The following is a 72,089-nucleotide window of genomic DNA, read 5'->3' as shown; positions in this document are numbered from 1 at the left end:
CTACAGAAAGGCCTTACTGAGACCAATGACTGGTGTCAGAACCATGGCCTTAAGCTCAATGCCAAAAAATGTGTCATCATCCCCTTTGGGAAAAACTCACTTCCCATGAATTACCACATCGATGGTAGTCCACTGAACACAGAAGGCGTTATAAGAGATTTGTGAATACAGGTTGACAGCAACCTCTCTTTTGACCACCACATTTCCACTGTGGTCAGAAAGTCCTTCTATGTGGCACATCTCATTACTAAGGGTTTTTCTTCCAAAAAGAAAGAGGTCATTGTCTTCCTCTATTCTTCCCTCATTAGGCCAATCATTGAGTACAATGCCCCATTTGGCATGCAGCTCACTAGGCACCTGAAACAACTGGAGAGGTTACAAAAGTACCTCACAAAGATGGTCCTAGGCTTTAAACGCTTGTCCTATATGGACAGACTCAAAAAACTCCAAAGAAATCCCAATCCCTCCACACCACATGCTCCAGAGACCTCAACCTCATTAAAACAATCAACAGAACAAGCTGGAGGGACAGGTTCATAACCCAGAAACTTCCCATGCTATGGAATAGACTTCCCATACATGTCAAACAGAGCACCTCACTGGCCCTCTTCAAGAGAAATCTTGATGGGTGGATGGGAAATAGAAAATTCAACAGGAAAAAACAAACCCTCTGTAAGGCAGGCGAGAAGAGAGAAGTCCCACAAAAGTTCACTTTATTAACCAACAAGATTGAGTGCTTTCATAAGTCTGTAACACAACTTCATCAGAATCCATAAACCCACTAAAAGATTCAGCTTAAATAGTTAAACACTTAGTCACCTGACCTAATTAACTAATTAAAAACCTTGATTAAAAAACTTCATTCATTGTTTTGTTCAAGAAAGTGAAAATAGATCATTAACTTACTACAAACAATAAATACATAAATTATATACAGATATATTCACATAATAAATATTAAAAGGCAAAAAATGTATATGAAAAAATATCATGATAAAAAATTCTTTAGACATAATAGGACCTTAACCTTAATGCACTAGCTATTGAGATGGACTCATTCAAACCAGGGGAAACCGTGGCGTCCAACCTTAGTTCAAACCAACTCCTTATATTCAATCAGGGCACTCCAAAGTCCCCCCAGGTATTGCTTGTAAACTGTATCTAAACCAAAAAATAAAAATTCATGATCTGGGAAATTCATCAAATGACAATAAAGGGAGTTACTATTTTTTTTTATTTTTTATGTCATTTAGATGTTCATATATTCTCTCCCTAAATTGACGGACAGTTTTACCTACATAACAAATTGGGCATTTCTGACACAAAGCTAAGTAAATAATACCCACTCTTTTACAAATAAAGCGAGAACTGCTTTTAATGGTAATATTATTGACCTTAACCTCATTTGTTTCCAACAAAAAGGAACACTGACTATAGCTTTTACACTTAAAAGTACCACACTTCTTTTGACTGAAATTTTCTATAACCTTATCTTTCGCTTCCAACATGTTTTTAATGCACCCAGCACATCTAATAATAAACCTCAGTCATTCTCCCAAAATTTCTTTCATCCCTTCAAAACCTTGGAAAAATGACCATTTGTTAATAATGATCTGTTTAACTGCAAGATAATCATAAGTATAGGTAGTAATAAGGGAACAAGGAAGAGTGTCACTATTATTGTTAGTCTGTCTTACCTTAGATGGTTCAGTTTCACACATAATTAGCTTAATTATCCCCTTATGTCTTTTGGATGATATCTCCCCCTGTATTTTCTCAATGATGACCAGGCGGTAATTCCTAGCCAAAAACATATTAATTAACTTAACACACTCCTGATTAAAGGCTTCATCATCTGTTATCATATGGGCCAGCCTAATAACTTGTCCCTTTATAATACGTCTTTCCTAATGAGCTAGGTGACAACTGTCGTAATGTAAAAGGCTATTAGAGTAGGTATTTTTCCTGTAAATATTACTTTGTATAACCAGTTATCAAATTACATTTTATACTGTATTTATGTATTTATTGTCATTTATTTATTATTCATTAACATAATTATGTATTTATGGACAGTTGAGAGATCGTTCTCTATATGTAGAATCATATACATTGCATTTTGACACATTTTATCACAATTATCTCATCTATTTTTAAAGATTTTGAAGGATATCAATTTTGACATTATTCTAAGTGTTTGTACCTTTAAATGTTCCTGCTTTTAAACATGTAATGGTGTTTTGGCGCCAAATTTTATATAAAATATGGAGTAGTAGCTGAAGTTATCTGTTCTGATGAAGTCTGCCTTATGACAGATGAAAGCGCTTAACAAATGTGACTTTTTGAGTGGAATATGTACTTGTCGTGAGTTATTCTGTGTGTATTAAAGCTCTTTGTTGGGAAGCTGCGTAAGCCTTTATTACCGCTATACAGACAAGTCGGGTTTCATCTTTGTGAGTGGATTTTGTTTACTGCTTTACTTTGTATAACCTTCTTTGTCTCGTCTTTGGAGACCTATACATCTAAGTAACTGATTTTGTTTGTGCTGTAGGTGTAGGTGAACTTTAAAAAAGAAGTGGTTGAATGTAAAAAGTCAATAAAATCTCCGGTATCCATCTCACTTAAGTACCATGCTATAAAAAATATCATCAAAATATCTGGCATAAAAATGCCAACCTGGTACATCTTTTCTATTAAACAAGAAATGCTTCTCCCACTGCAAAAGGACTATATTTACAAATACAGGGGCGCAGCTCGTCCCCATCGCTACGTCCTTCTTCTGATGGAAAAACTGTCAGTCAGTAAATACAAAATTATTTTTTAAAACCATCTCTAATAGTGTGTAAAGTACATTGATTTCATTGTTGCTAAAGGCCCCTGATTCCATTAGGAATTCATGAAACATCTCCATTAAACAAGTTGACTACGTCAATGGTAACAAAAGCCAATTCCTGACTGTAATTAAAATATTACATTTAAAAATAGAGATGTAAAATGTACATACTGTTGTTTGCTTGATGTATAAGTTATAATTTTGTAGATTCTTTGAGAGTGTTGGTGGAAACTAAGTTTTTAAGATCAGTGTTTTGTTTCTTCTTCTTCACATCAGTCCAAGCATTCTTTTCAGAAGATCTTTTCAAGGATGTGGATGCAGACCATTCCATTTCATCCGGTATTTTAATTTTGTTGCTACTCTTAATAAAGGAAGATGCTTCCTCAAAGTTATTGAAAGTTCTCATGTCATTTGCATAAAAGATTCTGAGCTTGGTAGGGTAGACAAGTTGTGTTTTTATTTTATTTTGTTTAAGGAGTTTCACAAGTCGCCATATTTTCTTCCTCAATTCCAGGACTCTGGAGGAGTAGCAATTGTCAAATCTTATCTGAGACTGATTGTAAATTAAGGGACTTTTCCTCCAAGCTGATTTAAATATACATTTTTTATCCAGAAAAGATGGAAATTTAACTATTATAGACCTTGGAGGAGCAGTTGGTGAGGAAGGAAGAGGTTTGCCTATAGCTCTGTGCACCCTTTCTATACCACTGGGTAAACCCTCTTTTAGATCTAACATTTCAGGTAGCCAAGAGTTTAAAAACTTGATGATGTCCTCACCTTCAGATTTCTCTGGGAGTCCGAAGTTTCTTATATTTGTTCTCCTTTCTCTATTCTCCAGATTGTCTATTTTACTAATTAGCCAGTTGTTTTGTTGTAGAAGGAATACAGTATGGTTTTCTTCCACTTTAGGTCTCCCATCAATGTCACATAAAGAAATTTCAGTGTCAGTTATTTTAGATTGTTGTTGATGTAATATTTCTTTAAGCACATCAGTTTGTTTTGGCAGCTATCTTTAAGGATATCTAAACTGACCTTAAAATTATCCATCTTCAGAGAAAGCTCCTGTAGAGTGGATGACATAAGTTGAATTTCCTTTTTAATGAAGTTTCAGAATGGGAGTTCTTTGAGCTGCTAATATCCACAGTGTTGTTGTAATCTCCAGATAATTTTGACAGGAAAATATTAGTGGAAGTTCTTCAAATTTAAGCTACAGGTAGAATAATACTCTCTAAATAAAGTTTTGTTATTTTAGCTTAGTAAAGTTAAATATTTTCCTGTATTTTAATATTGTTTTGTGGAGCTCTAAAAAGATGCTGCTATCAGTTAGCCATCTAGCCCCCCCCATATTAATGGAGTTCTAAGACAGGATTTGGGACTGTTTTTTAACATACCAGGGAATCTTGCACAAACATTTTCTATCTTCTGCATTATCCAGCAGAACTTTGCTAAATCTCAGGCATTAGTTTTGTCCCCATCCAAGTCTCCACACAGGATGTGGCTATGCACATCTTTCATCACTAATTCTCTAAATGATTTAGGTACCAGAAGGTGGTGTACTGCTTGTTCTCTCTCCATAGTTAGTCTGTATAAGTCATATTGGTACTCAACACAGGGGTAAGATGAAGAAAGGAAAGTAATAGATTCATCCCCTACTAAACCAGATATATTCACAGCATCTCTACTCAAAGTCTTGTCTCCCCCCCCCAACTGGAACTTCTTGAAGTTCAGTCAGCTCACTTGCAAATCAGTTAGCTTGGTGTTGTCTTCTGGCTTCCCAGGATTTAGAAGGCACTGCTTATTCTCCCACAAAAACTGAGCTCATTTGTCTCCCAAGAATGATAACTTGTTCAAGTATTTAGTGCAGCCATCAACTTCTTCTTTCAGCTTGGTTTTGCTCCCTGTCTGAGTTCTAAGAATCAATACACTCCCAGTCTTCCTTAACTTCTTTGTTGCTAAGCTTGGTAAGATTCTAGGTCTTTATGTCCGCAGACTCTCAGATGGGCTTTTGGTGGGTATGCAACTTGTTGACAAGTTATTTTCTTTTATCTGATGTTGGCTCGCCAATAATTTCACACTCTCCCTAGTCCTCCCTTTAATATCTGAAGGGGCTATTAGGTCCTCCTCTTCCTCTTCCTGTATAATCATACATAGTCTTACTTCATTACATCTTCTTAACATTATCGCTAAACCATTTCCAACTTCTGGCTTGCTAATGGATACAACTGATGGTTCTGCCACAGGAGGTGTATACGTATGAGCTCAGGCTGGAAGGTCCTGAGGCCCTCTCCCCTAAGTTGGGGACTTGCTATGTTAGGTACTCTTTCACCTTTTCACTGCCTCTGCAGTTTTTTAAAATAAGGGATGTCTTCCACAATAATCAGATTATGAGTAAGGTATAGCACTATAAACATGGATGAATACTTTCCTAAATTCTATTTGAATCTGTACTTGGGACTGGGAAATCTCTTTTTATTACCAAAAATAAATATAATCTCTACAGCTCTGGGGAAATAGGTCCTTTGCCTGCAAAAGTACTGCCCCTTAATGAAAGTTACCATGCCACCAGAGTCCAGCAGTCTGTGTAACGCCCACCTATACACTAACACCGGGCATTTATGGAGCTTAGTAGTGGCACAGCAACAAAACACAATTTCCACAAATTTGGCAGTAGTTCTTTCACATTTCATAGGTTCCATTTCATCTGTATTTCTAATAATAATTTTACTTTTATCACTTGCTTCAGCCTTGTTTTCACTTCTATTATTATTAGCATTTAGCTTTGCTATGTGTTCCCTCCTTTACACATTTAAAACACAAAACATTAGTGAATGTCTCTTTTGGTTCAGGCACAAATATGCCATATTTTTTGGGTGACTCATTCCTTTATATATCTTCCTAACACACTACCCTTTCAACAAGCATTACAAAATTCTCTTTGCCACATGAGTCTTCCTGACACACCCTCTTTTTAACAATATTATTAATTCCTCTGAACTGTCCCTGGTTTTGGCTCAAATTTTAGCTATGTCCCTCTTAATCCCTCATAAGTCTTGTGACTTTTGGAGAAAAGGTGGTAAATTACATGTAATAAATAAAACAATAATTAGAGGTATAGATTTATTTTACTTCAGAAAATATATAGTAATTCACATTTTCTTATTCTGTCAGTATTTATTGTTAATAGTATTAATATTTTAAAAGTGTCCCTGATTCTTTTTGGATTTGTCCCTGATTCTGTTGGGATTTGTCCCTGATTGGTTGAGAGCTATGATTATTAGGTAAGCCCTGTTTAACTCTATCAGTTACAATCCTGAATTATAGTCTCTATTGCTATTACTTTCAAGATCTATCCACAAAGAAACAATATGTCTCTTTTCATATGGTTGTGAGCTTACAGCATTTTACTTTTAACAAAAGTCCAGGAAATTTGAGTGCTTAAGTTTCTGCAGTGACTCCAGCTCATGCAAGCAAAGTTTCACTTTTACACAGTCTTTGTAGTTAATGCCCTTTATAGTCAAAAATGCACAAAGTAGATTCTGTGAGTTGTGCAGCTAGTCTCTAAGTCCAATTAAATGAGTCCTCATGCTCATAAATAGCAATTCATTCAAATACCACTATATACTCCTCCAGTCTTCTTTTTAAGCTTGTAGCTTCAAAGGGATTGCAGCCACAGACTTAACTATCACTAACATGGCTTTGGCAGTGGAAATTATGGTTTGAAGTAGTTGTCCCAGTATGGTCATCTTGGGAACACAATTAGGGCAGCAGAGGACTTCACGTGGCAAAGGTTTGTTACTGTAGCCAGCATACCCCTTTCCAACTTTTGGAAGAAAAGCAGGTGGGCTCACTAACTGTGATATGATGTATAGCTTATTGCCACACACAGTCTATCACTACCACAGACCACACCCAAAAAAACATATCATTCCTTGGGGAAGTTATTTCTACATGACTATGACAGGTTGGGACTTCAGGAACCTTATACTCTACAGGTGTTGTTCACATTCCCCACCAATGTGGAAATAATGCAGCTGATTGAGTTTTTGCAATACAAATGGCTTTATTCAAAGGAAAATAAAATTCAGGCTGACGTCAATAAAAGAAATAATAGGTTGGTAGTCTTTACAATATAAATGTCTTTGTTACTAATACAAATAAAGTCTGTGTTTGTTTTTTTAATAATCCCCTCTGGGATTCTTTAGAACTTAAAATGAATTTCTCTGCTATCAAAAGAAAAGTTACAGATATGAAAATCACCAGACTCTGATTTGATTCCTCCCAGCCTCAGTACAATGGTCTACACTCTTCCGTCTTTCAGAATCCTCTGAAACCTGTCTCTGATGTCTGATTTGGACTTAGTAACTCCTCTATTAAATATCCTTAGGCTTGCACCTGAGGGCTATGCCACATAATTAGAGGTGACCCCCTCCCCCAAAGTGGAAATTGCAGTGTTCATTGCAGCTAGGGGTAATAACAGCACTAGCTTAAATACAAAGTCACACAAAAAATAACTAAAATGTATCCCTTTCATATGAAACCTACCACTGTATGTAGCTAAGCTACAGATATATAAATAGATAATCAAACAGACAGATAGGTGCGTGTGTGTGTGTGTGTGTGTGTGTGTGTGTGTGTGTGTGTGTGTGTGTGTGTGTGTGTGTGTGTGAGTATATGCCTGTGTGTGTGTGTGTGTGTGTGTGTGTGTGTGTGTGTGTGTATGCCTGTGTGTGTGTGTGTGTGTGTGTGTGTGTGTGTGTGTGTGTGTGTGTGTGTATGCCTGTGTGTGTGTGTGTGTGTGTGTGTGTGTATGCCTGTGTGTGTGTGCATGTGTGTGTGTGTGTATGCCTGTGTGTGTGTGTGTGTGTGTGTGTGTGTGTGTGTGTGTGTATGCCTGTGTGTGTGTGTGTGTGTGTGTGTGTGTGTGTGTGTGTGTGTGTGTGTGTGTGTGTGTGTGTGTGTGTGTAGGTATGAGTATCATGCAGCTCTTCAAATGTTCACTTGTTTGAATTGACAGAATACCAGCAAATATGAAAATATTGCAAATTAGCAATCTTCTCGTGTGAAATCACAGTACAGTGGGGACTGGTAATTCGCCCTTTCCCCACTATAGTGCAATCTCTGAGTTGGTATATCTAAGTGGCAGGGGGTGTGGAAGGTGCAGGGGGGGGGGGGCAAGAAGAAAGATTTTAAAAATTGTTTGTTTTCAGAGTTTTTAATGTGTTTTGACTACTTGAATTTTGAACATATTTGTTCAAGCACTTTGTACTCAATGTTTTTCATTTTGAGGAGTCAAAATAGACTTGTGTATGTATATATATTACTCACTATCATCGAATCTCCTAAATCTTGATATTGCTAATGTCAGCAAACTTACATCTACAAACAAACGACAACACACTCCTCTGCATGCACTGATGCTAATCCTTGGAATATGCAAAAAATAAAACAGTGTTTGTAGGGACCCAAGCCCTCCTGCACCTTCCATACCCCCTGCTAATTACTTCAAGATCAAACAGTTCCTGAGGAAAGGGCATATACCACTACCACAAGTGCTGACATCTTGCATATTTGTCAACCATCTACTTTATATTGTCGACAATACAGAGGTTGATTAAAGCGCAATTCAACCAATGCTAAGGAACTTATAAATAAATATATACATATATATATATATATATATATATAAATCTCTGATGAAGGAAGGGAAAAGAACTAGAAAAACACATTTCTGATTTGAGTACTTTGAACTTTCGTTCTTTATTATTCGAACTTCATCAGAAATCTTTCAGTATTCAAATATGAGTGAGTGAAAATTCTAAAGTAAACAGCCTAAAATCGAGACAAAGCTCCGCCCACAATGTTGATGTCATGAGCTATCTATTCCATTTGAGTAAACATTTTATGTTTAAATTACTATTCAGTCCAGGGGGTGAGTCAGCATGCATGAGTATTACCCTAAAGTTTAAAGAAGCATTTAATTGTGCTTCCACTTATACTGTTTACATTGCGAATTGCTCATACTGTGGATCATTCTACACTGGTAAAACTATTCATAAGTTAAGTGACAGAATAAAGGAACATTGCAGAGCTATTAGAATCTCTGACTTTAAAAATGCTTTAGCCAAGCATAGCTCTGTGTGTTCTCAATTTCATGTATTCATTTTTCTGTTCTTCAGAAAGTTGTTCCTTTTGGTGACAGTAAACTACGGTGGCAAGTCAGGCTGCATGCTGACACGCCCCCTGGGCTGAATGATAATTTAAACATAAAATGTTTACTCAAATGGAATAGATAGCTCATGGCATCAACATTGTGGGCGGAACTTTCTCTCTTGTATTTTAGGCTGTTTACTTTAGAACTTTCACTAGACTGCGGTGGTGGTGCTGCGGTAGCGTTGTCACCTCACAGTAAGACGTTGCCCTGTTCGATTCTCAGCTAGAGCATCTTCTGTGTGAAGACATGCTTGAATGGGCGTACCTTCGTTGAAGGTTGTGTGTCAGGGCCGGCAACTCGGCACGTAAAAATCTACTGCCAATCATTAGCGGACCGGAGTTCCGCTGTGGCGACCAAAAAGCCGAAAGACACAATAACAACAACAACTTTAGAACTTTCACTCACTCATATTTGAATACTGAAAGATTTCTGATGAAGTTTGAATAATAAAGAATGAAAGTGCTCAGATTGGAAATTAGTTTTTTCAGTTCTTTTTCCTTCCTTCATTAGAGATTGTTTATTTTATATAGTGTTCAGTAGTACCTTTTGGATAGTTTTATTGTACTGTGTAATATATATATATATATATATATATATATATATATATATATATATATATATATGTATATATATATATATAAAGAGAGAGACAATTTAGTGTAGCCAGTCATCCAACATGTGTTTGGATGGAAACTTACAAATACATGCACAGAATGTGCAAGCTTCAGATTCTAACCTGTCCTTTTGCACGTCTTTCAAGGACTTGCAAGCCAGGTCAGTAATTCCAATGTGGACAGTTAACAAATCATTGTCATACTTGCCAAGAATTAGGGTTCTGAGAGCTCTGGATGTGTCACCGATTTTTGGCTCCAGAGAGACAGCTAACTGCAAGTCTCTCTATCCAGCTTAGTAAGTACTATATCTGTGTGTGGCCAGTTGAGTTACCAGTTCAAGTTTTTAAGTGCTATATCTGTGTGTCTCCAGTCGAGTCACCAACTACTAAAACCTTGTTAGTGGAAGTCTGTTTATGAGCAATAGTCTTAGGGATGGAAACAGTTTGGTGACCTCCTGAAATGGATATTTCTAAGGTAGAGGCACCAGGAGTATTCACTGATGCTTCATGTTTGTAGATCATGGAGGTCTTGGCAAGGATTTTTTTGCAGTGTCAGCATAATTCATTGAGTGGTAATAAGTGTGATTGTGTTTGCATAAGAGGGGGTGTGGTGGTATGATGCTTACTGCTTCTGAATGCACTGGAGAGGGATGCCTCTAAGTTGATCAGATGCTTACACATCCATTAGGAGTTCATTTTAACTAAGTAACTAAGTATGAGGCAGGTTTTACTCTGTCTTAGTAGGCCAAGTGCTAATAGGCTGGCAATGGTTGGAAGACAGGTAAGATAACTGACTATAATGGCCAGAGCTTAGGGTGAGAGAAGAAGAATTTGTGGCCGAACTGCTTAGGGTGTGGCAAGAAGCATTTAGAAATGAATTGCAAAGGGGGGAATACACTTGGTTGTGAAGTAAAGGAACATTGTTAAATTATTTAAAAAATGAAATATCTTGTACAAAGCCAAGCACCAACCAATACGGGTACCTTGCAACTAGTGCAGAATTGAGCAAAATGGAGCTAAGACTTCTATTGGCAGGGAAAGGATGAATCTGTTGTCCTAACTAGGAAAAAATGTAAAATGTGCACACTACCCACTTTAAAATACACCTCACACAATCTGCTCCTCATTCTATATAATAAGCAATCATAGGGAAAGAACCCATCAAAATCAGGTCTAATTTGTACTAATAGTGATCAACTTCCCATATCTGCAACAATTACCCAACTCACAATAGAATAACTGCCACACTTCCAAGATGTTCCCACTCACCGCCAAAAGCAGACCGTTTCTGAAACATTGAGGCAGGAAGATAAACAGTAAATGCATTTCGAAAAAAATGTTCAAATCACTTTAAAAGTGATAAACATTAGGGTGACAGCAAGCACTGTACAAAAATGTACTTTCCTGAGGCTGTGGATGAGGTATAAAGCTAAAAAGCTACTACAGATATTTCCTAATAGATACACATGAGAATAGCACACTGCAGTCTTGGTATAAAGTAAGTACATAAAGTGTACTTTGGTGGTATAGTCAGTCAGTTGTAAACGACTTTGTGCATGTCAGTTATTATTGACATTCACCAATGTTTTATATATGTGTGTGTGTGTGTGTGTGTGTGTGTGTGTGTGTGTGTGTGTGTGTAAATTTTACATGTATATGGAATTCATGGAGGTCTGGTATGTGATAAATGAAATATTTTGTACTATAGACTTAGGGAAAGACTTACATAATGAGTAATTAAAACAGAATCCCCAAAACTGAGTTTCCTAATCTTGCAGTAAAAGATATTTTATTTATTACACAAAACCAGACCACAGTGCATTTGATTTTTAAGGTCTTGTTTACTCTTTCCAATTGATTTCAATTGGCTGTCATAACAGAACATTGTCCACCAAACAGAATTTTAATTACTTTTTGCCAGTGTTTAATGGGTGTTTTTCTACTTCTGTTATGAAAAACTTTTTTATCTTTTTTTTTTAGTTTTTTTTTCCCTCTGAACCCCAAGTCCCAAACTTAGTTCCTTAATCTTGCAGTAAACCATATTTAATTTCTGATACAAGCCAGGCCCCATGTATTCATTTACATATTCCATAACAAAGCATTTATGAATAAATAAATAAATATCTCACCACTAATACTATGTCAAACACTTGGAAATCCTCTTGTCTTAGCAATGCCAAAAGAAATACATTTGATTTGTTAGATCTTACATGTATATATTATTTGTCAGATTTTTTTATGCTTACACATATACTCCTCTTGTTTAGTTACATTAGAATGCAACCTGGATTGAGCCTGTAATTGGTCACTGTTTGTCAATGTTCTACCCTGGTAAACTTATTTAAATAAAGAAAGATAAATAAATAAGACATGATATTTGACAATATAGTTTGTTCTAAACAAATTGTTGAAGATGACTGCAACCCATACACAGACAATGAAAACTATTAGTTTGTTTATAATTTATATTTTTGGTATAAACTTACATGCCTTTCTTACCTTTCTGCAAGACATCCAAGTAATCAAAATCCTTTTTAGGATACTATAAAGAAGAAAAAAGGGAATTATGGTGGCAAAAACACTTTTTAAATCCTTATTGTTTGTTGGGATTGAATGATATGGTTTCTATTTCATGTATTTTAAAATGATGTTCATTTGTTTTCTAATCATGCATTATGTATTTTATGTATATTGAGTCTTTTTTATTGTATATATTTTTTCTTATGAATTTGTAGTCACTTCCTTAATTGGGATTTGAGTTTGTTTGATATTATTGGTCCTTATGTGACTTTGAGCATGGCTTTTTAAATATGGTAATGAATTGTGTAAGTTGTGTGGTGTTCTGATGAAGTTCCTAGGTCAGGGACAAAAGCTCTTAAAATTTATTGGATATTTTGTTATTGCTGGAGTATTATTAAATTTTGTGTACAAGCTGCTGGCTTTCTCTGGGGTTTAGAAAAATAATACACAAGCACAATGTACAAATATACAATAATATACCAATAACCAACGATGTTGGTGTGGTATATTGAAGATTTACTCATGGTTGGTGTGGTTTAATCATGAGGACAAAAGTTCAGGTGATTAAATAAAGCCAACCATGGGTAAATCTTCAATATAACACACCACAGAGATGGCTATTGCTATTATACAATGACATTCCTTAAGAAAAAAAAATACTTACTTGTCTTAAATAATGTCTTTGTATAATTCCTCCATGGTGCCCTTCCACATTTTTTCCGGTATCCTGGGGCTTTTCTGATGTACTGCTCATGCGTATGGGACTTGCATTCCTACACTTACGCAGTGCATCAGTACTGTGTAAAGGAAGCAACAGAGAAGGAAGATCTCCATTTATTTATTTGTTTTTTTTTACGATACAACGAAACTGGGAGATTTTTAATGTTTGGGAGAGACAGGACAGAGAAAAATAAAAGGATAATCGGGTATGTTTCTTTTAGTTTTGTAGAACGTACCCGATTATCCTTTTATTTTTCTCTGTGCCATCTCCTTCTTTCATTAGAGGTCTTTGGTTTTGTAAATTTATTGAAAAAAAAAGAATAAAAAGTAAAACTTTTGTGGGATATACTTATAGAAAAAAGTCCAGGTGATCGGACCTTTTTCAATTGGTATATTCTTGAATTAACAACAGGAATGCTGGTTGGGTTGACCGATCACCGTGCTCCTTTTTGAATATTTCTGGCCAGTCATTGTATAATAATAGTTTAATCACTATCTAGAGTTGAAATTTTTTCTCTAAGCCAGAAAGAAGCTAAAAGAAATGTGACTAGGCCTCAGCACCTGTCACTGGGAGTGAGAAGGAGAATTTTTTTAACAATACTAAAGATTAAGAAACCTTAGAAAAGTAAGAAAGAGAAATAATATTGACTAAATTCTAAGCAAAAGAGATGTAATTTTCTACAAAAATGAAGAATATAGTTGCTTGAGTAGTAAATGAGATTGGGTAGTGTGTGGGGTCAGATAGGGTCATAAGTTCTTATTTACTTACTAGGTTATTGATCTTGGAGGATCTCAAAAAGCCTAGCCTTACATTCCATTTGGTAGGTTTTAGCCCTTATATTTTGCAAACAAATAACCCAGAGATGGGCCAAACAAGGATACTTTGGGACATTTACATTTTCCCTACCCATGAAGGAAAAGGGTGATGAACTGGGGGTGAATATTTGGTTACCCATCCATTCATCCCAATTACATTTGAATAGGGTGAGAAAATTACTTTGCTTTATGTGGAGTAGAAGGTTGTTCCAAGAAGTGATATTTTCTATGTTACAAACCTATCCCTCAAACATGTTGTATTTATTTTGTAAAAGAGACAGAGATCCCTTGAGTGGGTGTTTACAATACCACTGGACTTGTGAATGTGTAATAGGTATGAAAGAATAGGTCTGCTGAAGCACTATACACAAGGCAGAGCTTGCCTCTCAGTAGCCTCTATGATACCGAGAAGAGGGACAAAGTTTTGGGATAGTCTGCACCCTTTTCACAGTTTAGGCCTTTTTGTCCAGAAAGAGTTGTGATCAGAAAGAGTTGTGAGAAGTGTTCGGACATCTACATACCAAAAATGGCATTATATTCAATGATCTCCCTAATAACTGCAGAGTACAGTGGAACACTTACAGTATATCCCTGGATCTGGAAATAATACCTTTAGATATAAGCTGTGGAATGAAACTGGAATTCCTTACAACACTGGATGTGTGGTGATCAAAGGACAGTTCATTGACAATGTATGTTCCCAGATCCCTAACTGCAGGATTAGTTTTCCGGGGTGTGCTGTCAATGCGATAGTTACAAGAAGAGTCATGCTTGCCAAAGGATGTGAATATGTACTTCTTGGCATTTCATTTTAGTCCATGATTTTGATACCTACTATTTGCTCAGGACAGGCCCTCTTAGAGGATCTTGGAATCCTCTGTGGTGTTTGTGATTGCACTAAGTTTGCAGTCATCTGGAAGCTTGGTTAGCCTCAGACCTTTAACATTAGCTTTGACCTCCAAGAAGTAAATACAAAAGGAGATTGTGGCCAAAGGACTGAACTCTGGGGTATATTACTAGTGAGAGGTCTTTTGGAGGAGGTATAGTTTCCCATTCTAACTTCCTGAGTTCTATTTGTGAGCCAGTTTGCTATCCAATGAGATACACAGGGGAAAGATGCATGATGGGAATATGGAAGAAGCTTGAGCTTTAAAAATAGCATAAACAAATTTTAGGCATGCAATGGTGCAAGGATCATAAGATTTTACTTCAAAAATAAATACTTATACTTGTTGGATCAAAAAGCGCAGCAGTGCAACATAATAAAATGAAGCATTTGGGTGTATGGATTAAAAAAGATAGTATTAAGGCACCTAAGAATATGTGTGAAGATATTAAACACAAGATAATGTAAAACTGAGAAACTGGAAGCACTTCATTATGGTTATCAATCATACAATACAAGCATTGAGAATGTCTTTAGTCCTTTTAGTTTTATACACAGTATACACAGGTCAGGCATATTTTATCAACCAGATGAGAGGCTGTGGACAATAATTAATAAAGAGTTGAAGGAATTTATTTGGGAGGGGAAGAGGACAAGAGTTAAGAGGGATAAGTTGATTCTTCCCATAAAACAAGGCAGTTTAAGATAACCTGATTTGAAAGGATACTTTAGAGCAGTACAGCTAAAGCTCATATACATCATTTATTTATTTATTAATTGATTGATTGATTGATTTCCAGTTTGATTACCGGGGAAGTCCACTGGGCCAAAATGACCCATTTTCAGTGGCGGCCCGGGGAGAAAAGCTCCAAGATACATTATACAGTTGAGAATAGAAAGATACAAAAATGTAAAACATACATTATATAATACAGTTACAAATAAGTACATTCAATGACACGCCTAGTCAATGAAATTCATTGTGGGTGGTCTTATGGGTTATACAGTTTCATTTGAGCAAACACTCATGTATTTGGTGTGAAAACATTTTACATACATAGATTTAAATAAATGTGGATGCACTTTACATGCAAACTTTTAAAGTAAGAGGCTATTTACAATATTTACAAAGTTGAGTCGTGTGATAAGTAGCTGGAAGAGATGAAGAGAGCTTAGATACACTCATAGGAAATTAGCTATGGGAGATTATAGAGAGCTTAGGAACCTGAGAGAGAACCCCCTGGGGACAATATACTTGGAATGATTAGGTGGGGTGAAGTCAGGTACATTTCCATTTTGTGGACAGGTGTTTGGAAAGCTGGGTTTTGAAGTTTTCTGAGTTTGGTATGGTTCTTAGACAGGAAGGAAGAAAATTCCATTTTTTGCCTAGTGAGACAGAGAGGAAAAGTTGGCCAGCTGGATGTTTGGGTTTGTGGATAGCAACTAGGTTTCATGTTCAGATCTGAGAGTTCTGTTGGGGGTGTACAGGGGAAGGATATTTGTTAGAGCTGGACATTTTGTTGGGTGAAATACAAGTCTGTGATCAGTGGTGAGTTGGAGGAAGTCTAAGTAGTTTGGGAGTTCAAGCCAATTTAGGGATTGTAACACAAACCGTCATGTATAAATCCAAGGGAAAAGGGATCATGATGAAATGGGTGAGGCAAGAAATAAGGAGAGCAGAGTTTTAAATTCAAGTTCTTAAGGAGAATAACAACCATACAGAATAGTGTATTCATAAATTAGCAGTAGATATAGTAAGAACTAAGTCAACATGGAAATGAAGAAAGGAGAGTTTTGCAATTAGAGATATTTGCAAGTAGAGACAAAAAATTGGCAAGTGGTAGCTGAAATGTACTGGATAAAATTAGCAAAGAAACCAAGGTAATGGCAGGAAATAACTAGAGATGGAAATATAATAGAGTGGGATGAGGCCAAGCAGAAGTTTGGACTGCAGGTTAAAGACTGCCTTCCCTACCAGGGATTAATATCAGAGTATAACCAAAGAGAAAAGGATAAAGGAATGCTAAATGAAAGACTAGCTCTAGTAGAGGTTTTAACTGAATCCAGAAAAAAAGCTGTTGTTAAAAGGTATAATTAGTGGAGCTTATAAAATATTTCAGAACTATAAGAATCAATTAGAGAAGGTTACAAAAGAATGGGGAGAGAGAGAGACTAGAACGGCAATTAACAATGGAACAATGAGAAGACATCTGTATGGCTCCCACATAGGCAACAAAATTCACAAAGTTTAGGAATTTTGCTTGGGAGTTTTTTCATAGGGGCTTTTATACCCCAAGCAGATGTCAAAGAATTTTTTCTCAGCTAGACAGCAAATGCTGGAGGTGTAATGGGAAAAAGAGAAAGGCAATTAGGAACATGTTTTGGGGAATGTAACTTGGCAGATTTAAAAAAAACTCACTGCAGAGTACTTTGACAGAAATGTTGGTGAAGCAAATGGTTGTAACTAAGGAAATTATTCTTTTGAATTGGGACACAGGATCTGAAATGCCTAGACATAGTAAGGCCTTACTATGTTTACTACTGTTTGTTGCCAAAAAAGCAATTATCAAAAAAGGGGGAAATCAAAATCTGAACCACCTGTAATTGAAGTAATGAATATCATAAAGGAGATAAAAGCACTAAGGAGGAGATATTTAGAGAAGGAAATGCACGAAGGTCATGGAAATAAATGGATTTTTTGAGAACAATACATGCAGAATATGTTCAAGGAGTATGAAGTTTAAGAGATGGCAAAACATGAGCAATGTATGTAATGTTGGAATGAATGATAATTGTTACAAAGAAACTCTGTAAGTATACTGCATTAAAACAATGAGAAATATCACTCTGCATATTGCACAGTTGCAGACTCCAAATCTGACCTCAAGCCAGTGACAAGTGGAGTACCACAGTGTTCAGTCCTGGGACTTCTCCTGTTTGGTATCTACTTCTCTGAAGTACATGCTAACAAAGAAGGCCTCTGGCTAACAGAGTTCACATATGACTGCAAACTAGGAGCCATAGTCAAGTCCCCAAATGATGTGGGCATCCTACAGAAGGGCCTCGCTGAGACAGATACCTGGTGTCAAAGCCATGGCCTCAAGCTCAATGCCAAAAAGTGCAGTTATCCCCTCTGGTAAAAACTCTGTACCCATGAACTACCACATAGGCAGCAATCTACTTAACACCAAATGTGTGATAAGAGACCTTGGGACCCAGGTGGCCAGTAGTCTCTCCTTTGATAGTCACATTGCCACAGTAGTCAGGAAGTCCTTCTACATGGCACATCTCATCATAAAAGGGTTCTCATCCAGGAAAAAAGAGGTCATTGTTCCCCTCTACTCGACACTCATTAGGCCCATTATAGAGTACAATGCCCCTTTTGGAATGTACCTCACAAGACATCTGCAGCAGCTGGAAAGGCCACAGAAGTACCTCACAAAGAGGATTACTGGCCTCAAACAAATGCCCTAACACTGACCGTCTCAAATAACTCCAGCTTTACTCCATAGCATATTGCCTACCCTGAGGTGATCTCTGCCTAACATATAAAGCTATGTCAAACCCAGAGCTATTGGACATGCTACACCTAAAGAAATCCCAATCCCTCCGAGCTGCATGCTCTAGTGACCTAAACCTTGTTACCACAATAAACAGGACATGCTGGAGCAATACATTCCTGTCCCATAGACTTCCCATACTCTGGAACAGGCTACCCATCTATGTCAAGCAAAGTTCTTTATTAGCACTCTTCAAGAAAAATCTTGATGAGTGGATGGGAAATAGGAAATACAGCCCAGGGATCACTTCTGTGTGTCTGCTCGACAGTGGCACAGAAAAATAACTTTCTTTGGTGGCATAAGCCAGGGAACCTTGTTGGCTAGGCTTACGTAGGCCCTTGGGCCGATAGCCTAGTACCTACCTATGAACTATGGTAAGTTTTCTTTTATATTAACATGTTTGTAGCTATATCATTGGATTGTGATTTAATAAAGATGATAACAAGCACAATAGTGCATCATGTGAATTCCTATATTTGAAAGATAACATCATGTGTGCCTTCCATGTCATCACTCACCTCTCAGAAAGATAGATGTGATAAAAGCAATGTGCGGTATTATAGCAGATCAGGATTTAACATGCACTATCACAAATAATAAACTAAAAATATCAGCACAGGCAGAAAAACTTAGAAGATACTCAGATAAATATAAAGGAAAAGTACAAAATAAGAAATTTATTGATGACCCAAAAAAGTTTTATAGAGAATTGGGAAACAAGGTAAAAAGAATTGAAAGACCACCAAAAAAAGAAGAAATAGATACATTTTGTATTTATGAAAATCCTGTGGCACATAACATAGATGCTAAATGGACAGAAGAAGTAAAAGAAAAAATAAGAAGTTCAATGGTACCAGATATGAAATGGGATAAAGTAACTGCCAGAGAAACTAAAACAAAGTTAAGAAAATCCTCTGATTGGAAAACCCCAGGCCCAGATGGAAAACCCTGGGCCCAGATGCAGTATCTAACTTCTGGTTAAAAATATTAACATCTTTGCATGAAGATTTAACCATAAGTAAGAACTACTTATATGCGCACCCTGACCAGACACCAACTTGGCTAACAACAGGAAAAAATAATGCTCTTACTTAAGAGTGAACCTGCAAGCTACCCTAAAAATTATAGACTAATAACTAACTTGCATTCTGATGATGTATAAACTATACACTGGAATTGATACTGACAGATTTTATAGTCATTTAGAAGAATACTCAATTATAGCAATAGAACAAAAGGGCACTAAAAGAAAACCATATGGAACAAAGGATCATTTGTTGCTAAATAAAGTCATAGTGGAGAACTGTAAAAAGGGGAAGAATCAAAGTATGCCATGGACTGACTACAAAAAAGCATTTGACAGTATCCCACATTCATGGATAAAAGAGTGCTTAAAATATCATCACAGAGTCCATGAAACAGTGGTAAACAACTTTGCAGTTAAGCCATGGCAAAGGACAAATTATTATTCCAGGGATAAAAATCCAAAAGGGGATATTCCAAGGTGACTCTCTGTCACTGTTGCTTTTTTCCTTTGCCCTTAACCCATTAAGCTGTCTGCTTAACAGATTAGGTCATGGCTATAATTTGGCTCCCAGAAAGCAACAAAGTGGGAAGACTTCTCATCTTCTCTTTGTCAATTTTTTAAAACAGTATAGTTTATCAGATGAGAAACTGAAAGCACAACTGCAAGTAGTCAAAACTTTTTCAGATGATATAAGAATGTCATTTAGTCTTGATAAATGTGCAAAAGCACCTTTTAAAGCAGGAAAGCTGCAGCACCAAGAAAACATCAGTCTGGGACAAGAATGTGAAATAAAAGAACTTGAGCAACAGGGAGTGTATAAATATTTGGGAACTGATGAAGGATCAACAATAAAACATGAACAAATGCAAATAAAACGTGGTAAGGAATGTTTTAGAAGACCTAAATTAATCCTGAAAACAGTGTTGACATCTAGTAACTAAGTTCAACCTATAAACCAATTTGCTCTTCCCGCCCTAACTTATAGTTTTGAGTGATTGACTGGCCCCAAAACATGTGAGATAGGTTAGGCAGGAAAACAAGAAGGATGCTTCATGTCATCAAATGATTTATAAAAATCATCCATACCAAGATTATATATTCCATGTTCTGAAGGAGGTATGGGCCTCCTCAAAATTGATTACATGTATAAATCTGGATCTGTTGACCTCCCATGACCGAAATGTAGTGAAAGTTTTGAAACATGAGGAGAATAAGTCTAAGATGACTTCCCTGCTTAGTTTAGCAGAAGACTATCAGCATCAAGCAGGAATGGAAATCAAACCACAACTAAATAAAAATCAGGCAGAAACTGAATGTGCCAATAAACAAAAGAATGAATATAAGGTGAAGGATCAGATGAGAAGGCAAGAAATGTGGAAAATGCATAAATATTGTTGCAAGTAAAGAAAACTTTTGGAACAACCTCATGTTGATCAGGACTGAACTCAGAAATGGCTAAGGAGAGGCAAATTCAAACCAAAAGATGAAAGGTTAATATTGGGGAGAGGTGAATTTAAACCAAAAGACACAAGGTTAACTTTGGTGGCCCAAGATATATACACTGGTTTACAAAGTCCATTGAACATGTGGGAGAAATGGACAAATGTAGGTTTTGTAAAACAGAATTGAAAACAGTCACACATCTTGTTGCTAGTTGTGATATACTAATAGCAGAAGGACTGTATACTGAAAGGCATAATAATGTGGCAAGACTGTTACATTTGTGAATTGTGCAAACATTATAATATTGAAGTAGCTGAGAAGCCATGGAAACATGAGCCACAAAACATTATAGAAAATGATGAAGTTTATATCACATAGGATCACCCAATACCAAAAGTTCAAAAAATAGATGCAAGAAAACCAGCTATAGTAGTCCATGAAAAGAAGACAAAAGTAGCATTGGTCACTGAAATTGCTACACCCAGTGACTACAGTGTCTTACATACAGAGAGACACAAAGTCATAAAATACCAGGATTTGCAGGCAGAAATGAGGGAATGTGGAAGAAGGATACCCAGACAGTTCCAGTAGTAGTAGGAGCAATGGGTCTCATAAAAAAGAATTTACAATCATAAAATTCTCGGTTGGAGTGCGGGAAGTGCCTTCTGTGTGGAGTCTGCATGACCTCCCCACGGTTGGGTGAGCATTTGAAAGACATGCGAATGGGCGTGCCTTTGTTGAAGGTTGAACGTCGAGCTTGCACCTCAACATTCATGAAAATCTACTGCCAATCATTAGCGGACTGGAGTTCTGCTGTGGCGACCCCTAACCAGGAAAAGCCGAAAGACAACAACAACAACTTAGATATGTTACTGATACATGTAACTCTGTACGAATTACAGATGTGCAAAGAGCACATCTGGCTAACATCAAATATTGAAACAATACTAATTTCATGAACTTTGGGGCGGCCACAGTGGTGCAGCAGTTAGCATTGCTGCCTCACACCAAGAAGTTCTCCGGTTCGATTCTTGGCTGGGGTGCCTTCTGTGCTGAGTCTGCATGTCCTCCCTGTGGTCACATGGGTTTCCTCTGGGTGCTCTGGTTTCATCCCAAAGACATGCAGTAGGTGGATTGGACACTCTAAATTGGCCCTAGGTGTGAGTGTGTGTGCCTTCTGTGGAAGGTTGGGTGCCGGGCTGGCAACTTGACACTGTAAAACTCCACTGCCAATCATGAGCAGACAGTTGATCCGCTGTGGCAACCCCTAACCAGGAAAAGCTGAAATTAGAAGAAGAAGACTAATTTCATGAACTTTAATCATACTTTGACTTAGGAATGGGGTCCATTCCATCATGGTATTAGAAACCTAAAAAACTCAAGAGAAATTTTTAAAAATTAGCTTCTTTAATTTTAATCTTTTTGTTCATAGGTGAATACTAAGCTAACTGCCCTGAAGGGCCATTTTAAGTCTACACAATAACCTGAGTCAGAAGAAAACTCTATACCTTGTGTCTATAAGGTGAAGAAATTAGCCATTATGCCAAATCTGCCCATTATTAATAAGGAAAACCCACTTTTGGACAACCTATGAGCCCTGTATGGTTAAATGACTTGCTTAAAGTCACACAATAGGCAAATGGAGGTAGAAAGACTCAAATCCTGCACACCTGACTACAGAAAGTAGATTATTAAGAATTTACAGCCTTAGTCCTCTGCACTAGCTATCAGACCTCTAGTAACACCTTAATTTTCCAGTAAATCACTAAAGGTAACCGTCAGTCAACAATACCAGTCATTAGAGTTTCATAGTTCTTGTTATTGAAAATGCATGTTGATGCAAAATCGGGTGTTCTGTTAACTTTTTAAGTGAATTAAAGTAGTCTGTCTCTTATCTCTGCCCCCCCCCCCTCTCTCTCCTTCTCTCTCCAATTTTGCAGAATATATCTGTTTAGTGTCATATTTATGCCTTGTACTATTAACTTCTTTTTTTCTGGTAAATCTCTAAGGATTGCTGTCAGTCTGTCAGTGACTAATGGTCATCATTAGAGTTTCATAGTTCTTATTCTGTGCAACACCTTTGTAGTTAATTAGAGCAGCTTAGTGCTTAGGGCTCTCAACTATAAATGGACTGCTTCCTGTAGTCAAGAATATAAGGTTTGAATCCTTCCACCTTCATTTCCTTACTGTGTGACTTTAGCAAGCAATCTAACTAGGCAGTGCTTCCAGGTGACCCCTGAAAAGGGACACTTTGCCCAGTGGGTTTACCTGGCTAACAAATAGGTAAAATAAAATAATATTTAAAATGTATCCCTTTTAGAGTATTTATCTTCCCTTTCTTTTTTGGCTTTGTCCAGAATTCTTGAATGAAGAAGTTGAGAGGTATTTTGTGTATTCCTTGTAAAATGTGTGGCTTTCTGGCAAGTCCACCCTCAGGAGACACTTATCTTGGGGGACTTCAACATTCATTGGCCACTATCATGGCACCCCCCCCCCCCGAAGTACCACTCAAACTTATTTAACTTCACACAGCTTATCCAAACCCCTAACCGTATAGACAAATCCACCAAAAAAGAATCCATATTAGACTGGATCCTAACCAACAAGCCTTCATCTGCCAGTATATCTGGAATGGTACCCAACTCCCTCAGTGATCACCTACCCACATTCATACTGAGACAGCACACAAAACCCATAAAACCCCCATCCTACTTTCTATCCATAGTTCCAAAAATTTCCTACCAGACCAATTCATCAACACCTTAAAAATAAATTGGTCACCTCTTAAAACTCTAGCCTTAGATGAAGCCATGGAGTATTTTAATACTAAATTCTTAGGTATTCTTAATCTTATGGCCCCACGGTGTATAATTCATATTAAATCCAACCCAGCCCCCCCGGATCTCAAAGGACGCAATATCCCATACTCAAACATCAAGACATATACCAACAAAACAGTTACAAATCGACAATACTTCCTAGAGCTCAGAAACAAAGTAAAAAAGTAAATATGTAATGACAAAAAAGTTATTATATCTGGCTACAAAAAACTCACTATAACAATCCACAAAAATTCTGGTCCGCAGTCAACCATAGTTTCCAACCAGACAAAATCACCTCCCCAGACCCTAAAATTGAAGGTGAAAACAATGATATTGCCACCCAGTTTAATGACTATTTCACTTTCTCCAGAAGTTATTCAACAATTTCCCCACTACTACTACAAAACCCCCCAAAATACAAAACTGTCACCATAAAGCAAACTCCCAATTCTCTCTTAAACCAGCTCCAATTGACCTAATTCATAAACACTTTGCCAAATTGAAACCCACCACTCTCACTGCTGATAAACTCCCCGGTGATTACCTCAGGAATGCTGCCTCTGCCATCACCAACCCTATTTCCATAATCATCAATATATCCATAGCTAAACACATTGTCCCCTCTCTCTAGAAAATTTCTTACATTGTCCCCCTACACAAAGGTGGTTCCTTGATAGAACTTAGTAATTTTCGCCCCATAGCTATACTATCTTCCCTATCAAAAATCTTAGAAAAATGTGTACACACCCAATTACTGAATCATCTTCTTCAATATAACCTGCTAGCAAATTTCTAACATGTATTTCGGCCAAACCATAGTACCACATCTACCCTTGTATCCTTTACTGACCACATCAACCAACAAAGAAATCTCAGTAACTTAGTATCTGTTGTTTCCTAGATCTGTCAAAGGCATTTGACATGGTATCCCACTGCAAATTACTATCAACTCTCTGAGCTCAATCTAGATAACTCCTCTCTATTATGGTTTAAAAATTATCTGTCCGTCTGGCAACAAGCTGTTAAATGGCATAACTCTCTCTCCCCTCTCCCCCAATGGGACAAGGTGTTCCACAAGGATCCATTCTTGGTCCCTTACTATTTTCCTTCTTTACCAATAATGCCCCCTTGGCTACCCAACAAACTAATAGAGTACAGTATGCTGATGACACCACCCGTATTTGCTCAGCCCCCCTCTCTACAATTACTCCAAGATAGAACCCAGGATGCCTTCACTACTGTAGAAAAATGGCTAAATTCCTCCCAACTCATACAAAACCCATCTAAGACCCAACTCATGGATCCTCCACCCATTCAAAACTTACACCCCCACCTCACCATTCTCAATAACATCCTCCAACAATACCCTTATCACAGCAGTAACTCAAGCCAAGCTGCTAGGTGTAACTATTGACCAAAACCTAAAATTTGACAAACATATAGCACTAACAATTGCCAAAGTTCATAAAAAACTAGGTTCACTTTACTACTGCAAGAGCTTCCTCACACAGAAATCTCGAATCACTATCTCTCATACCCATCTACTCTCCACTTTACTATACACTTCCCCAGTTCTAACTAACCTAAACAAATCTGACCTTCTGAAACTATCTACCTGCTGCAATAAAATCTCAAAATTTGCAACCAATGCTAAGTTTCATTCTCACCATTGCCTCTCCCTAAGACAACTAGGATGGTTAGAACTCCCTGACCTACTAAAATACAGTCAACTTCTCCTGAACCATCAACTGCTATACCAACCAAATAAAATACCTGCCCTCTCTGGTCTGTTCACCTTCTATAATATTGCGTATCAACTAAGATCTTCCAGTAATGCCCTACTGACTGTCACCAATTGTTTACATAGCTCAGGCCAATCCCTTTATTCCTGTGCAATTGCTAAGGCCTAGAACTTTCTACTCCCTGACATTAGATGTCTAATAGTAAACATACTTTCAAATCCCTACTAAAAAATCTCCTATCCAAAACTTGGATATGTTCCTGTACAGAACCAGACTAATGTCACCTGTTCCTGACTTTCAACATCCCTAGATCACAGGTGTACTGTGTAGTTTCACTTAGTGCATAGTACTGTAAACCACGTGTTTAGGCCACCTTTACAGTTATGATTTTTAGTTTATGACCCTGTTTGTCTATGGAAACTTCTTTTTGAATTTATGTTCAAGCAATTGTATATTTGTTGTATAAAATCTTGTTTAATTTGTTTCTCAATATTCTAACCACTGCATGCTGCATCATTTGTAAAACTCTGATTTTACTCCTTTTATATGTTCTATGCTCTTTGTACAAATACCTATGTTTATATAATTTTTTAAATATTTTTAATTTTATTATTTTTTAGCATTTTTTACTATGTATCTGGAGCTTTTCTCCACGGGCCTCTGCTGAAAACGGTCACCTTGTGTCTAGTCAGACTAACCCGGTAAACAAATGGAAAATAAATAAATAGATAAAAGTTATTGTGTACTGCAGTCACTAAATAATGATAAACATTTGAGTTTTACACTTCATATCCTTCAGAAAATATTTGCTAATGCAAAACTGTTTACCAGCAGTGTTCTACACATATAAGACCTTTATTTAAAATATTTTCCTTATTCTGGGTCAGTACCTCTGATTCTTGAGCTCAGACTTTGGGAGGGCATGGGAGTGCAATCGGTTGCACTATATTGTTCTCACAGCAATGAGATGAAATACACTTCTGGGTCATTATTTATGTATTTGTTCATTCATTGTTCGTAAACATTTGAGGTGTACACAGTCATACAAGGGGCTGTAATTGCTGTTTAAGTGTGTGTGCGTGCGTGTGTGTCTATGGGTGTTTGCATACGTGTGTAAATACGTAGTTCATGCATCCCAGAGTAGTTATTGTGTAAAGGAAGGAATCAGTTGTAATAAGCACAGACATCATCATATGATACATGTCCTTTGGGTATGTTCCTTGGTTTCCTTGTTTTGTTGACTAGTGAGTGTTTTTATTATTACTTGACTGTGACTAAACTGGACAACATGAAAGCTGTGAGTTTAATGTCAATATTTTAAGTATGACTGCATTTTTAATTCAACTTGTTTTTTGGAGGTACAAGTTGTGAAATGCTCTGTACTGGGATACAAACAGCAGGATGTCTGGTACTTAGTGCAGATGAGAAATGCTATGAGCTGTTAATAAGCTGCTTCCTGTAGTGCAAGGTTTGAATCCTTCAGCCTTCGTTGATGTTCTGTGTGACACCAAGTCACTTCACCAGACAATGCTCCTGGGCTGCCCCTGAAAAGGTACACTTGGATCCAGTAGGTTGTCCCAGGCTGTTATCAAATGCTTTACACATTTGTCTTTTGAATTCCTGCACCCTTCACATGCACTCCACAAAAGCCTTCTCTTATATATATATATATATATATATATATATATATATATATACAACCTTTAGTGTTTCAAATAACTTAGTAATTGTTTTCATCCCCAACAGAGACTTTGTCAGACTGAATTAGTTGTGCAAATCAAACGTTTAAATAACAGTTAAGATAGTCACATGACACCTAACCACATTAACGTTTTAAATGTTTCCTTTTCAAATAGCATTTGAAGTTTTCAAAATCATTTGAATTTGCTGGGGTACAGCCATTTAACTTTAACTGCCACTTGTACTCCTTCCAGTCTAAAATGTCTTCTGCATCCATTTTTTATCATATTGGCTTACAAAATTAATTACTGCGAAAGTAAAATCCTTGTTCTTACAACATACTTCTGAATGCCTTGACATACCATTTTTGTTATCATATATTCCAATAGCATGTAAATGTACATAAATTCTGGGGTGAAGTTCTTTCAGTGTTCCTCCTGCATAAAATGGTTTGCATTTTAAATATACAGCAACATAAACAACAAATCTAGACTAGCTTTAACCAAGGTCAAGGCTGAGGCCAAGGTAGCTACCCAAGCCAAAGACAATCACAAGGCATTTTTTAGTTATATTTGTAATTTCCAAAGCACAATGTAGCAGTGTGATGAGCTGATTGTGAACGATGTTACTTGCACTGAGGCTGAAGATATAGTGAACATACTAGCTGATAAATTTAGTTCTAGCTTTACTCTTCTCACTCTTCCATCTGCCCCTCAAGATATACCTGAAACTGGCTCACCTACAGCTATCAAAAGCTAGAAATTATGCATTGCAGGTCCTGACAATTTCCCTAAATACATCTTAAATAGCATGAAGCACAATTTAGTCAACACTGTTCACTCTCAGTCTCCATACAGATTTTGTACCAAGTGAATTGAGAACAGCTACAGTCATTTTCCTGCATAAGGGAGGAACTTCTCTGCAGACCCAGGCAATTACAGATCCATAAGTCAGACCAGCCTCATATGCAAAGTCATGGAAAGACTTATCGTGGAACTAATCAATTAGGATACAGGGAACCTCCAAACACAGAACCCATCTCAGTATGGATTTGTCAAGGGTAGTCATGCATACTATACCTGGTGAACCTTTTTGAAAAGGTCACCAAATCAACGGATGAAGGCGAAATGGTACACACCACATACCTCAGCCTGGTCAAAGCTTTTGAAACAATTCCCTACTCAGACATAGTACAAGGGGGTGCTGAAAAGTTCTAAGCCCAACCAAGAAGGGAATGAGGTGGAGCCATGAAACTTACAAGTTATTCAACATATTCTCCTCAAACTTCAACACACTTGGTACATCATGTCTGAAGATTCTATAACCTTTCAAAAAAGTCTGATGTCTGGTCACTAAAATACTGCTCCTCTGCTGCAGTCACCTCAGGGTCACTCTAAAATTGAAATCCTTTCAAACTCTTTTTAAGGTTTGGAAACAGGAAATAATCAGATGGAGCAAGATCTGGTGAGTAGCGTGGATGATCTATATACTCAAACTACAATTTTGTCAAAACATCCATTGTTTTGCCAGTCTTGTGAACAGATGCATTTTTTTTTCAAAGAGAACTCCTTTCTGCAGCTTCCTTCTCCTTTTTTCTTTCAATGCCTCCTTTAGTCAGCACAGCAAGTTACAGTAGTAGTCTTCATTAACTGTTTGGCCCCTTGGAAGGTAGCCAGTCATTACAACACCTTCCTGATCTCAAAATACTGTGGCCATGACCTTTCCTGCTGACTTTTGGGTCTTGAACTACTTTGGCCTTGGTGAACCTGAGTGCCATTGCATGGACTGTTGTTTGTCTCAGGATCATAGTGGTGTAACCATGTTTCATCAACACTAACTAGTTGTTCCAAAAAGCTGTCACCAGCTCGATGAAAATGCCAGTAAATCAACTTGGAAGTGTCCACTCAACATCTTTTCTCGTCGGCATTCATACATTTGGGTACCCCCTTGGCTAACAGCTTCTGTATACCCAGCTGCTCATGGATTATAATCCCAGCACATTCCCTAGGTATCTGTAGTGTCTCAGCAATTGTTTTGGCCAATATTCGTTAATCTGCCAAAATCAGGTCATGGACATGGTCAACAATTTCAGGAGTTGACACCGTTTGAGGAATAAACAGGAAAAAGGCACCAGCAAGTCGTAACCACCTTAAAACATTTAATATGTTCCACAGCAAGCAAAGCACAACACAGCACACAACGATAACGCTGAAACTACTACCAGTTTGGTTTTGTCTCAAACTTCATCAGAAAAATGCTGACAATCCAAACCCCTCCCATTTATACCTTTGCACACTGCCAAAACTTAAAATCATGAGACATTGAATTCAGTTTTAACCTTTTTCTGAACATACTTTAAAAACAAGCATAATAAATGCAACTTTCACCTGTTTAAAACACTTTTAAATATCTAAAAACACACTTTCAAAACCTGTAGTAAATAAACAGATGGATATAAAAAAATGAATGCATGTTAAAAATGAATAAATGAATGTAAAAAATTCAAGTAAAATCAATCTTGTTGAACAATATTTCAAACCACATGTGTGTGAAATTCATAACTTCACTGCTCTTAATTTTAAAACTGGGCTAGGGAGACCATGTCGTTCAAACCCAGCCACCTATTGGCTTCTAATACCAGTTGCCAGTAAACCTCTCTATATTCCAACATGGTCTCCCAAGAACCACCCCTACCATCCGTTACCACTTCATCCAATACAAAAAAAGTGTAAGAAGCACCTTCACAGCTCAAAGTGTGTTTATATAATGCTTTTCTGTTGTTACCCCTCCTAATGTCATAAAGGTGTTCATATATTCTTTTTTTTAAACACCTTTCCATCTTACCTATGTAAAACGCTTTACATTTCTTGCAGGTTGCAATGTAAACAAGTCCCTTACTTTCACAATTAAAATAGGGTTTAGAGGTAATGTGTCTATTCCTGTTACTGACAGTAATTTCAGAGGTATCAGCTATAAAAGGGCATTGTTGGCATGCTCTGCACTTGAAGGTACCCACTTTTCTAATTAAGTTTCCCCCCAGTTTGTTTTCCATAAGGTCCTTAATACATCTACCTTTTCTGAAGATGAATTTTAGTGGAACATCAAATTTTAAATTCAAATCAGAGAGCTTGGAAAATCTGTTCCATTCCCTCTGGACAATGTCTCTAATGACCTGCGCATCACCACTGAAATCCACAATAAAGGCATTCTCATAGAAGTCACTGTCCCCATTGCTCGTTACCCTTTCTTTTATACCTGTATCACCAGAATGTAAAATTGGTGTAAATCTGTCCTTCCTATGCTGCAATACTTCTTCCTGGATTTCCTTAATCAAGGTCTCTGGGTATCCTCTTTCTAAAAACATACATTTTAATAGGTCACACTCATCCAAAAAATCATTATCATTAGAGGTCATTCAACTACCACGTAGATATTGACCCTTCACTATTCCTTTCTTTTGGAAGTATGGGTGGGCACTAGAAAAGTGCGAAAATGAATTACAATATGTCTCCTTCCTGTGTACTTTTGATCCAAACCCATTAATACTCTTCCTAATGTGGACATCCAAAAAGTCAATACTGTTATAACTTATCTTATATGTGAATCTAAAAAAATCAGTACTGTTGGAAATGTATTCAAAGAAGTCCAAAACGTTCTCCTCACTATCTGTCCAAAATATGCAGATATCATCAAGGAAACATTTATATAGTGCCCAACAATCCTTAAATACTGACTTAAACACATACGTTTGCTTCCACCAAGCCATCACTAGGTTTGCATAAGTGGGGGCACACATGGCCTCCATGGCAACTCCCTTTAACTGTCGAAAATATTCCCCTTCAAAATAGAGAAAATTGTTGTTTAATACCAATTCCATTAAGACAGTAAAAATATAAATTTCTTTTTCAGGAAAATTATTTCCGTTCCTTGGAATCTCTTCAAAAAACTCAAAGCCAGCTCTATGAAGAATAGAAGTGAAAAGGTCCACCACATCAATAGTAATAAAAATGACTTCTTTGGTTATCTATTTGTCCTTTACACTTTTTAAAAAAATCCCATGAGTCCTTCAGCACATTACATGCACCCACAGACATGTTCTTTAACCTGTGATCTAAATATTTAGCAATGGGTGCAGTGACAGACTGACTAGCAGCAACAATGGGCCTCAAGGGGGTATCCTGTACATCTTTGTGGACCTTCGGAATCCCAAAGATAGACAGTACTCTTGGTTCCTTGTTGTGTAAGAATCTGAAAGTCTCTATATCTATACAACCCTCCAATACCAAATCATTGAGTGCTATGTAAACCTTTTTGTATACAATATGCACCTCATTAATAGAGACCTTCACATAATTGTTGTTGTCTAACAATATATCCATCATCTTACTGTCGTACATAATAACATCCATGAGCACCATGCCCCCACCCTTGTCCAGCTTCATCACCCTCACATACTTGTTCTTCCTAATGGAATCTAAAAGTGATTTTTCTTCAGATGTCAGGTTAAAATTAACCTTATTAACAGAAAGTTTTTCTCTAAGTTCCATTTCCAAAACATTCTCTAAATTTTTAAGCTGAGGGCGCACATGGAGATTCCACACACTTTTCCTTCTCAAACCTTCACTCGCAACACTTTGCCCATCCAGCAAAAGTTCTAAATGCTTCTTGCGGATGAACATTTTCAAGTCAATTAATGTTGTATCCATCAGCTTTTCCCAGTTAGGGTCGCCACAGCGGAACTCCGGTCCGCTAATGATTGACACAGTTTTTGCAGGGAACAAATTTAAAACCTTTTGAAAATAAATCAAAAAAGACCTTAGTAATGTGCAAACTTGTATAATTAAAAATAGTGTGTCCCTGGCAAGTCAAAATAGGTCCATCTTCCACAATACATTCATCTGACTCCATTTCATCATGTACTGTAGTACTACCAGTAACAACTATTGAGCTTGTTTCCCCCTCCTGTTGTTGCTCCACCCCCTCTAATTGTCCTGATAATAACTGGTCATAGGCTTGCTCTTCAGTTTCTCGGACTTTCAGATGGGGGGATATTCTAAAGGGTCCTGATAGTGTGCCCGGCAGGGTAATCTGTACTAGAATGATGGTTAACATAATCAGAACCATAGTAGTCACCCCTACCATTATTGTACCCACCCATATTTCCATACCTTTCAAAATTAGCAGTACCTTTTGGTCTAGGGTAGTGAGTATTATGCTCATATTCATGCAGATCCCTATTTAACTTTCTTTTCTTTCTACCAACAATCAATGACACGTTTTCATCTACTTGGGCTCTTAGGTCAAAGTACTTCTTTTTCCCTTTGTCTACAGTAAACATTAAATCTTTTAAGATACGGTGTTGACATTGTTAATTTTTTCATTCAAAACACTCATCAGCCTTTCATTTTGCTTAATAATAGCTTTCAAAATTTCAAAACCACATGAATCAAATATTCTTATGAATTCTGAGTGAAACTCAGATCCCTCTTCAACATTGTTTGGGTATCTGTACACACGCAACCCTTTAGGTACAACTTTTAAATTTAAACATTCCCTTAGATACATATTGACAGCATCAAGAGTTTTAAATTTAAGCAACAAATCATGCAATTTGTCTAAATTGTTTGAGTAGGTATCAGTTTCATCTGAATGAAAGTCTATCCAGTTAAAAGAAACATGCTGATTCAGTCAGATATCCAAATTACAATTGTGGGAATTACTTTGACTAGAAACAGCATTGTTAACAACATTAGAGTCACCGTGTGTTCTCACATCCTGTCCTGAATCAGAGCAACAGGCTCCACTACTTTAATTTTTCAAAAAAATTGTCTTTAAACACCTCTGGAGTCCCCAGGCCATCAAAAACAGATAAATTGCTCCTTCCGCTGTTTTCACCACTAATACAGTCAGAAAAAACACCATTAACATGCTTTGACTTCACCCCAGCTTCCTGGTTACAGGGAAGTGATGAAAAAGAGGCGGACTTAACAAGTGATTGACAGATCCGTGTAATAAGATCAACAAGCTGTGTAACTTTACCCAGTAAATCCGAAATGGCTTTCTCATTGTTGCTTCCGATTGAAGCAGCTTCGGTGGATACAATAAGCTCAGCCATCCTCAAAGTAAGACACAAAACCAAGTCCAGGAGGATGCGGTACCCAAATCAAATCCAATAAAGAGGAAAAAAGCACCAGGAAGCCGTAACCACCTTAAAACATTTAATGTATTCCATAGCAAGCAAAGCACAACACAGCACACAATGATAACGCTGAAACTACTACCAGTTCATTTTCGTCTCCAACTTCATCAGAAAAATGCTGACAATCCAAACCCCTCCCCATTTATACCTTTGCACACTGCCAAAACTTAAAATCATGTGACATTGAATTCAATTTTAACCCTTTCCTAAACATACTTTAAAAACAAGCATAATAAATACAACTTCCCCTGTTTAAAACACTTTTAAATATCTAAAAACACACTTTCAAAACTTGTAGTAAATAAACAGATGGATATAAAAAAATGAATGCATGTTAAAAATGAATAAATGAATGTAAAAAAATCAAGTAAAATCAATCTTGTTGAACAATATTTCAAACCACGTGTGTGAAATTCATAACTTTGCTGCTCTTAATTTTAAAACTGGGGCTAGGGGGACCATGTCATTCAAACCCGCCCACCTATTGGCTTCTAATACCAGTTGCCAGTAAACCTCTCTATATTCCAACATGGTCTCCCAAGAACCATCCTACTATCTATTACCACTTCATCTAGTACAAATAAAGTGTAAGAAGCACCTTCACAGCTCAAAGTGTGTTTATATAATGCTTTTCTGTTGTTACCCCTCCTAATGTCATAAAGGTGTTCATATATTCTTTTCTTTAAACACCTTTCCATCTTACCTATGTAAAACGCTTTACATTTCTTGCAGGTTGCAATGTAAACAAGTCCCTTACTTTCACAATTAAAATAGGATTTAGAGGTAATGTGTCTATTCCTGTTACTGACAGTAATTTCAGAAGTATCAGCTATAAAAGGGCATTGTTGGCATGCTCCACACTTAAAGGTACCCACTTTACTAATTAAGTTTCCCCCAAGTTTGTTTTCCATAAGGTCCTTAATACATCTACCTTTTCTGAAGATTAATTTTAGTGGAACATCAAATTTTAAATTCAAATCAGAGAGCTTGGAAAATCTGTTCCATTCCCTCTGGACAATGTCTCTGATGACCTGTGCATCACCACTAAAATCCACAATAAAGGCATTCTCATAGGAGTTACTGTCCCCATTGCTCATTACCCTTTCTTTTATACCTGTATCACCCAAATGTAAAATTGGTGTAAATCTGTCCTTCCTATTCTGCAATACTTCTTCCTAGATTTGAGGAATCCCAGACCTCGCGGCATCTTCGGTCTCAAAATATCCACTGAACGTTTGCACACCACTTCTTCACAGTTGAGTAAGGGCACTTGTCACTCAATGTTTGCATCATACATTCATGGATTTCCTTTGGCATTTTCTTCTGCAGGAATAGGAACTTCATGATGGCTTGGAGTTCTACACTTGAATATCCCACACTTTTCATTGATATGGTTCAATCAATGATCTGAAACAATGTCAAAACATAGTGTTATGATTCTGCAAATTGGCACTTTACAAGAAGAAATAACTCTCTTTTCAGCTACAGAGGCAAAATAATGCTCAGAATTTAGAAAGTTGGTCAGGCTTAGAACTTTTCAGCACTCCCTCATAGAAAAGCTAAACAAATTGGGAATAAACCCCTATGTCACCTGCTGGATTGACAGCTGGCACACAGGTAGGATGCAGATAATCAAAATTGGGAAAGTTACTTCCACAAAGAGACCAGTCACCAGTGGAGTCCCCCAGAGTTCTGTCCTGGGAAGTCTCCTGTTTGGCATCTACTTTTATGAAGTAAAATCCAATACAAGGGCTCTGGCTGACTGCATTTGCAGATGACTGTAAGACATGAGCAGTAATTGAATCCCCAAAGACTTAGCCATCCTGCAGAAGGTTTGCCTCAAATAAATAACTGGTGTCAAAATTATGGTCTGAAACTAAATGCCAAAAAATGCATTATTGCATCAACTGGGAAGTCATCTACCTCAGGGAACTACTACATTGACACTATGAACCTAAGAGTTAACCCAGTTGTTCAGGATTTGGGAACTTATGTGGAAAGTGACCTAACTTTTGACCAACATGTGTCTATTGTTCTAAGAAAGGCCTTCTATATTACACATATTATAAACAAAGGGATTGAGTCTAGATCTAGGTATATCATTATCCACCCTTACTCAGCCCTCATTAGGGTAGCCAATGAATGTAAGGCCCCCTTTGGCATATATGTGCCCAGACACATGCAACAACTGGAATTCCCACAGTGATACCTTACTAAAAGTATACAAGGCCTAAACAAAATGTCCTACATGGACCAACTCAAAGCTCTGTCACTATACTCGGTATCCTACAGACTGCTAAGAGGTCAGTGACCTCTGTCTGGCATACAAGGCATCCTCCAACTCATTAGGGATGGTTTACTGCACATCAGCAAGTCAAATGGCATCATAAATACTCAGTCTAGGGATCTAAGCCTCTTCTACAACATCGACAGAACAGTTTGGAAAGACAGGTATATTTCATAGAAGATAACACTGCTGTGGAATGGGCTCCCCATCCATGTAAAACAATAACCCAATGACCATCCCTGTCCATTTTTAAGTGCAACCTTGATCTCTGGATGTAAAACAGAAACTTTACCCCAGGAATGCCCCCAGTACTACTAACAGACAGAGGCAGCTCCTAAATGCTTTATCTCATGCATGGTCCCCCTCAAATTATCTATGGTATGATCCCAGTTGTTCTCATTAGGGGTAATATATAAATTTCGACCATGGTATGGGTAAGGCAGTCCATAAACAAATGGGATAAGTTACTTCAAGCACAAAAATTAAACTGTCCCGGCTTAAAATGGCCTGCAAGTGCAGCTAGCCTAGTACTAAGTTATAAACTTATGATCTTCCAGCAACATAAACAACAAACCTAGATTAACATACAACAACATAGGTTTGAATGATTTCAAGCCACAAGATTTGAAAGTAATTCAGTCTGATGAAGTTTCTGTTGGAGATGAAAGCACTTACTGAGTTATTTGAAATATTAAGGTATTGTGTATATAAGAGAAGGATTTTATGGGGTGTATTTTTTCTTGGATACATTTGAGTTCTTGTACCCTTTGATCACTTTTGGGAAATCTGTTAGTTTATCCTTCATACAAACACCAATTAGTGCTTTACTATATGCTGTTCACCTATTAATCCCAGGACATCTCTTGTAGTTTAATGGTTTATCAGATACCTTTTCACTAAATGTGATTTGCAAGGGCAGAGAAGTTGGTTGTTTCTCACGTTAAATCTATTTTCAATGTGAGAGTGCTTTGTTTTGTTTAGAAAATGGCTGTCAGTTTTTAATATAACATTTGAAATAAAGGTTTTAAATAAAATCCAAATCTCTATGATAATTGTAAAAGTAAAGAAGAAAATAGCATGCATATTGACAGGTTTGTATTTTATAGGAAATAGGGAGAGCTAGCCAAGTGATGGGATATTGGTATGGCCAGCAGGGGCTTGGTTCATTACCCTGCATAGGGCTCCATTTAACCATGTTACAGCTCTGTTGATTCTAGAGGCATATGCTACAGCAATACAGCATTAGTAGCCACTCAAGTAGGTCAGACCTATACTAAGTGATGTCAGAGGGGATAGCTATTCTTTATGACAGGAAAGACATAGGAAAGTTAAAAATAAATGAGATGTTGGCGTCCTGCAAAAACAGGATGTTGTGTTCGGTAATATTTATGATTTTTGTATTACTTGTAGGTTGTTGAGCAAAAGCTGCTGTAGCATCCATATTGTCTTTAATTGTTTTGCTTTAGTTATTGCACTAAAGAGTGAATTAATTCATCAAGAGGCTTAGATTGTGTAATATAGCTTCCATTTTAATAATGTATTTTTGTAGTACCTTCTTTACAGCCACCAGAACCTGTAGAACATGCTGGATAAATAGATATGTATCACAGAGAATTCAACTTCTTTAGAATCATCTTCCTATCCACATAAAACAAAATATTTTTATTATTCTCTTCAAACATAATCTGGATGAATGGATAAAAACATACAAATATGTCCCTGGAGTAAAAACCTTGTCCCTTATAGAAAGTGGTAACATGTAAATGTTCCACTACTCTGGATTATTTCATATTTAAATTACAAGGGAAAGAACTTCATGGGGATGCATGGCTAAGCTTCTGAAGATCATCTTAGGTCAGTAGCCTAGTAAAAACCTATGAACTTATGAACCTAAACAGTCATTAGTCTGTCTTTGCTGGACTGCTATGTACTTGTGTAAAGCAAACTGGAATACTTTATTGTAGTCATTTATATCACAATGAGGCATGCGATGTGTACACAGTCAATAAAGTAGCAGTAAATGATTAGCACAGATGCTGGTGGATTATAATGACAGCAATTTGAATGACCTTTTATGGTTGAAATGTTCTGAAATCTGTACTTTTGTCATTATTGTATTATAAAAGTTGTTTCAACGCTTACTGGAAAATATTAAAATCTACAAATTTAAAGCAATATCTAACAAATGTTGTTGTGTTAAACAACAAATATCATTTAAAATAATCAGGAAGGTGTTTCCAAAAGTATACATGCATTTATGTGTGGTCCTACTAATGTGTACAGGGGACCCATGATTTGAAAACAGCCCATGGGCCAAGGTGTATTTAATGTACCACTGCGTGTCCAAGTCTACAAGTTTATACCTATTTGTGCAGCATATAGTAAAATTAGTAAACAATGCCACTTCAAAAACACTCAAAAACCAACTAAAAAGCTAAACTTGAAGTAGGACAAAATAATTGCAGTTACCCCAGTATAATTTAGCACTTTCATTCGATTCAATAATTCGAACTTCTTCAGAACAATGACCACAACCTTACAAACATATTTAAATAAATTCTACATAATTACTTAATTGTTCATATGACCAATAAAAATGTTAATTAATACATTTTAAAGACCCATTCCTTAAAAATACTCTGTAAAAAAGATTGTTATTTAAAATGCACTTAACATTCAAAGTGCCATTAAGCCCTGGTAATCTCTCAGCATTTAGAAATATTTGTCACTTCAGTTCTTTAATTTCTAAAGCAGTGTTATACTCACAAACATATGGTGTCACATTAATATGATCTAGAACTAAAAAACTGAACTTTTTAAAATGTATACATTCACTAGCATGTTTGGCTAAAGCACTATTATAAAATAAATATTTGTTTTAATAGCTAAACAATGCTCATATATTCTTTTGTATAATGCTCTAACAGTTTTACCTACATAGAACTTATGACAGGTGGTACAGGATGCTAGATATACTATGCCACAGCTCTTGCAATTATATCTGCTCTTAAAGGTCACCATTTTCTGTATGTGTGAAAAATATATACTGGTAGAAGAATCTATAGATCTACATTGCTTACAATTGTAACATGGATATGTACCAGGTGCCCCTCTTGATACAGATAAATTACCGTATTCATTAATTTCTAACAGATTTTATGCTAACAATTTTTTTATAAATGAGTCTAGGGTGATCTCCTAACACTCTGGCTAGATCTCTGTTCCCTAATATTACTTTCCAGTTACTTTTAATAACTTCCTTAATACTTTCAGAATCTGTACAAGTAGGGACAGGGAAAGCACAGTCCATGTTAGTGTTACTGTTGTTATTATTATTACTATTATTATTTCCAGTTAGGGTATCTTTGGGGAAAAGCCACTAATCAAAATTGCTGGGAATTTATCTTTCCGAATTTCACATATTTCCTTTTTAATATTGCTTAATCTGTCCAATGGATAGCCAAGTTGTACAAACATTAAAATCAGTTTGTCAATCTCTTTAACAAAAGTTTCTTCCTCTGAAATAAGTCTACTTAACCAAATGAACTGTCCTCGTACTAAACTGAATTTCATGAAGGGTGGATGATTACTATGGAAATGCAAAAAAATTGTTTGTATAAGTGTCTTTCCTGTAGATTGTACTAACAAATGTTATCTCTTTTACATCTATAGTAATACTTAGATCTAAAAAATGAACATTAACACCCATATTACTAAGTTCAAATGTCAACCCACATGCGTGGCTGTTGACTTCATTCAAAAAGCTCTTCAGCTCATTCCAGATAAAAAAAAAAATCATCTATGTATCTTTTATACATAGAAACATGCTTAACTCCATCTAATTTACTTAAATAAGACAGTTCCCACCTACTTAAGACCAGATTAACAAATGTTGGAGCTACTTTAGCCCCCATGGCTACCCCACATAACTGCCGATAAATTTTCTCATCAAACAAGAAAAAATAGTTTTTTAGCACTAATTCAAGTAACACGCATATGGACTGTGTCATATCTTCACTAAACTGAGTGTATTCAGTCAGAAATGTTTTAATGAAATCAATACCTAAACTTTGATCAATGGATGTATATAAAGAAACCACATCAACTAAGGTTGTGGTCATTGTTCTGAAGAAGTTCGAATTATTTAATCAAATGAAAGCGCTAAATTATACTGGTGTAACAGCGATTTATTTTGTCCTACTTCAAGTTTAGTTTATATAGTAAAATTAGGTTGGCAGGCATGATTGCCTATGAATCAGTATATTGTGTTGCAGTGCACCTGTGACATAACATTCAGGCTACTGCTTATGCTCACCTGGACAGCTCACACCTGGGAGCTCATATATAAGACCTGTATATGTACATGTATCATGCTCCTTCAAAAGTAGAAGTGCTGCAGAAATCACATTGTACATGTGATTCACAGGCCACAACCTTGTTCCTCATGAAAGTGACACCATTTCTGAGCAAATCTGGATACAAGCTTCTAATACTCTCTGCCACTGCCAGACAGCACCTGCCTGATGCATGCAGGCAAGTAATATCATGGCCATTTTAGTGAGCACCTACTGGGCCTGTATCCTGGTGCATTTAAACAAAATGTATGCCTGGTATGACCTGACTAATGAGTTGTTGTCAGTGCACCATGGAGGAATAGTACAGACATCATTTTGATGATTTGCAGCATGTGAACCCTGCAGGTTCAATGCATGAAAAATGGAGGTTAGTCTACTGCAGATGTGGGACTGTTGTTGTTTCTGGCCTAGCAAATAACTATCAGGTGGTAACACTGTTTGTGAAATGCCTCCATATTATGTGAGGGTTTCTACAAGGTCTTGTTCTGGGGTGGTGTCACAGTGACTGCACTCAGCATAGTGTATCTTCATATATACTAATCCCATATTCACTTTACATACCTTAATAGATGTGCTGGGAACACACACTTGCCTGCTCTCTGTCATGCAGATAAACAGATAAAGTTATGGGAGTCTATCCATTGTTCTAACACAAATTAGCTATCACAGAACTCTAATGTACAATTTTTCTTTCAGAATTAGCATATAATGCAAATCATGGCACCTTCCAGAGAAAGAAGAAGCTTGAGGCCAGCCATGGTTTGTTTCCCCTCATAAGAGCTGACAAGTTTGTTAAATTATTCAGCACAATGTTGGAGAAATTTGCCTACAACTACCTTCCCATTTTTGTCTCCTTACTCCAAGTATAGATGACAGATTTGCTCCATAGGTACATACACTGTGTCACACATCTGCTGAGAATGTGGTTAAAGTACACATGGGTGACAAGGCTAGAAGTCTGGCCCCTCACCAGCATGTAGCCACCTACATTGAGTGAGGTGTCCTAGTCACAGCTGGAGCACATGGCAGAGCCTGCAGAGGGTAAAACAATAGCCAGATATATAGTCCTCATGGAGAACCTCCTAAAGTGAACATTGTCCTCTACTATCACGCCACCACAGAAGGTTCTGCACCATACACTGACCACCTAATCCATCACACTAACATTGGATCACTCTAATATCCCTCTTGGGTGGGACAAGAAATGACACATCAGCTGCTCACACCCTGCCTATCCCTAAATATGTGTGCCCACCTTGCTCTTGTGTCACACCCCACAACAGCCTTTGCACTATCCAAGCCTCCCAGCAGAAATTGTTTACTTTCTATTCGTCTCTGTACATTGCATCTCTCCCCATCCTATTCTGTGAATTTTCAGCACTGTTTACCTGTCTACCCTATGCACATTATCCAGTCTCCCTTTCCTATCCTGCTTTTCCTTTCACCCTTCACCTCTTCCATTCTCCTCCTACTTTATCTACAAAAATAAAGGGGTCTTATCTCAACAAAAAAAAAAGTGCCCTCCTTCCTCCCAGTCCTACACACTCCTGTATGTTGTCTTTTTGTGTGTGACCCTCTGCCTTTCTCTGTCTCTCTCCCTGCTCTACTGTACACCCCTTTCCTTCTTTTTATGAATGCAACAGGTGCCCACGTACCCCTACAGTTGCAGAACATATATTGCTATTTAGCTATATATGGCACTCTGTGTCATCTAAACAAGGGACATGGTGAAATAACACATTCAGCCAAGCTGCTAATAGCAGTTTTATACATACATACCCCCACCTCACGCACACACACGCACGCGCGCGTGTGTGTGTTTGTGTGTGTGTGTGCGTGTGTGTGTGTGTGTGTGTGTGTGTGTGTGTGTGTGTGTATGTATATTGGCCTGAGCTCACATTTTCTGTTTTGCTTTGAAGCACATGGCTGCTCTGTGTATTCTCTCTTGCACTTTTGGGTGTACATACTGTATGTCACTGCACAGCATTGTCTCTTGTACTGCATGACTAGCACTTCTTGCATACTTGCTGCCTGGCTTATTTATATACCATGAAGTATATTCTGCTGCTTATAGGTGCTGCATGTTTTCTTCTAGATATCCATTGTCTCCCTTTGTCACTGTACATTTTGGCTTAGACATACAGAAGTGCAGAGCATCTATATAAATCTCAGCTTACCAAACCCTTCTTCTCTTTTTCTGCTACTGACTCATTCAGTTCTTTGTGATGACTGTTTAACTTTACTGAGAATTCTTAGCTGGAAAACATCAGTGAGATGCATTCTTGCATATTACGTGAAAATCTGTGTGCATATTTAACTAAATCTCTAGTCAGTAATTCTTGTATATAATTTGTATGTCTTTACAAGGCATAATTATTGTCAAAACATTTGTACAGCAAAATGTATTGCTTATGTGAACTATTTGTCTTTGCCTAAAGACTCGATTCATGATTGAAATGGATCTATGTTCCAGACGTAATTAAGACCCCTGAAAGGGTGTTAATTACACATTCACACACCCAGAAGGGGATTATTGTGCTTAGAGAATGGGCTGTCTGTAAAATTGTTCTGCTTTACTTACTTATATATATTTTAAGTACTATATTATTTTTTATATATTTTTGATGTAAAATAGTTCCTCCACCTAATGTTTCAAACTTTCTGTAGTATATGTTAATGGCACTGGAGGAAGCATTTTACATCAAAAATATATTAAAAAAAATATAGTACTTAAAAAAATACATTACTGAAACACAACAATTTTACAAAGTGACCATTTTCTCTCTCTCTCCTTCTCTCATACAGTTTTCCCGTCAGTGTGCTGATGTACAGTTTGCCCATTCTCTAATGAATAACAAGGTGTGCCTGACGATGTTGGTGAAAATGGTAGTTGTAGTTGTACATTTTTAAATCTTATCATTTCTATCCATGGGACTTTAACAATTAACTAAACTTTGTTAGAGAATGCGCAAACTGTACATCAGCACCCTGATTGGAGAACCAACGTTCTCCAGCAGGGTATTCATGTACAAGTAATGTCCGTTGAAAATGGCATCAGGCCTCATAACACCCCCTGGGTGGGTGTCAATTACACATTAACACACACCCTGTCGGACATTATTGCTTACGTAATGCATATTCTTTTTTCAAGGACTTTACAGTTGATTAGACACTGTTGACTGCGGTGGTGGTGCTGCGGTAGCGTTGTCGCCTCACAGTAAGACATCCTGTTCGATTCTCAGCTAGAGCGTCTTCTGTGTGGAGACATGTGAATGGGCGTACCTTCGTAGAAGGTTGTGCGCCAGGGCTGGCAACTCGGCACATAAAAAATCTACTGCCAATCATTAGCGGACCGAAGTTCTGCTGTGGCGACCCCTAACCGGGAAAACCCGAAAGACACAACAACAACAACAACAGTTGATTAGACACTAACACATTTCTATGAGATGCATTACAAATGAAGTATCCCTGAAAGAATGAAGAACAGTACAGTCCAGGAACCAGATTAAAATCAGTGCTATGTAATACATTTCAGGTGATTTCTTTTGTACATGAGCATTTACTTTAGTGAATGACATGTCAGAGAAGTTTATAGTTTTAAATACCTGTTGTTATTAATGCATCTGTAATTATTTTGCAAGTTGTTATATAATTTAGTGGTAAACAGTTTGCAATCAGTATCTATAGAAGAACTGTAGGTTCTACATTGTCTTATGAGGTGGTTCCCCTTGATCTCAGATTTTGGGTTGGTGTCTCCTAGTCAAGAGAAATGGTAATGATGTTGAGGATGATTTCAGTGCAATATATATTTTTTTATTTTGTGTACCCTTCTGTTGACCAGGTTAGTCCCGCTGGACTAGTGGTCTCTTTTTAAGGAAGACCCATAATGGTATTTATATTAGTAGAGGAAATTTTCCCAGAGCATCAGGAGAACGTCCTCAACTTTTTTTGATAGTTTCCTTGGAATCTTTTGCGCCCACCTGAGCTACCACCAACTCAAGTACCTGGGATCTCAGTTTAACATCTCACCCAAAGCACAACACACTCTGAAGTACAGCACCCCCATATGCTGCAGTGCAGTGTTAGCAATCCATCTACCTGGTATGAGAATAGAACCCACAGCCTTCACCAAAAGGATGTGTGCAATGTGTTGCACCACTCACTTCATTCACCTGCAATATCAGAAATTAAGAGTAGAGAAAAGGTCTATCTAGTGTTTGTCAAACTGCAAGCTCCTTCAGAATGTCTAAATAGTGACACATTGTAGGGGATGAATACTGCAGTTACTGTGAACGTAGATTAAGTTGCATGTGTTAGATGGACCGTAAATCTATGAAGACTCCCAGAAGAAAGTTAACAGTGTTCAGCAATAGAACCAATCAATTTGCTATCTACAAAAAAGGCTGTCAGTTGTAATTCCTTAGCATCTTAGTTTGTTAGCATATTTGGATTTATCCCTATTAGACTTTTGGAAACAGATGTAAATAAGGAGTGTTAAACTTTAAACAAGAAAATGGAAATTAATTACTTTTGACTGCATATAACGTACAATGAGACATGTAACCAGTGTTCTAAGAGTATAAAACTTGATTGTAGAATCTTTTGAGCATCATACTCCAATCAGCTTTGAAAGCAATGTTGTATCATCTTTATAATGTACCAACTGGTATTAAAAGTGAAAACACAGAGAGAATAGTAGAAATCCAAGTAAGATACCTAGGAATACCATGAGGCCAAAACCTGCATCAGCCTACTTCATTGCTACCAGATGTAAGTGTTTGGCCAAATCACTACTTACAGCAAACACAGGGCCATAATTTGGGAAAAGGACACCTGTGTTAAGCACCATTCTAATATAAGAAAGGTGCTTAAAGTTTTGTTTAGCACCAGTCAGAGCTGTTAATCTCTAGTCTCATGTTAAAGCATAACACAGCTGTTTCAAGAAGCTAAAACAGCTTTAAAAGCTCTTATACACTTCACTGTCACAAAAAACAATGTCACAGAATAAAGTTTCTAACAGCTTTTAAAGCCATTGATGGTTTCTGGACACTGTCTATGTTGCAGTGCTAAGTGGTTTATGATTTTCAAAGCTGTGAAATACTGCTCTCCTACATTTTTTTCTGTAATTAGTAGTATATCATAATGCTAAAAGGAATTATAATCAGGTCTCTCTTGTCATAATCAGCTTGTTATGTGTACTTGATATGGATGCCAAGATTCACTTTTCAAGCTTTGATTTGCTCTACCTCTTCTATATAAATAACCTATGCTCCAAGGTTGCACTCACCTGTCCTGATCCTCTTCTTCATCCTTACCACCATATGCAAAGTAACATTTCTCTTCCTCTACCTCCTGTGTAAGCAGCACCCACCTCATCTTTATGTCTTAACTCTACACTAACTGCCCTGTCTGGTGTTGGTATCACCTACTCACTGTACATCTACATGAATCTCAACCAGCAGTCTCATAAACCAAAATGTAGATAATTGATGAATATATTTATTCAACTGGACATGATCCGAACATGAACTTCAGTAAGTTTACAATGTCAGACTACAATCCGCTCACAGAAATGCACTCAAACTTCCACTGTTTTTATGGTATCAGTTCCTGTTAAACCTATGTACTACTTTTATAGTCTTGTATCATAACTTCCTTAGTTCCATTTCTACCACTAAATAAGTTGTAGCTATCAATCTGACATCATGTTGTATATATCTGATATCATATACATCATGTAACCTGCATGAGGGTCTTATACTAAGACATTGTTTACCCGTGTTGTTAAACATCATGTGATGTCAGCAATGAAGGTCATGTGCACATCATAATTGTTTAGACTAATTTTGCCCATACTAAATGAGCTGTCTCCTTGGCAAAGAAGGTTTGACTGTAACTACTTCTCAGACAGCCTGGGTTTGACTAACAGTCTAGGTGCTGGACAAACCTGCCAGGGAAAGTAGGGAGTGAGCAATCAATGTTAACTCAATCATCTGGGGATAGGAGGGATTGTGGGAGAAGCCCCACCACAAGAGCTTCTCTTTGTGACCATAACTTTCACATTAGGAATATGAGGACCACGAGTCTGCCAAGAAGTGTGTGCATACCAGTTGGTAGCACATGTCTGTAGAAATGCACAATTGCAAAACTCTAAAGCAGGAGACATTTATCCCACTTTCCAGTTAACAGGGTGACTCTTAGAAGCATTTATAATATCTCATAATCCCTGCATGATGACAGCCGTGATTTTCAGTTTTCACTTTTTTCTTCCTGTGTCATAAGAGACCATGAGTCAGAGAAGAGATGGAACAAAAGAATAATTTAAAAACAACTCTGCAAGTTTCCATAAGCAATGTGATGCTGACTGTTTTGTATGGACTCATTATAAACAGTACAAATCTGATATATAGTTCATATATGTTCATATTGGGAATGTTGCTATGCCCTACTCATATCTTACTCTTCTGCATAGTTTTTTACTCAGTTTTTAAATTTCTCCATTTTTCCATGGGACTTACATTGATTTATTGTATCTCACTTACTTGAGACATGAATAAACAGAACTAAAATTTATCCAACACTACCATTAATTACATTCTCATATAATCAGTACAAAAATATCCACACTTTAAGTCATCATTTTTGCATGGGAATAAGGCTTTTTCTAGGATGACACACTGATATGGAAATTCTGCCCCTTCACCCCCACTCTCTATGTATACTAACTTCAGGGTCACACCAGCTTGGAAAAAAGTAAAAGGTGTAAACCAAACATAAACTCATCTTTTCATTAGTCAGTATTTCAAACTAAGACCAAAGCACAGAATATACGACAGACCAAGTTTCATTGTAGCAAAACATTGACAAAAGGAGCACTTGCTCTTCCCTCTGGAATGTTTTCTTCTGCAATAACAAGACACCCAGTTGTCAATAATGCTCCCTTATTTTTGTATATCATAATGGTTGTTTTTTTAAGTATACTTCTAACAGCTTTATTTATTTATATTTGCTTACAGGAGTAGTGCATTGAACAATATTGACTGATTTCAGGCTCATTTTGGATGACATAGAAATAATTACATAAACAAAAAAAGTCAGAAACGTAAGCAATGACAAAGTAGTTCAGATTAGCTACATTGAAAAACTACATGTGAACATTCTAGTAAACAAGCAGAGTGTAATGTACTGTATGTGCTTTAGTTTCTAAAGTGGATCAACTTTCAGTAATTCTGCAATCGGAGAAGGTAGGTGAAGAGCTAGGAAGGCTGGTTTGACAAGAAATGACAGTTGGTGTGGCGTGTGAATAGTGGTTCAACTTGTATGAGGAGTTTTTTCATGAGTTTAGCAACAAGAAGAGTAACTATCTGGTGCTGGAGTAGTTTCTAGACTTGGGATCATATGATCATAGGAAGTTACTAGGGCAATGGCCCTAGGGGCCTTACAAGCACAGCCAAGTTCTTACCCTGATTTCCACAATCGGCACCTACTGCCTCTGTTCAAGTGGGATACAGGTGGAAACACCAGGGTGAATTTACGGTCACCCATCCAATCGTCCAGACCGCATTTGAAGAGGGCCAATGAGGTGCTCTGTTTGATATGAAATGGAAGTCTGTTTCAAAGGTGTGGTAACCTCTGGGAGACAAATCTGTCCCTCCAGCAAGTTTTATTAATGTCACATACCAGGTTAAGGTCTTCAGAGTGAGTAACCCGTGTACCATTTGACTTTCAGAAATGAAGCATTCCAATAACGTAAGGTTAGAGATTGCCTTATATGCAAGGTAGAGATCCCCTCTGAGCAGTTTGTATGAAACAGAATAAAGTGACAGTGATTTCAGGTGATCCCCATAGGGCAGATGGTAAAGACCTTGAATTTTCCTTGTGAGGAACCTTTGTGGTTTCTCCAGTAGCTTAGATCTTTATTTTTTGGATAGCCATTTGGCTTTTTCTAGGGTCACACAGTGATTCTCATTGAGGGGTGAATTTGTAATGAATTGGTAGATGCTGTTGGAGATTGTCTGGTGTGTAGTGGTATTTTTCCTAGGAGGTGGATGTTGAAGTGGGTACCCCATATTGTAGCTGAGAGAGGAAAACTCCTTTGCCAATGGCTGCTTTGGCTGGTTGTGATACAAAACTGAATTGTTTGGTCCAGAAGAGGAGAGAATCAATGTAGAAATGGAAGTCTAGAGATTGGTCAACTCATAGTCCTAGGTATTTGAAGATGGAGGCTGTTTCTGTGGTATAGTTGTGTTAGTCAAAGATAGTTAAAGAGCTTTGCAGATTTTTTCTACAAGTCTCCTCTACAAATGGGGCTTGACAGCAGTGTCAACTTAGCTAGCAAAAGCAGAATAAAGAAAAACAGAAATTAAATAATGTAATACTTACTGCAGACCCATGGAAAAGTACAGTTGTGTAAGTAAACTTCAAATAACCACTGCTGCAGTAACCTTAGCTATGTGGGTTATATCCTGCCAAGGATATAACAGCAGGCCAGCTTCCAAAGCATCAGGGCACCTTCCATGTGAGCTGACTAAAAAGACAGGATTGGGCACCATCCCTTCAGAGCTTTCATGCCAACAGAGTGATGGAGGCTGTAGCCTGAAAGGGCACTGCAAGGAACAAAAAAATGTCCACACCCTGGCATAAATAACACACCAAAAAAAGGGGGGACTGAGGGAGGGAGTGGCTACTGCAGCAGTGATCATTTGAACATCTGCTGTTATAGTAAATTTATTTACACAACTGTACTACAGTAGCCTTATCCATATGGGTAGATTACCCTTGTTTACTACATTAGGGAGGTGGAAGGAGAAGGGTCCAAAAGCCCTTGGAGCATGGTCCTAGCAAAGCCTAATATAGACTTAAAGAATGAATCAAGCTAGTAATGCCTTGTAAACTTATGAACACAGAACCAATTTGCTGCTTCTAGAATACAACCCTTTCCAAAAAGCCATAGATGAAGCCAAGGCTCTGGTAGAGTAAGCCTTGATCCTGCCTGGAATAGTTTTGTTGCAATGAATATAACAGAAGTAAATAGCCTTAGACAACCATTTGGAAATAGTATGTTTTGATACAGGTTGTCCCTTCTTTTTACCTTCACGAGAAATTAACAACTAATTTGAAGATCTGAAAGATTTGGTTCTGTCAAGATAGTACCTGACTTGTCTGTGGACATCCATTATGTGGAGTATCCTTTCTCCCTCATTTTGAGGTCAGGAAAGAAAATGGGGAGATGGGTAGTCTGGCTTAAAGTAATCTTGGATACCACCGTTTAATTCTCAAAGAAACCCTGTTTCTGGAATATGAGATAGGGTTGACTCACTATAAGAACCTGCAACTCAGATTCTCTTCTTGCAGAGACCAGAGAAATCAGTAAAACAGTTTTCCATGTTAAAACCTGAAGTCACAGATTATCAGTTAAAATGGAGCAAGTGTTAGCTTCTCTAACACAAAATTAAGATCCCAAGGAGGGCCACCACTTTTCTTGGTGGTCTGTTATGCAAATTCCTGTCCAATGGAATGAAAAGGAATCTATCTTCCAGGCCTTCTTGTGTGGAGTCCTGGAGCAGAATCATGACCACTGATTGTTCAGAGAGGAGGCAAAGGTTTTCATGAAGTACTCCCCACAAATGGATCAAGTCTTGGAAGACCTCCTGATCTAGCATCCATTCACATGAGGGATGCCTGCCACACAGTGTTGCCCTGACAGAATGTAGGATGCCTGTAGAGTGAGACTGCTGTGAAGCTATATCCCAAGCTAACAAGGCTAGTCTGCAAAGGGGGGATGACCTGGTTCCTCCTTGCTTGCTGATGTACCACATGACTGTGGTATTGTGTATAACAACTTGAAGAGGTCCTGGGAACCAAAGATGATTCAGAGAGTTGAGTGCTTTGATCAGTACAAGCATCTGTTTTATATTTATGTGCTTGCATCTGTCCTTATAGCCCCACACACCTTTCACCTTCATCCCTCTCGAAACTGCTCCCCAAGAAAAGTCCAAGCCATCCATGGTGACTGACTGACTGCTTTGGAACAGGAAGGGAGAAGAGGAGACCTGGAGTTATGGAAATTTACTGTCTCCACCAAATTATTTCACTTCTGACAAACCTTAGCACTGGGATTTGAAAAGACAAAGGCTGTTAAAGCTGGGATCAGAGACTTCAGATACCATTGTATCTCAGGTGGAGTCTTGCCAGGGGTGCCGTGAGAATCATAAATGCCATGCAACCCAAAATTCTGAGGTAGGCCCTCACAGTGACTGAAGTTTGAGTGGAAAACTTAGAAATGGATCTAGAAATAGATCCATTTTTCCTGTAGGGAAAAAAAAAGTTCTTTAAACTGAGGTGTCTAGCTGACATGCCAGGAGCACAATCCTGTATGAAGGAATCAAAAATGACTTTTGAATGTTCTCTTGGAAACCCAACTGCTGTAAGTGATCTCTCACCCAAGTGAGAGATTTCTGATACTTGAAAAATAACTCTGCAAAGGTAAGCAAGTCATTTAAATATGGAAAAATGTGGATAGCCTGTAGCCTGTAACAAGCTATAGCTTGAGCTAGACACTTTGTGAACACTTGGTGCAGTGGATAGTCCAAAGTGTAAGGCAGTGAACTGATAATATGATCAAGACATACAAAACCTTAAGAAATGCCTGAAGCCTAGAGGAATAGGGATATCATGATAAACAGCTTTTAAATCTAGTGTTATCGGGAAAGTTAAATGAGGAAGAAGAGTTAACAGGTTTTGAAGTGACACCATTTTGAACATGGGCACTATCACAAACAGATTTAGGAAAGAAAGATCCAGAACTGATCTCCAAGCATTTTCTTTCTTTCTTTGGTACTGAAAACATCCTTGAATAAAAACATTTCTCAACCTGGGAAGGAGGAACTGGTTCTACCACTCCCTGAGAAAGCATGTGGTGAAGGACAGAAGGGAATAAAGGAGTCTGGTGTGATGGATGAGGAAATCCCTCCTAGAAAGGATTTCCTTCCACTGCAGTATGTAACCTTGATGAATGATCTTCAGAATCCATTTGTCAGAAATTAGCTGTTGCCAAACAGAAAAGTGGAGATTCGGACTTTCTAAAAGGGAAGAGGGACTGCCAGGGGGGAGGAGGGGAAGCTGCCTTAAATTGTCACTCTGACTTGTGGGGCTGTCCTTGGTTTTGCGGGGGGGGGGGGGGACTGAATTATTTTTGAAAGCCCCTACTATTTCTTCTTAGATTTGTTTACCTGCATTTTTTGAGACTGTTTTGTTTTTGCCAAAACTGGATGAGGTGTTAGAAAAATCCATTCCCTGTATCACCTTAAATATTTCATCACACTTTTTGATAACTTCTGCAGCAGATGAATCAAAAGCTAAATCTCTATGTAAAAAGAGAATTTAAAATCTCATTTTTCACATCATCTGGGAGGGTCTGAGAATACAGCCAGGCAAACTCCTCAGTACTCCTGGCCGTAGTCCTGGAAGATATATCAAATGAGTCCTATGCACACTGTAAACAATGAGCTGTGACTTGTAAAATGGAAAAAAATATATTATTTACAGTAAATTTTTATTCACAAAAAGAAACTGCAGAGAAAACATTCCTCATACTTTCATAATTAGTTAGAATAAACTTTAACAAATTTAACAAAACAGCACCAGAATTACCCATTCTAAAGACTTAAACATTGCCTGTGATATAAATAATACCTGTTGGACAGACATGTATATATTCCAGTGACTCTCCATCTATGGAATAGACTCCCCATACATGAGTTCCTCCCTAGCCCAATTCAAGTGTAACTTGGACAGTTGGATTGGGAACAGGAAATTCATCCCTGGTTTGGCATCTATGTCTCTAATGGACACAGGCAGCCTATAAATGGTTCATCTCCCAGGCCTCTGCTTGTAAATGTTTCAACTCCCAAGTCCCTGCTTACACTTATCAAGGGTACCAGAACTTGTCAGAGATTTGGGATGCATGGCTAGGCTTAAAAAGGTCTTTCTGGTCGTTAGCTTAGTAAACACCTATGAACCTTTATGAGCGTGACAATTCTAAATTCTGAAAATCAAAGTTGCAGAACATATACTTTTTCCATAGTTATCAATAATATTCCCATCCTTGTCAGAACAAGTAGGATGGGAAATAACTAAATGTTTAGTAGCAGTAGGATTAACTAAAGCTATAGTTGCTGGGGCAGGTTTGGGAAGAGTGTATGAAAACTTATAGAACTGAGGAACTTTATACATGTTTGGCCTGATTCAGTAAAGCCTACACTGTCTGTGGAGACCATGTGCAAGGCACAGCACACCACGCACACAATAGCACACTGTTTAAGATTCAGTAAGCGGCACTACACGGTGTGTATAGATGCACAAACAACACCATGACATGCTAATTACAGCACAAGCAGATGAATTGTATGCTAATCAACCAATCCAAGATGAAGGAGCTATTCAACAAGCTATAAAGCAACCGTGCAGACTGACTGCTGGTTTTCCCTATGAATTCCAAAACCTACTGGAATACAGCCATGGAAAGGAGTCTACACAGAAACAATGATAGGGGCTGCTGCTGTTGCTTTAATTCATGTTTATGTGCAACAGGCTGAAGTCTATGCTGTTGCTGCTGCTAACAGACTAAGGCCAAGAAGAAGAAGAGTTTTCAGACTCTAACTTATCACAATCTACATGACATGGAAATTGCAGGGTGCTACATGGTGGATAGAAACACACTACAGGAACTCTGCAACCTTTGTCGTTCTCATCTCAGAGCCAGGGCAAATGAGGGGAACCCATACCAGTGGAGACTAAAGTATGTGTAGCACTTAGAATTTTAGCTACGGGTATCTTTCAGAGGCCAACAGGGGACATGCTGGGGGTGTCACAGGCATCAGTATCCAGACTCCTCCATCAATTCCTGAATGCTATGCTCCAACATGCTACTGAACACATATATTTTCCCTATACTGCTGAGGACAGGGCCAGAAATATGCAGGAGTTCTACCCTGTAGCATGCTATCCTGAACTACTGGGTGCCATAGATTGCACACATGTAGAAATCAAGGAACTACCCCGAGAATAGGGAAAGCTCTATATAAATAGAAAGGGCTTTCATTCCATTAACTGCCAAGTCATGTGTAATGCCAAGGGAATCATCTTGCACGTGCGTGCTGGCAACCCAGACAGTTACCATAAGTCACATAACTGGCATACCTCCCAACTGTATCAGACGTTCACTAGGGGGGATATACCACAGGGTCATTTACTCGGGGATGCAGGTTATACACTGGAACTGTGGCTGATGATGCCCATCAGAAATACACGCACATCTACTGAAGAAGACCATAATGAGGCATACACTCAAGCCAGAAATATCATAGACCATGTTTTTGGGCTGCTAGAGTCGTGGTTCCGGTGCCTAGATACATCTGAGGGAGCTCTGCAGTACAATCCATGTAAATGTATTGAAATATTCACTGTATGTGCCATGCTACACAACATCATCCTGAGAAAACAGTGTCAGCAGGATCAACAAGGAGAAGGGGCACACATCCTATGACCAATGGCAAGGTCACCACAGCCACGCACAGGTGAGGAGTCAAAGGGGGAACCAGCAGCTGCTGTGGATGTAGGCAGATGTAGGTGTGCTCAGTATGCTCTCACACTGGCTAAGGGGTAATGCATAGCACACTCACTTACCACCTAAGGAGCTAAAACCTTCCTCCCGGGCACATACATATAGTAACATTGATGCCAGGCAACGCTCACAACCTTGCAATGTAATGTAATGTAATGTAATGTAATAGCTGTGTATTGCTAGTATCAAACAAAGTCAGTCCTGAACTAAAACTGTTCCAACTGCTGGATTTACAAAGTAAGTATTGAACCTGGAGTACATTGTGTAATAATATGAATGAATGGCATATCCTTGCATATTGTTACTTGGTAATGTAAGCAAGTAAAAGGTGTGTGATTTGTACAGAAATTACTTTAACATGTGACCACAGAGATTTATATGACTTATATGTGTCCATTATCAAGTAGTAGGCCTCAGGCATCAAAGATTTGCACAGCTGTACCTCTCAAAAGTACTGATGTTCACCTAATGTCCTCAGTTTAGCACCATACTTTTGTACTGAAAAATCTTTAAAGAAAGATGTTAGAAAGTAATGAGATACATTTCAGTTTCAGACTTCATAACCCTCACAAGATCATTAACAACACTGATGCACAAAATGTTCGATGCTATCAACTGTCTAACTATCTAAGACCAATATAAGTCAAAGGTAAAATTACCAATTCAACATCACAAATGCAGATATACTAAGCACTAAGTCAGCTATACACCTGGAGCATCAGACACAAATGTTATGCATCCTTGAATCCAAAAGATAGAAAACAAGGATATGGCACAGTTATCATCACTTGCACATGGTGTTGCGTGGGGGGGCAGGAAGCCTAGGCTGACACAAAAGGTCAGTGAGTGCATGCAAGCAAGAAAGAGAAGCAGGCAGATGTTTGGCTAAATTAACAAATGGCCAGTGATACAAAATGACCTTTAATCTTCACGGCTGAACCATGTAACTGTTGTGTGTGTGCCTGTATGGGTCCACCAGATGAAATTGGTGTGTGAGTGCCTGCATGAACACATTCAAGCTCTGTGCTAGCTCTACATTGTGGTATGTTGGAGAGGTGTGAGCCATGCATGGTAGAGGTGGCAGTTCATCGTTGTCATATGAGAATTGTCTCTACCAGGAGTTGCACTGGAACATCCGTGGCCACAGTCAAATGCACTGATGCTACCTGAATGTGACTGATGTCTGTTGGATAAGCTGCCCTCACAAGGACACCAAGGACAACAACCCCATGGCTTGCCACATCTGGGTGTGGATACCTCAACCACTGACATAGTTGTGGAAGTATTGCCACCATGGGAGTGTGATTGGTCATGGCCACGTTGGATAGCAGCAGGTGATGTGACTGATCTATGCCCACAAGGATGCTGTCCTCCCAGCAGATGTTCCATCTCAGACACCGCCCATTCCATGTCATTCATCTGAGCCATTGAATCATCAACACAGTGGAGACAGTCATGAATGTCAATCTGTGCCACATCTACAATTCTAAGTATTTCTCTGGAGGACCTATGGGAATGTGCCTATGTGCTTGTGCCTCCATGATGGCCCTAAGCATACATCGAGTGGCAAGGGAAAAGACACTTGGATCAGGTGGAGTATGGACACCAGGCTTCCTCCAAACACCCCTAACAACCTTTCTGTGAGGCACTTCACCCATACTTTGGCTACAGCCAGAGTCAACAGGCACTGAAGCCACAGTAACCATACTTTGCTGATCGAGTGTGTCACCCTCCTCCTGTCCAATATCTGAGGGCAAACTGGAAAGGGTAGGTGTAGGCCTACTGGCTGTGTCAAATGGAATTAGAGAGGATGGTTGAATGTCAAGCTCAGTGTTAGATTCAACCTCTGCACCTGCCGACTGTGCCTCTCTTTGGCCACCATCATCATCAGAATCTGATGATACTCTGACATCAGGTGGGTGGTAAGAGTTACACACTTCCACTGTCAGGATCACCTGTGATAATAAGCAACAAACACAGGAATAAATTAATACCTACACTACTATAGTCCAATATATGCTAACAAACTAACAGTGGGGCCACTATTACAGACAGCACAGCAATACACACAACAGTCCTGACACCCACATCACAAACTAAATATTTCTTAGAACTGCTCATCAGTACTGACATAAAAATGTTTGGCTTACCATGCTCAGATGATAGTCTGCTCCCTATGCTGGATGGTCCTGGAAGAAGTTAAGCAAAAGGTAAGGACAACATCATCACAATTAACAGTAACACAGGGGGTAAAACTTTTTTCCCTTTATATGTCCATTAACTATATTTTCAACAAGAACTTGGATGACAAGTCCAACTTAAGCCCATGTGTAATTAATCATAATGCTTTAACTGTAGCAATCTACAACCCCCTCAACCAATTTCTTGTTAAACAGAGTTAAAGTATTGCTGTGAATATTTTACTATGCAAGAGTATTTAACAACTGAGATACATAAGCCTACCTGGAAGCTCCTCCTGGGACATACTTGCTGTCCATGAAACAGTAGCACCAATGTGAAGGACATGCTTTTCCACACTTTCCTTGGAGCTGTCTGGATCCCTGACAGTGGACAGGAACTTTTTATTTGCTGTTAGTGGTGGCTCTGTAGCAGGCCACCCTGGTACCCCTTTGATCACAGGCCACTGCAGCTGCTCTTCTCATTGCAGATGAGATCATGTGAGTGGCTGTATGGCACACCTGATCATATGTCCTGCTGTGGCTGCCTACTGCATTCATATCTGCAACCATCTGCTGTCAAATTTGCATTCTGCCTGACATATCCCCATGTGTCCTCTCATGCAGAAAGGCACCATGTCACCTAAAAGCTTCCACAATGACTTGATTCTCATGGTCACTGAAGGGGGAGTTTTGGGAATTGAGATTCCTGGATGCCATAGTCCTAGGTGACCTAAAACATAACAGAAGAATAATACATACAAGTATCACATAACTGAAACATTCCCCGATCCAGATAAAACAGAAAAGATAGTACTTCACTATTACCCATTGGAGAAATATAAAACAGTCTAGATATTTGAAATATAAACAACAGGAATTGTGTGACTGTAACATATTACATTCACACACAAAGCAAGGCTGGATACAACACAAGAAGAGTAACAATAGCAACGTATTCTTGTTGGTGCCAAAAAAGAAATGCAGCTTTGCTCTCCCACCCCCAAAAGAACAGGCAAATAACACATTTTGCTAACAAACCATCAATGAAATGCTAAAAGTGCTATCAAATGAGCTGTCCCTGAAATATGTCTACAGATTTAACATAGAACATTCCATTTTAAGTTAATGCCTTGACAAACATGCCCATGCCATCAGTACACTTCTAAGTATTGAATACAGATAAAAGTTGTTGTGTCTTTCGGCTTTTCCCGGTTAGGGGTTGCCACAGTGGAACTCCGGTGCGCTAATAATTTGGCAGTTGATTTTTACGTGCCGAGTTGCCAGCCCTGACGCACAACCTTCAACGAAGGTACGCCCATTCACGCATGTCTCCATGCAGAAGACGCTCTAGCTGAGAATCGAACCGGACAGCGTCTTACTGTGAGGTGACAATGCTACCACAGCACCACCACCGCGCATTTGCTAAACAATATATATATAGTATTAAACAGATTTTTCTTCGTGACATTTCAGCATATGCAGTATACAGCTGAAAAATGAAAGCATACCTTTTCAAGTTCAGTAATCTTCTGTGCAGATATATCCCAAAGTAATAGCCTCTTCTGTGTTCTCCACATACACAAGTCTCCTCGCCTTCAGGTTCCCTAGCTACACGGTTGACTTTTTATGGTGTAGATTCAGGTGTGTGAGCATGATGAAGATACAAATAAGGTGTGAACACATTAGAATTGCTGAATCCAAAATACTTGGCTCTGTGTATCAGATGTAAACATATTGCAGGCATTCCCTCAGTGTTTGCTGCTAATGGATTGCAACTGTGAATGATTACTGGTAGGGAGAAGGAAAACACAACAGCAATGCAGACTGCCCTACCTCTAGTGGGTGTGTCAGGTTAGACTTACAAAGTATTAGAAGTAATTTTATCAAGACTGGAAATGTAAATAAGCAGCACACAAGTCACAGGTTCTGTTCATTAATATCCAACTTCCCCTTCATTTGTTGATAACTGTATATTATTGACATCTAATTTTCTAACACATTTTAAGGACAATGATATAGAATGGGTAACAGACTGCATGTCTCAGATTACTGGTCAGATAAAACAAGAATGAGCAACAAACACAGAGAGGTAAGACAGAGCTGCATATTTGCAAGCAATACTCATAAATGGTTGTGGGATCACTCAGTGCACTACACCCAAAACTAATATATGTACAAATAACTGTTATATGGTTTCATAGTACTGTGGATGATGTTGCAGTTGGTTGTATGCAGAATGATTACAGTTCCCTGCTGCAAAGTTGTTTGTGTGGCAAAGAGGGATAAGGCACCCTTACTGTGTTCTGAAGGTTCATTGGAGTGAGAATTCAAATGCAGACCTACATAAAAATATTTCATGTGTACTAACATTTTGTAGTGTTTTTTTCATAGATTGCTTTTCTTCATTTCAGCTGCTTTTTATTTTTTTGCCAGTGGTTATGCAGTTCATGGCTTAGCAGAAACAAGGCAAACAGAGAAAAATGAATGTCAGGTTTGGTTGTGTGCAAACCCAGACTAGTGGCCCACACAGGAAGCAGACAGAACACCTGCAGATAGGGCATCTGTAAAAGTGTTAAGGTCAAAAAGGATACATTGCTGCAATTTTTGCTTTCCATCACTTATAGGCATTGAGTGGCAGTTAGCAAAGTTCTCCAACACCTGCAGCCATCAAATACCTACAGAAGGAAGCAGACAGGCAATCACTGAAAACGGATACATTCAATTAATTATTTTGGGCAATGCACAAACACAGTAAGCAGCATTGCATGGTGGTCAACACAGAGAATTTAAATTATGGAACTGTCATGTAACTAGTCCTGTGGCAACAGGTGTAAGTGTAGGACTGGACTACAGATGGTTCTGGGTTCTAGTACAGGGTGTGCAATCTCAACCTATTTTTACTGTTGTGACAGTGCAGTGTATAGCAATGAACTGAAAAATATACAAGTGTTATTTTAACATTCTTGTGGAAACAGGTGTAAGTGTAGGACTGCCATACACATGGTTCTGGGTTCTAATACAGGGTATTTCAGACATTTTACTGTTATTCCATTTCCCTTTATATTCTCTCTCACTTATAACACTTTAGATAGTGGAGCTAATAAAGACACCCTTCGTGTGTTTTCAGATGTATGACTGAGGGTGTACTGTCTACTATATTTTTGTAAGAATGATTCTGCTATCTGGACTTGGAAGACCTTTACAATTAAATAAGACACATAAGCAACTAGATCTATCTACAAGAACCATGTCAGGTCACACACACATACAGACTGTCACCTGTATTTATGAATGACTATGTGTGAGCAGTACGTCTGTGGCAATGATGAAAAAACTCTGCTGTGGAAGAAAATATTTTTTATCTTATGCCTAGGTTTGAATCCAACACTTTAAACATCAATTTTATCAGTGTATAAAGTCAAAAACAAATGTGTCAGGTCATTACCTTTAAGCTCCTAGTGCATGTCTGCAAACTTAACTCGATTAACAGTTACCTCCCAATTTTAATGTATATTTCCAAGCCACAGCAGCAGACCGCCCTCAAACTAAGGTCAAGTGTCAGATTAACTTTCCACTTTAAAATATTTCTTTTTATCCCTGCTTGGCTCTATGGTTGTTCACTTAACATTGTGCAAATGTGGTTGGCATTGCTGCTCGGGTTTGCACACTACCAGTAAATGTATAACTGGAATTTGCAGGAAAGCATTAGTTTGGGTTTTAGACATGTCTGGAGTTAGTGGGGAAGCTGCCCAGTTTAGGGCACATATGTGGGATGTGCAGGGGTCCAGGATATTTATTGGACTCCTGGTAAGGTGCCACAGCCAAAGGCTTCTGCAGGGAGACTATTCTGTCTCCCAGTACAAGCCTGAAGCTTGGAGTAGTTTTTTTCAGGCTGTATGTACTACTGGCATCCCACACACTGGATAATAGTGTAGGTACCATTTTAATGGCCTACCAAGGAGTAAAAGGGATACCCTCAACCAGTAGTTGATTGAATTTCAAATTGTGGGGATCCTGCAGCTGTGTACGTATGATAATAAGAGAGATATTTGTAATACTTAGAAAGCTAAATATAATCAAGACTGGTATGCATAATGCTCTTCTGTTCTTCTCTGTTCTTTCCCCTGTTAATGTAGAAATAGTGTTCAATAGATGAGCTCATGCTCCTCAAATGCAGATACTGAGAGAAGCAAATGGTATGTATGCAGCACAAGAGAAATATTATTGCAGCTTTAAAGTTAAAGATAGATTTTTTGTTTCTTTATACAGTTGCAGCAGATTGAGCATGCATATCCTAACTGTAAAAGGAAGAATGCATCCATTAGTCTGGTGCACAAACCAACTTTAGGAGTCAACTATAAGACTGTAGTCAGAGTTTGTGGGTTCAAATACCATGAGTAAAAACTATACAATACTGCATTTCTTTAATAACGTTATACTAAATTAAACTCTATACAAGTGGCATAAATGCCCTACTGTTAACTGTAATCTGTATAATTGGACCACGCATATGTGCAATACATGCACATTACAAGGATTAATTTCAGCAATCTGTAGTTATAGTGTCTAGTTGTTAGGACGTATATTTAAATGTAATAATTCAGATAAAATAGTTGGATAATTGTGTTAGTGCACTGCTTGTTTTAGCTCAGCAGATCCTGTTTTGGCATCCTGCAGACTACTACAGTAGCAGAAAGGAGAAAGAGAGACTTTGCTTGATTATAAGTACCTCTGTTTGCTTTTTCTTGCTTGAATTTGCTCACCACACTTTAAATTAGCTGTTTTCAAAGTTACTGCATTTATTTCTACTGCATTTTATGTTTCCAACTAATAATGCTTACTGCACTTTTACTTAGCCATAGTTTAAGATAATTCAACTGCATTTATCTTTGTAGGCTGCACACTCAAGTGCACTAGCCTTTTCTGTGTTTCGAAAGTGATTTTGCTATTGTTTTAACTGACTGTTTCCAAAAAAAAAAAATTCTGTTTGTTCATTTCCCACCATTTCTCTTGCTAGAATAGTCCAGATTTCAGATTTGCTGATTTCAGGACTGTATTCTGAGTTGCTTTCTGCTTATCAGTGGGAGTGGTAAGCACTGAGCAGCCTATCTATCACTAGAGGAGTGGTTTCCAGCTCTGAAATTGTACCGTATTGGCTGTTTGGGGCTGCTTTCTATCCCTTTTAACTTTCTGCCTCAAAAAAAACATGTTTATGCAGGTTTGCGCGACTCACAGCACCGCTAAGCTATGGTAAACTATTATCTGTGCGAGAAAGTCTACTCTTCAAATTTTCCATTAGATCTTGTTAGTTTTCATTTTTTTGTACTCAAACTAGATGATTTAAGTCCAGCACTTGCTCCAAACGTCTTGCAAAATTTACTGTAGCATATATACTGCTACCAGCACAAAACTCTCCATAAAGGAAAGTAAGAAAACAGCTTCAGTACTTAATATAATGAGCACCTATTCAGGAATATCTAAAGGTCAGTTCCCTGAACTTTCTCCTTTCAACCTGGTGAGCTTGGGCATCCTGAGGCAATGTAGCAGCTGCCTCATGTACACAGACAACCCTCTCCTCTTACCTCCCAACATTATGACTTGTGAGAGATGCACATATATAGCCAAACTGGAAGTCAAGCTCTCTCCAGCCAAGACTGGATTAGCCAGTTAAGAGGAGAAGGTTAACACTTGCACCACACCACATTCAACTCATAGCCCTCCAGAACATACACTACCATAACCCTCACATAGAAACACAAAACACACACCTTTGTGGACTTAGCTTGTTGTTTCTGTTTTTGTTTTGACACACGTACTTTCACAGAGGCTCTCAATAAAAATCTGCCCAAGCAACAGAGACCTCCGAGGCAGAAACACAACCTCCACATCCCAGTACAAACCATGAGACACATAGCTCATATAAACAGTGTGCCACTCAACCAAAGCCCCTTAGGCAAAACAACTTATCCAATACACTAGTCATAGGTGATTCAATATTAAGCCACACTGATGTCCTACTCACTAGGTTGAATAAGGAGAAAGTTACAGTCAGCTGCCTGTCGGGTGCCAGGATCCGCCACATGATTCACGCACTTAGGTCACTCCACAACAGGTACAAATATGACTCTGTCATTGTCCATGTTGGTGTGAATGACCTGAGATGTACCTCCCTGGACTACATGAAAATTGACATAGAGGAGCTCTTGGATCTGGTAGCCCAGGTAGGTATGACCCTAGCTCTGAGTAGCATCCTACCATCACCCAGAATGACACCACAGTACAAGCAGAAAATTACTGAATTCAACAATTGGCAAAGTTTCTGGTGTTATTCTAAGGGGATCCAGTATCTGACTGCCTGGGATGACATGATCAACATACCTCGATGCTTTGCCAGAGATGGCCTGCACCTGTCACCCCCTGGGATTCCAGATACTGGCCAAGGCTCTTGCCACCCCTATAGTGCCTTTTTTAGGCAATGTCCTGAAGACAAAAGTACCACCATAACAGCTACAAGCAATGGAAATCTGAGGGTTATGCTACTTAATGCTAGAAGTCTAAAACTCAAAATGCACTCGCTCGAAGCACTCCTTAAAATGGACATCGACATCTGTGCAGTGACCGAGACCTGGTTCAAGGCTCTGGAGAGCACCCCAGCACTACCAGGATATAATTCATGCCACACCTTTCGGCCTCTAAACCTGGACCGAAGCACTAAAGGTGGTGGTGTCTCCATATTCAGAAAAGATATGCACACCTCCAGACTAGTAGCCTAACATAACGCATCAGAGATACTTCAGGTACAACTAACACTAGGCAAAACTGCAATCCAGGTTGTAGCCTGCTATAGATCCCCCACCATGTCCCAAAACTCCCACACCACATTCCTAAATACACTGGAAAATATTAGGGTACAACCCAATACCCTTATACTGGGAGATTTTAACTACCCCTCCATTAACTGGAAAGATTACTCATGTACCAACACACTTGCACAGCATTTCCTAGAATTTATTAATTGCAACACTCTGAACCAACTCATTCTTACCCCCACCAGTGGTAGAAACATCCTTGACCTGGTCATTACTAACATGGGCGACCGTTTCTCTACACCAGTAATCAAATCCTCCCTGGTCAGATCTGACCCCAAGCTAATCACCATGGATATCCACATCCCACCCTCATCCCCCCCAAAGGACACCACCATAAAAAACTTCTCCAAAGCCAATTTTTGGCTTGTAAAAACAAAGGTGGCTAACTTCATGATGCCCATGCAAATGGAAAATAGGTGCATCACTGCTGAATCATACACCAATGCACTGTATGATCACATACACAAGTGCATGGAACGGGCCATACCAAACAGAACCAAGATGCTCTCCTCCAAAAAAAGAAAGCCAAACTGGTGGTCCCCTACCATAAACAAACTCTACAACTGAAGGAAAAACTGTTGCAGAAAAGGGTGAAGTCCCAAGACTGGAAAAACTCCCTAAGCAAAAAATGAGATCGCTCATGAAATCATCTAAAGCTAGCTATGAAAACAAAATTACTGCAGATTCTAAAGACAGCCACAAGGCATTCTATAGTTATGTCAAGAATCTACATGGCAATACTCAGATCTACTCTGAGTTACAGCACAATGACAATACATATACAGAACCAACAGATATTGCCAACATATTGGCTGACAGGTTCAGTGCAAACTTTACTCTGCTTTCACCCCCTAAAGAGCCTATCAAGATACCTGAGGAATGCCAAGTCCTTATTATCATGGCTACACAGGTAAAAACTGCACTGTTCAAAGCCAAGAATACAGCTTCCATGGGACCTGATAATATCCCTGGCTGTGTTCTACATGAGTTACAAAGTGTACTGGCACCACACCTGAGTACCCTGTTGAATCACAGCCTCTTTTCAGACTTTGTTCCTACTGAATGGCACACTGCTACAGTCATCCCATTCCATAAAGGGAGAGTAACTACAGACCCTGAGAACTACCGCCCCATCAGCCTGATGAGTCTGATATGTAAGGCTATGGAATGCATCATCATGGACCTTATAAATAGGAACATAGGGAATCTCCAAACTCTGGACCCCACACAGTTTGGGTTTATGAAAGGTAGATCATGACTGCTCAACCTGATAGACTTCTTTGAGTCTGTCAGCAGAGCTGTGGATGAGGGCAAGGTAGTTCACACAGCCTACCTAGATCTTGCCAAGGCCTTCAACATCATCCCTCACTCAGGAATCATAGATAGACTCATTAAACTAGGCATAAACCCCTATGTCATAAGATGGGGTGTCAACTGGCTCACTGATAGAACCCACAGTGTGAAAGTAGTGGACTCCAAATCTGAATACCGACCAGTTACAAGTGGTGTCCCACAGGGATCAGTCCTGGGTCCTCTCCCGTTTGGCATCTACTTCTCTGAAGTTCAAGCCAACATAAGGGGACTCTGGTTGACCACGTTCGCAGATGATTGCAAACTGGGAGCCATTACTGATTCTCCAACTGATGTGGGCATTCTACAAAAGGACTTCACTTAGAGCATGACTGGTGCCAGAACCATGGCCTTAAGCTCAATGCCAAAAAGTGCATTGTCATTCCCTTTGGGAAAGTTCAGAGCCCATGAACTATCACATAGGCAGTAGTCCACTAAACACCGAAGGTGTGATAAGAGACCTGGGGACACAGGTTGACAGCAACCCCTCCTTTGATAACCACATTGCCACTGTAGTCAGAAAGTCCTTCTATGTGGCACATCTCATTACAAAAGTTTTCTCATCTAGGAAGAAAGAGGTCATAATCCCTCTCTACTCATCCCTCATTAGACCTATTATAGAATACAATGCCCCCATTTGGTATGTACCTCACTAGACACCTACAACAACTGGAAAGGCCACAAAAATACCTCACTGAGAGGATCTTAGGCCTTAGACACATGCCCTATATGGTCAGACTCAAACAACTCCAGTTATACTCTGTCTCATATCACCTACTTAGAGGTGATCTCTGCTTGAACTACAAAGCCACTTCTGACCCAGAGCTGTTAGATATGCTACACCTAAAGATACACCAATCCTTCCATGCCACACACTCCAAGAACCTAAACCTCATTACCACAATAAACAGAACATGCTGGAGGGACAGGTTCCTAACCCAGAGGCTTCCCATACTCTGGAACAAACTTCCCAGTCACGTCAAGCAGAGCACTTCATTGGCCCTCTTCAAGAGAAATCTTGACAAGTGGATGGGCAACAGGAAGTTCACCCTGGGGATCATGTCAGTGGCCTTGCTTGACAGGAGCACTGGAAACTAACTTTGGGTGGCATGATGCCAGGGAATCTTCTTGGGCTAGGCTTATATAGGCTCCAGGGCCATTTGTATAGTATACACCTATGAACCTATGAACCTATATCACATATGATGGTACTAATTTTATCTCTTTTTTTTCTCCCACCATCAACCCTTGTCTCTCTTTTTTTTTTTATTTTCTATTATGCGTCATCAAAATATCTCCATGTCATCCATGTGTATCAAATCACTAAATGCTACACAGCATGGCGCGGTAGGCCAGCCCCAGTGAATTAGCCTGCCTCTGCTCCACTGGCTCCAGAAGCGATGCACAGCATGTCTGGGACCCAACCTGGCAGCACTGCCTTTGCTGGTCCTGTACTACATGTGCCCTCAGGTAGTACTGTCTTAGCAGCTGGTACTGTGGTACCCCCTGGGAGCAGTGGCAGAAGTGGGGATTTCATCAACCACCAGGGGATGCCATGATTGCTATGTAAGGTTGTGCAACCCACCATTGGTGTACCCCTACACTGGATAGAGAGGCTGCTCTCCCTCATAGTGTGTAGGAGGAGAAGACATCAAGCACTCCAGCTGCCAGCAGAGTAAGGGGGCAGTGATGACAGTCCAGTGTGTGAGGACTAGATTTTCACTGTCTCCATGTTTGATGGGCATGAGCCTGTGTTGTCCCCACCCTCAGCCCAATTATGATGTCCCCAACCTTTTGTGTCCCTCACCATCCCTGTGTCTTGTCTTGTTTGTCTTGTTTGCATTTGCTTCCTCATCTATCCAACTTAATTGACCCAGAAATACCTACATCCCTTACACAGCATTCCTCTCTTACTTACTGAATTAAAAAAATGGGCACCTGTCCCACAAAAAAAAAATATTGTCCCAAACATAGCTCTCTGTTTCACTTACGTGTCTTCTTGACACACAATTCAAACTGGCTATACAACATGATTACGTTGTTGTCACGCCTCTTTCTGAAGGTGACAGTCCAAATTCAGCTAATATTCTGCATATAGTTTCAGTTTTTACTGTTAAAGAAATAGATAGTTATGTTTCTTTCCTACCTCCCAACTGTACATTCCTGTATTGCTTTCCCTTTGTTCTTCCCCCTGCTTGCTCCTCATTTTACCACTTTCCTATCTACTCCATGTTAACACCTATAATATGACCAAATAATAGAATCATATACAACACACATAACTACCAGTAAAAGTAATAGATCGCTTCACTTTTTCACCTCCATGTTTGTGGAAACTTTGGTATCATGCACCAATGCCAAGCAACAGTGAACGGCTCTACAATGCACTGATTGCAGCCATGCAATGACACTTAACCCTGCTGTGCTATGCCAACACACAACAACACAAGTACTATAAAGAATTAATGTTCTTGCATTATTCTGTATTAGATACACCTGGATTTGAACCCAGTATCATCTGAGCTCAAAAAAGAAATGTGTCAATGCATTTACACCTGCTGCCAAAGATTCAGCTCACCAGCAGGTATGCTTCATAGATTCAGTACTAACTCTCAGACTTTTAGCAATACAACTCGCATTTGCACACTGCTTAACTGTGCACAAACAGGGAAAGTAATGGAAATGTGTATCTTGCATGTGCAGACACTTTGCAAACAATCGCTCAAACCTGCTGCTTACTGCTGTGCTATGCAAAGTCACTATTACCATGTATTAGTGCTGTTTACTGTCCATGTGGAAACATAACAAACTGAAGGTCCTATCTAGTAGTATGTCACATATTTACAGTGCAACCATGTGTTGCCTCTCCCCATGCAGTGCATCCCTGGTTTCTCAGTACTTGTTCACAAATATATCAACTACACTACATAAATTAATAACAAATGTGTGATATGCAATACATATCAATCTGGTAACATGCAGAACTAGAACTATCTTGCCTACACATCCATCAACTGATCCTGGGAATTGTCGACCCATAAGCCTAACCAGCCTTATCTGCAAGGCTATGGAAGGAATCATCATGGACCTTATCCACAGGGATATAGGTGACCTTCAGAACTCTTGACCTGACCAAGTTTGGTTTTGTCAATGGTAGATCTTGCTTATTAAACCTAGTGGACTTCTTTGAGAATGTCCCTAAAGTCCTGGATGAGGGAAAACAGGACATACTGCCTATGCTAATTTAGCCAAGGTCTTTAACCCAATCCCACATTCAGGTATCATAGAGAAAATCTCCTGTCTGGGGATTAACCCATACATTTCTAGATGGGTATCCAACTGTCTCTCCAACAGTATGCACACTGTTAAAGTTAACAGTTACCAGTGGAGTACCACAAGGATCTGTGCTGGGCCCTTTACTGTTTGGAAACTATTTCTCTGAAGTCCAGGCAAAGGTAGATGGCCTGTGGTTTATCAAGTTTGCAGATGACAGTCAACTGGGTGCAATCATATAGAGTTCCCCAATGATGTTAGCATATTACAGAAAGGGCTGACACATACAAATGATTGGTGACAAACTCACAGACTTAAACTTAATGAAAAAAATGCATTTTCCCCTGTGTGTGTGCGTGTGTATGTGTGTGTGTGTGTGTGTGTGTGTGTGTGTGTGTGTGTGTGTGTGTGTGTGTGTGTGTGTGTGTGTGTCTAGCCAGAAGAGTAAACTATGTATCCTACAGTTACCACTCTGATCTTATGAACTGACAGTATTTTGATACTTTCACATGCCTCCACATCCATTTCATGCAGGCCTCCCAACATTTTCTCTCCAACATCCACTGCTGATGTCATCCACTATAAGTTGTCCTGCAACCTTGTAAAAAATCAGACTTTTGCTGTGGCGTTTGCATAAAGTAACGAATTCTGTAGTCTGTGTACTTAAATAGGTAGGGGGTTCTGTTCTCACTGCAGTCACCTGGGGTGTGTGGGTGTGCGCCTTTGTGCACTTGCTTGACATTGCAAAGACCCTTTTACACTAGGATGTGGGACACTGTTATTACTATATTCTCTTCACCAGACACTGCTGATGTCATCAGCTATATGTAATTTATGTATGTGCACTATTCTCACCACGGCAGGATCAGAGACTGGCCTGGAGGCCAGGCAGAAATCACCTCATGCTATACGATACAGATTACAGTGACATGGCTTTAAGTCTATCCACATATATCATGGCATGGTTTCTAGACCCTGTATTTTCTTGGTGAGAAACCCCTGTGGTCTCTTCACCTGCTACATGTGTCTGCTGAGGTACATGCAAAAGAGAGTATTTTACTCTATCAGTGTTCTAATGAGGTTCAAAGACATTGCTGTCATATAATCCTCAGATCTGAATACAATGGCATGACTTATGATATGCACAACATAGGCTTTAAATACCAGTGTGGATACTTGGTGATTGAAGTTCTGATTGCTATCTACATGTGTTCCCATTGCTTGCATTGCTATGTTTCAGCATAGCAAGACTGTTGTCAATGTTGTAATTAGCAGGGAATTCCACTATGCAGAAGGACAACATAAAGACACATTTTTGCATTAATTTGTAGATCATGTGGCTTTGTCACCAATCATCTGTCTTTGTTAGTTTCTCCTTTATTATGTTATCATCATAGGTAGACTCAATGATCACACTCAGCATGCAAGAATCAGCAAATACAGTAAGCCAAAGGCCATATACTTTAGCCTGAACTGTCAAGAAATAGATTCCAAACAGTAAAAGGCTCAGCACAGATCCCTGGACTATGCCATTGGTGACAGCTCTACTCATATGGGTTGATTCACCAACTTTCACAGTATGTGTTCTGTCAGTGATCCAACTGGTTACCCATCTAGAGACATAAGGGTTAATCCCCAGCTGGGAGAGTTTCTCATTGACACCTTCATGGGAGATTGTGTCAAAACCCTAGGCCAGATCAGTATAGACAGTATGCACTGTCTTACCTTCATCCAGGCCCATCACACAGAATCAATGGGCTGTGACAACATCACAGATTGCCTATCGTGTGACTCAGCACAGACACCTTCCTGACACAGTTGAATACACACTTCAACACACCCTCCACACAGACTATGTTCTCATAGAAGGATGTACATCAACATGCATCCATCTGAGTTGTGGGGGGACAGCACCTGATGCATGCATGTATAGACACATCCTGACTTTTCTCATCTGTGAGGTAGATCAACATGTCATCATGAACCTTTTCTAAATGGACACTAGTAATATCCCGGCTGTATGCAACAGACCTGTGTCAGTTGTTAATGCTACACCATGTCTGTTACATCTGTTACATGTCTTCAAAGAGGTCATCGAGGGCATGCATGATGACAACACTTTCATCCTTTTGAACTTGACAAGCCCAAGGCATTTGACACAAATCCTCACTGAGGTATTCACTCAGCACTGTAGGATGTGGCCATAAACACCTATATCACCAAGTGGAGAGACCACTGTATCACATACGTGGCATCATAATATGTTGAAATCTGTGAAGTGAACTATATCTCAGGTCCAGTGATCAGGTCCATACATCAGGGCTGTCTGCTAGACCCTTTCCTGTCCATTATTTAAGTCATAGACATCACAGATGACATACACATCCTGTGTTGAAAATGCTGTCTGAAGGACTACAGATTGTGGGCAGTCATTGACTCCAGCTGTGAGTGGGTTTACTCCCATATTCCAAAGACAAGCTTCTAGAACATTTCTCCTTGGGTCTCCACTGAAAATGGGCTCTGTCCCAGTTGGATGTTCCCAGTAAACAAATGTTAAATAAATAAATAATTATTAGTATAATACAGACAGTATCAACATACACCAAAGATTGCTCCCACAGCCATGACAACACCTGCAATAACACAAAACATGGGGGGATTTGTTACATCAGGAAAACAAACACACAACCTAAGTATATTGTAGACATCACACTCTATAATCAGACCAATAGGTATGTGACCTATGTCCTGGGGTAGAGGGTAGATGGTATGTAGAAAATCCACCAGCATGTGGCCACAGTGCTGACTACTCCCTTGTATGTAACACAACTACTGAGAATGTGAAGGACATCCACATCACAGGCCATAATAGCTGAGTAGTTCACAGCCTTCATCACACCAATAACTGAGTATAATGCACCCTTCTTCATGTACCTCCCTACACATCTTCCAGTGATGTGTAACTGAAGTGTACCACCTTTGTCACAGTGACCTGTCACACATCATATTGGCCATACATAGGTATTCTTTTTGTGGCATAATCATTACTGTCTGATGATGTGGAACCCCCATCAAGTTGTTACATTAGATGCATGTGTGATATCTGTTCTGGTGATGCACACAATACATACACAGCTATTTGACAACATTGATGGCATGGGTAACATTCATGACAGTGTGAATTGTGACACACATATATATATATATATATATATATATATATATATATATATATATATATATATATATGCCATGCATACCCATATCTAGCCTGTATTGATCACAATGTCACATACAGGTATAAGTGTCCCTCCTCACACTTCCAGAATATGTTACAGTGTCAGGACAGTATCTGTGATTACCCTCATAGAGTCTAGTCATGTCATAATAGCTGTACAAGTGTGTTTGTAAAGAACCATCTCTGATCGCTCCAAATCACATATGTTATGTCACAGACATGGGATTACTGGTAGTATTATTCTGATATTGTGGGTGCTTCTTTTACTGTTGTCCCAGAGTCTTTACCTTTACCTGTGTCCCATTTACTGTAGGCCTCTGCTGAGATAATACTCATATTCAGGCAAATCATTTTGCACAGCTTCACAATATGAACCCTACCCCAATTGTATATAACATCCATGATAGATGCTCTTTGCATTGTTCATGTAAGGATGCTTATCTCAGACAGACATCTTCCCATTATTATGCCACCGTGTGTGACAGTCACATAATACGCATTTCCACTGTGCAGACCCTACTGTACCATAGGGATATGTGATTGGTGTTGCTGCTACAGCTGTCTTCCATTGACATGCCCTCATCTGCTATACATTAGTTTGTTTTACATGTCCTCTTTCCCTGTGTTCATTCCTACAGGTCATCTGTATGTCCCTATTCAATACACTCACTTCCCCTGAGTGTTTATTTTACATGGCAGTCCATGTACTCTTACAAATCATTTACACAACTTTAATACAGAATGCCAGGAGTCTGGTCTCACAATACTCTGCACTATATACACTGTTCTGTACCATGTTTGGACCATATACATGACTATCATACCTCTGAACTGCCCAGATTTTTACAGAATGCCCAGATTTTTGCCTTGTATCTTTTGGTTTGTTCCTTATAAAATTTGTGGTTTTCTGCCATATCACTGGGATGAACTCAGGACTGAAGTCACTAAATAATTACATACATTTGAGTTTCAGACTTCAAATCCTTCAGAAAATGTATCTTAACAAAAACCTTGTTATGCTAGCACACTTCTAATTTAAAAGAGCAAATATGTAAAATCTGTCCCTATTTACTGGGTCATTGTCTCCCCATTATGTTGGGCTTTGTCCAGATTTCTTGCACTACAAGGTTGTGATAACTATATGTTAAGCCCTGGAGATCATTGCAGCATTCCGTGCAAACCTGATAACCAACTGTGCTCTGATGGAGACAGGTTTGCTATCCATGCTGCTTTGTACTGTTTCCTGGCCGGCAACACTTTTGACAGCCACAAAACTATGCTTATTTATGTTTAAATGCAGTGCGTGGCATGAATAAGTAATTAGCGCTGTTGATTACAGCACATCACCACCCAAACATGTAAACTCTGTGTAGGTTTTATGTGAAGCCTACACAGAGTTTACTGAATCCCAGGGGCTATCTGCCTTTTCAGAGGCAGCAGGCTGACTATCAGGACAATTGCAGGCAGTAAAACACACATCCTCCAAAGCTGACATAACTGGAGGAATGGCTTTAGGTTCTAGAAATTCTTTCTGCAACATTTCATTGTATTTTCTGTGGGACTGAGAAACATCATTGTCTTCTCCCACCTAAAACATTGGCAAATTCTGGAAATATTCTTAGAGAAAGAGAAATCTCACAGGAAGAATCAGAAACTCCTCTGAGTCTGAATCAAAAAACTGAAGAGGAAACCCTGTATCTTTTCCTTCAACTTCCTGTCTAGATACAGAATCTAGAATCTCCTCAGGAAAAGAACTATCCCTCTATTTCACTAGAAGCCACCTTATGATAGCTTGAATTAAACCCTGAAACAGACCCAGTAAAATACTCTTGTCTATGGAA

This window comes from Protopterus annectens, chromosome 11.part0, assembly GCF_019279795.1.
Source record: "Protopterus annectens isolate FY-2018-M chromosome 11.part0, PAN1.0, whole genome shotgun sequence".
In the NCBI taxonomy this organism is placed as follows: domain Eukaryota; kingdom Metazoa; phylum Chordata; order Ceratodontiformes; family Protopteridae; genus Protopterus; species Protopterus annectens.
The sequence above is the reverse complement of the archived record's forward strand: the minus strand, read 5'-3'. Positions refer to the sequence as shown.